Genomic DNA, 72,089 nt, shown 5'->3' on the forward strand with positions numbered 1-72,089 from the left:
GGTGCATTTTCTTGGCAAAACTCTATTAGTCTTTGCCCTGCTTCATTCCTCATTCCAAGGCCAAATTTGCCAGTTACTCCAGGTGTTTCTTGACTTCCTACTATTGCATTCCACCATAGTTTGGCCCCAGGTAAAGAGCAGGGAGGGAACACAGCTCCACCAATCAACAGAACATTGGATTAAAGATGTACTGAGCATGGCCTTGCCCATTGAACAAGACTCAGTTTCCCCTTCAGTTAGTCTCTCCCATCAGGAAGCTTCCATAAGGCTCTAATCCTTCCCCATCAGAGGGCGGAAAGACTGAAAATGACAATCACAGAAAACTAACCAATCTAATCACATGGACCACGGCCATGTCCTATGTCAATGAAACTATAAGCCATGCCATGTAAGGCCACCCAAGATGGATGGGTAAAGGAGGAGAATTCTGACAAAATGTGGTCCACTGGAGAAGGGAATGGTAAACAGTTTCAGTACGCTTGCCTTGAGAACCCCATGAGCAGTATGAAAAGGCAAAACTATAGGACACTAAAAGGTGAACTCCCCAGGTCAGTAGCGGCCTAATATGCTACTGGAGATCAGAGGAGAAATAACTCCAGAAAGAATAAAAATATGGAGCCGAAGCAAAACAACACCCACTTGTGGATGTGACTAGGGATGGAAGTAAAGTCTGATGCTGTAAAGAACAATATTGCATAGGAACCTGGAATGTTAGGTCCATGAATCAAGGCATGTGATCACTTATTTAGAGCCAGACATCTTGGAAGTCAAGTGGGCCTTAGAAAGCATCACTATGAACAAAGCTAGTGGAGGTGATGGAATTCCAGTTGAGCTCTTTCAAATCCTGAAAGATGATGCGGTGAAAGTGCTGCACTCAATATGCCAGCAAATTTGGAAAACTCAGCAGTGGCCACAGGACTGGAAAAGGTCAGTTTTCATTCCAATTCCAGAGAAAGGCAATGCCAAAGAATGCTCAAACTACTGCACAATTGCACTCATCTCACATGCTAGTAAAGTACTATGCTCAAAATACTCCAAGCCAGGCTTCAGCAATACGTGAACAGTGAACTTGCTGATGTTCAAGCTGGTTTTAGAAAAGGCAGAGGAACCAGAGATCAAATTGCTAACATCCGCTGGATCATGGAAAAAGCAAGAGAGTTCCAGAAAAACATCTCTTTCTGCTTTATTGACTATGCCAAAGCCCTGACTGTGTGGATCAGAATAAACTGTGGAAAATTCTGAAAGAGATGGGAATACCAGACCACCTAACCTGCCTCTTGAGAAATCTGTATGGAGGTCAGGAAGCAACAGTTAGAACTGGACATGGAACAACAGACTGGTTCCAAATAGGAAAAGGAGTACGTCAAGGCTGTATGTTGTCACCCTGCTTATTTAACTTCTATTCAGAGTACATCATGAGAAACACTGGACTGGAAGAAACACAAGCTGGAATCAAGATTGCCAGGAGAAATATCAATAACGTCAGATATGCAGATGACACCACCCTGATGGCAGAAAGTGAAGAGGAACTAAAATATCTCTTGATGAAAGTGAAAGAGGACAGTGAAAAGGTTGGCTTAAAGCTCTACATTCAGAAAACAGAGATCATGGTATCCGGTCCCATCACTTCATGGGAAATAGATGGGAAACAGTAGAAACCGTGTCAGACTTTATTTTGGGGGGCTTCAGAATCACTGCAGATGGTGACTGCAGTCATGAAATTAAAGGACGCCTACTCCTTGGAAGAAAAGTTATGACCAACCTAGATAGTATATTCAAAAGCAGAGACATTACTTTGCCGACTAAGGACCGTCTAGTCAAGGGTATGGTTTTTCCAGTGGTCATGTATGGATGTGAGAGTTGGACTGTGAAGAAGGCTGAGCACCGAAGAATTGATGCTTTTGAACTGTGGTGTTGGAGAAGAGTCTTGAGAGTCCCTTGGACTGCAAGGAGATCCAACCAGTCCATTCTGAAGGATATCAGCCTTCAGATTTCTGTGGAAGGAATGATGCTAAAACTGAAACTCCAGTACTTTGGCTACCTCATGCGAAGAGTTGACTCCTTGGAAAAGACTCTGATGCTGGGAGCAATTGGGGGCAGGAGGAGAAGGGGATGACCGAGGATGAGATCGCTGGATGGCATCACGGACTTGATGGACGTGAGTCTGAGTGAACTCCGGGAGTTGGTGATGGACAGGGAGGCCTGGCGTGCTGCGATTCATGGGGTCACAAAGAGTCGGACACGAATGAGCGACTGAACTGAACTGAACTTAATCTAGGCAAATTGAAAGTGGTCGAACAAGAGATGTAAGAGTGAATGTTGACATTTAGGAATCAGCGAACAAAATGGATTGGAATGGGTGAATTTAACTAGATGACCATTATATCTACCATTGTGGGCAAGAATCCATTAGAAGAAATGACATAGCCATATTAGTCAACAAAAGAGTCTGAAATGCAGTACTTGGATGCAATCTCAAAAACAAGAGAATGATCTCTGTCCATTTCCAAGGCAAAACATTCAATATCATGGTACTCCAAATCTATGCCCTGACTAATAATGTTGAAGCAGCTGAAGTTAAGTTAAGCTGAAGTTATGAAGACCAGCAAGACCTTTCAAAACTAACACCCAATAATGATATCCTTTTCATTATAGGGGACTGGGATGCAAAAGTAGGAAGTCAAGAGACACCTGAATTAACAGGCAAATTTGGCCTTGGAGTACAAAATGAAGAGGGCAAAGGCTAACAGAGTCCTGCCAAGAGAACACACTGGTCATAGCAAACACCCTCTTCCAACAACACAAGAGAAGACTCTACACATGAACATCATCAGATGGTCAATACCAAAATCAGATTGATTATGTTATTTGCAGCCAAAGATTGAAAAGCACTATAGATTCAACAAAAACAAGACCAAGAACTAACTGTGGCTCAGATCATGAACACTTTAATGTCAAATTCAGAATTAAACTGAAGAAAGTAGGGAAAACCACTAGACCATTCAGGTATGACCTAAATCAAATCCCTTACAATTAGACAGTGGAAGTGACAAATAGATTTAAGGGACTAGATCTGATAGAGTGCCTGATGAACTATGGACAGAGTTTTGTGACACTGCACATGAGACAGGGATCAAGACCATTCCCAAGGTGGAAAAAATGCAAAAAAGCAAAATGGCTGTCTGAGGAGGCCTTATCAATAGCTGTGAAAAGAAGAGAAGCAAAAAGCAAATAAGAAAAGGAAAAATATATCCATTTGAATGCAGAATTCCAAAGAATAGCAAGGAGAGATGAGAAATCCTTCCTCAGTGACCAGTGCAAAGAAATAGAGGAAAACAATACAATGGGAAAGACTGGAGATCTCTTCAAGAAAATCAGAGATACCAAGGGAACATTTCATGCAAAGATAGACTCAATAAAGGACAGAAATGGTATGGACCTAACAGAAGCAGAAGATATTAAGAAGAGGTGGCAAGAATACACAGAAGAACTGTACAAAAAAGATCTTCATGACCCAGATAATCTTGATGATGTGATCACTAATCTAGAGCCTGACATCCTGGAATGTGAAGTCAAGTGGGCCTTAGAAAACATCACTATGAACAAAGCTAGTTGAGGTGATGAAATTCTAGTTGAACTATTTCAAATCCTGAAAGATGATGCTGTGAAAGTGCTGCACTCAATATGCCAGCAAATGTGGAAAACTCAGCAGTGGCCACAGGACTGTAAAAGGTCAGTTTTCATTCCAATCCTTAAGAAAGGCAATGCCAACGAATACTCAAACTACCTCACAATTGCACTCTTCTCAATGCTAGGAAAGTAGCGCTCAAAATTCTTGAAGCCAGGCTTCAGCAATACATGAACCGTGAACTTCCTGATGTTCAAACTGGTTTTAGAAAAGGCAGAGGAACCAGGGCTCAAATTGCCAACATCCACTGGATCATGGAAAAAGCAAGAGAGTTCCAGAAAAACATCTATTTCTGCTTTCTTGACTATGCCACAGCCTTTGACTGTGTGGATCACAATCAACTGTGGAAAATTTTGAAAGAGATGGGAATACAGACCACCTGACCTGCCTCTTGAGAAATCTGTGTGCAGGTCAGGAAGCAAAATTTAGAACTGGACATGGAACAACAGACTGATTCCAAATAGGGAAAGGAGTATGTTGAGGCTGTGTATTGTCACCCTGCCTACTTACCTTATATGCGGAATACATGATGACAAATGCTGGGTTGGATGAAGCACAGGCTGGAATCAAGATTGCTGGGAGAAATATCAGTAACTTCAGATATGCATATGACATCACCCTTATGGCGGAAAGTGAAGAAGAACTACTGAGCCTCATGAAAGAAGAGAGTGAAAATGTTGGCTTAAACTTCGAGATTCAGAAAACTAAGATCATGGCATCTGGTCCCATCACTTCATGGCAAATAGATGGGGAAACAGTGGAAACAGTGGCGACTTTATTTTTTTGGACTGCAAAATCACTGCAGATGGTGACTGCTGCCATGAAATTAAAAGACAGTTACTCCTTGACAGGAAAGTTATGATCAACCTAGACAGCACTTTACAAAGTAGAGACATTACTTTGCTAACAAGGTCCGTCTATTCAAGGCAATGGTTTTTCCCGAGGTCACGTATGGATGTAAGTGGTGGACTATAAAGAAACTGAGTGCCAAAGAGTTGATGCTTTTGAACTGTGTGTTGGGGAAGACTCTTGAGATTCCCTTGGAAAGCAAGGAGATCCAACCGGTCCATCCTAAAGGAGATCAGTCCTGAGTGTTCATTGGAAGGACATATATTGAAGCTGAAACTTCAATACTTTGGCTACCTGATGCAAAGATCTGATTCCCTTGAAAAGACCCTGATGCTGGGAAAGATTGAAGGCAGGAAAAGAAGGGGATGACAGTGGATGAGATGTTTGGATGGCATCACTGACTCAATGGACATGAGTTTGGGTAAACTCCAGGAGTTGATGATAGACAGGGAGATCTGGCGTGCTGCAGTCCATGGAGTAAGACATGACTGAGCAACTGAACTTAACTGAAGACCAAAGTTATCAAGCTTTTCCCCTGTTTTCTTCTATGAGTTTTGAATTTCATGTTTAATATTTAAGTTTTTAATTTATTTTGAGTCAATTTTTGTTTATCATATAAGATCAAGTTCCAATTTCATTCTACTGAATGCAGATATTCAGCTTTTTCAACCTGAATTGTTGAAAAGACTGTTCTTTCCCTATTCTGTGTTATTGACATTCTTGTTGAAAATCAGTGACCATGTATCTGTGGAATAATTTCTGGGCTCTTTTTTCTGTTTTATTGATGTATTAGTCTATATCCCTGTCTTACTGCCAGTTCATACTTTTATTTAGTTTTGCTTTGTAATTAATTTTGAAGTAAAAATATGTGATGCATGTAGCTTTGTTCTTTCTCAAGACTGATTTGTTTACTCTTGGTCTTTTGCAGCTCCATGCAAATTTTAATACCACTTTTTCTATTTCTAAAAAATTCCATTGGAACTTTTCTGTGGATTGTATTGAATCCATGGATTTTTTTTGAGGAGTTAGGATATTTTAACACTATGAAGTCCTCCAATCCACAAACATGAAATGTCTTTCTGTTTTTTTTTTTGTCTTCTTCAAGTTCTTTCATTAGTTTTTTAGTTTTCAGTATCCAAGTCTTTATCTTAGTTTATTCCTAAGTATGTATTCTTTTTGGTGCTATTTTAAATGGGATTATTCTATTTAATTTTCTTTTCACATCATTTACTATTAATATATAGAAATTAAACTGAATTTTCTTTTTTTTAAAAAATCTTTAATTCCTACATGTGTTCCCAAACATGAACCCCCCTCCCACCTCCCTCCTATCATGTATACTATCATGTAAGAATTGAATCGCCAGTCTATGTCTGACGCAGGATAAACTGAATTTTCTATGTTCAAATAGGGCTTAACTCTATGTTTCCTGGAAATGAGCCAGCTGAAACTGGTGGTTTGCTTATGAAAGGCATTTCCAAAAGCCACAGTTGTCTATTATTTACCTAGTAATAAGCTTGCTCCTACACTTGCCCCATAAGTACAGAAGAGGGAGTGATGGGAGAGGAAATCAAGAGCAATGACCTACCATTGAAGCAGTTATCTTAGAATACATCTCGATAATGGTGCACAAAATAATTAGAGCTAAACTATACATGCTCACACACACAGTTCAAAGCTATGGTTGCTTGATGCTGAGATACAGAGTCTAGTTCCCAGGGAAGGAGCTTGGTGGTGCCACTCACTGCCTGGATGGGTGCTGCCTCTATAATGACTCACTGCTAAACAAGTGTTGAGTGCTATTTTTGTTTTTCACCTTGGATTTCTTTCAGTTTGTGGAAACAGTCACTAATGTAATTTTTAAAGAGAACTGAGTTGATGTAAGTCTATCAAGTCAATGTGTGGTTCTCTTAAACTTTCAAAATGTTATATATGTTAATTATTTCTCAAAGTTGGGAAAAAAGCATAAAGAAAAGAATGAATAGCAGTCAATGAACACTAATTACAGAAAAGTAATTTCTGTCATAATCATTTAAAAAACTATTTTCTGAATGTCATTTTTCTAGGCAATTTTATTCACATCTTTGAATTCATTCATGTAAATAGTTTGAGAATGTTATTTTCTTACATCAACTAAGGATAAAATAAAACAGTAGAGCTTCTAATTCAACTGGTAAACCAACAAAAACAAGTTGTTTTTTTTTTAAATGTTAGGAATTTCTATAAATCAAAAGTGAAAAATAAAGATTGAACAGACATTTCTCCAAAGAAGATATATAAATGACCAACAGGCATATGAAAAAAAAAAAAACAATTAACATCACTAATATTCAGGGAAATGTAAATCAAAACTATAATGAGATATCACATCCCACCTGTTAGGATGCCTGCTATTGAAATGACAAAGACAATAGTGCTGGCAAGAATGTAGAGAAGTTGAAGCACTCGTACATTGTCAGTGGGAATGCAAAATGGTATAGCCACCATAAAACACACAGTATAGAGGTGCTTCAAAAATAAAAAGAGAACTATCATATAATCCAGCAATCCTACTTCTAAGAATTTATCCAAAATAATTGAAATAAGGATCTCAAAGAAATGTTGACACTCCAGTGTTCATTGCAACATTATTTATAATAGCCATATTATAGAAATATCCTAAGGATCCTTTGGATAAATGGATAATGAAAATGTAGCTTATATACAGTGGAATATTATTAAGCCTTGAAAAAGGAGGAAATCTTGCAATATATGACAACATGACTTTGAAGCCATTATGCTAAGTGAAATAAGCCTGTCATAGAAGGGCGAATATTGCATATACATATATGAAGTAGCTAAAACAGTCAGTTTCATAGAATCAGAAGGTAGAATACTGGCTGTGAGGCACTGGGAGTATGGTGAATTGGGGAGTTGAAATGGAGAGGATGGTGAAATGCGGAGTTGCTGATCAAGGGGCATAAGTCTCAGTTACTCAAGACAAATAAGATCTAGTTGTCTAGGTATCTGCTGTACAACACTGTTTCTATAACAATAGAATATTGTAATTTTATGAAGAGGGTAGATCTCATGTTAAATGTGCTTATAACAATAACATTAAATTTTAAAAAATGAATGCAGTAATCTTTGGTGTTTGAACATAGGGTTCTTCAAGAAGTAATTAAAATGACATGAGAATGGACCTAATCCAATATCAACTGGTGTCCTTAAAAAGAAGGTATTAGGACACAGATAAACATAGGCAAGAAGAGAAACTTAAGAAAATCCAACCGTATATTGACACCTTGATTTTGCACTTCTAGGCTCCAGAGCTGTGAAAATATAAATATTTGCTGTTTAAGCAACTAGTCTATGATATTTTATTTCAGAATCCCTAGCAAACTAATACACTTACTTTATTTCTATTTACTTCACCTGAATAGTGACCTACATTTAGTATATATTTGGTAAAATTTAATTTGAAGTTGGTAGCTCCTAAAAATTTGTCAGCATACTTTTGTAAATCTGAAATATACTTGTACCCTTATAATTATGACTTTTAAATGCAAAAGACTGTCTTGATCTAATTGGGTTTCTTTAAAAATGTTTTTTGTAAAATACCAACCCTAATTTAATAATCTATTTGTTTATCTTTCTCATTAGTCATCCAGATGCTAGTGAAACCAATTTTTAATGGAATCCATAGATGAAAAATATCTGAGAAATGTAATTAACGGATAAGTGTGTGATCTTCTTGGGAGCCCCTTAAATGATGAACACCTGTCTCCTCGTTAGCTTAACAGGCTCTCATTATGAAGAGTATCAACAAAATGATAATTGGTGGCATTTTTTATCATTCCCATTGAACTAGTGGGAATACTGTAGTAATGAGTAATTGACATTTACCTTGTCCTAAGATGCTTTCTTCTAATAGAACAGAGATATAATGGTAACTTTTCTCCCTGATGTGGAAATTACTTTGTCGACAATTACTTTGGTAACTATCGCTTAAAAACCATTACATACAGATTATTAAGTTAATACCTTCATTTATAGCTACAAAAGCAAAAGAAGAATGGAAAATAAATCCAAAAGCATTAATACCAATTTGCTGCAGCATACACAGATGAGTAATGCCTACTTGCTGAAACTTAGAAGCATTTTTTATTTTAGTTGTACTCTTCATTTCGGTTGTGTGTCTTCTCATTGTTAAATCAGATTGATGTGTGGATCGTGAAATTTCTCTACTCTCACATTTGTTGATAATTTTTTTTTGCTGTGTGTAATTTATTTTATGTATTTATATCAGTGATTTACTTTCCCTATCTATCTATCTATCTACCTATTCCTTCAACAAGTATTTGCCAAGGGTAGAATGAGTACTTGGGAAAACATAAAGCAATTTTGGCAATTCTTTAACCTCTGAGGGTGAGCAGGGGAAATCTACAACACAGTTATAAAATAGTGCAAAGTTTTGTTTGGTATCCACCCTGTTCTCTGTTTAAGCATCTGCAGTTTTAACTCTAGATCTCCATGGTATCTTCTGTCATTGCACCTCCCAATACCAATTCCCCTATTGGACCTATTCTTGACATATCATACTCTAGAAATGCACTGTCCAATTGAGGAGTCACTTGCCACATATAGCCATTCAAATTTAAATTAATAGCATTAAAAATACATTTCCTTGTTGACACTAGACACATCAAAAGTATACAAGTCATATGTGGCTTCTGTATTGGACAATGCAGATGGGCATTTCTATTCTCATAAAAAGCTGTTGGAAAGTACTAATCTAGAACTTCTCTGTTCTTTTACAGTCTCCAATCAAAATTCAGCCAAGCTCTATCCTGGTCTCTTGATAACTTATTCCTCTGTTTTGCATGTTATCTAATGGAAAACTTGTGCTTAGATGCTAATTATTTAAGCGATATAATATTAAAGTTTCTAAAGAGCTTTGGTATAGTCCTGTTATACAGAAATTAAATAATAATTTTAATTAATTAAATTTTATTATGGAAAATTATTGATAAGTGATGAAATACTGTCAGGTAAAGACAAGTTGATTTTTCTTATTTTGCAATGTAAAGTAAGTATAAGAGTCTGAGGAAGTCATGACTCATATTTTACGAAATGATAAAGGAAAAATCATAACATAAAATTTATTAGGAGAAATTATTTAGAAAGTAAGAAACAAGCACATGAAAAGGCAGAATTCCTTAAAGACATCATGCTTCTGAATTTGAGGAAGTAAAAAGTGATAAAAATATTCATCAAATGTTTAGAATTATTGATAATGGTAATTGAAATTTGCAAAGTACAAAACAAAATTTTATTTAATATATACTCTGTTTTTAATCTGTTATGTATTGATTACTTTTATAAAAGCAGGTACTTCTAATAACAGGATTACTCATAAGTTTTCATACTTCTTCCCTTGATTTGAGATACAGACATTTAAAACTACTGGGTAAAATACCTTTTACCATTTCGACTATTTCCCTAATTCCATTTAACACTATTGGGCATGTTAATGGGCTCTGTGTTGACAGCTATCAGAATACACAATTGAGTAAGGTATGGTCTTGGCCACTTAGAAGCCTGCATTTCAGCAGAGAATGCCATGAATACTCAATAATGATAAAAACTGTCCTGTAAAATGTACTATAACAGAGTTCTGGGTATATATTTTTGGAACTTAAAAAATATATGTATTCAGAAAAGGGAATTAAGGAAGTTTTTTGGAGGAGTTGGAATTTGACTGAAAGATCTATAAAAGAGCGTGGAGAAGGGTACATTTGTCGGAAAGTACTGTTGAAATACAGAATGTGTGATTGGGAGTGATGGGAGTTAAAGCTGAATAGGTGGACTGGGACCAGATTATGGATGTTAAAAATGCCAGGGTGGTGACTTTAGACTTTATTCTCTGGGAAAATGAGAATCACCAAATTCTAATGCAACATTTTAAGATGAGAAGCCATACAATATAATAAATATGAAGAAACTTCCAATCAAGGAAAAATTATTTCAAATATTTGACTAAAATTGGGACTGGTGACAGTTTTGTCACAAGATAGTTTTGTCACTCCAGATGCTCTTTTTTTAAAAGAATAAGATCTAATTGAAACATTTACCTATATTTGCCTCCATTTTCCATAATTATTTAACATAGATATCAAGTTCCTGTGGTGTTAAAACATTTATACTTGATTTCCAGCTCTTGCAGCTTTTCACTGGGTAATGTTGGACTACTACAGAACCTCTCTGGGGCAGTTTTCTCATTTGTAAAATGTAAATAACAAAAGTACCTTATTCACTTGTTGAAAAATTAAATGTGTTAATGCAAGAAGGGTACCTATAATAGTTCTTAGTACTTAATTTATAGTACTCAGTACTTAGTAAACTGCTTAGTTCATAGTAGTTTCCCAATAAATAGTGAGTAATGTTATAATAATTGGAAAAGACTCTGATGCTGGGAGGGATTGGGGGCAGGAGGAAAAGGGGACGACAGAGAATGAGATGGCTGGATGGCATCACCAACTCAATGGACATGAGTTTGGGTGAACTCCAGGAGTTGATGATGGACAGGGAGGCCTGGCGTGCTGTGATTCATTGGGTCACAAAGAGTCAGACATGACTGAGCGACTGAACTGAACTGATTATAATAATTGTTAATTTGGTAAATAATGGCATTGAGTGCCTCAAAGTTGAGCTTTAAAGGTTGTTACATTATGAAAATTCTATTAATCTCTCAAATGTCCTCATAATCTATTTTTACAACATTAAACAAATTCATATTCATTTGATGATTAGGTGAATTATTAGTTCATTCATTTATTACTCCAGTAATAGCTTTGTTAATTCTCAATCTGGAATAATATAAGTATTATAGGGGAAAAGTTAATTTTGGCTTGAATTTCACAGTTGAATTCACAAAGAAGTTATAATTTAGGCATCACTTATGATGCCCTGGTTCCCTTTCACTCGTGATCCACTACATGATAGGCCGGCATTTTGTGTGGGAATTGACCTATCTCAGCCCTAGATGGGCCCAAGGCACTCATTTTAATCTCATCTCTTTTGCTACAGCACTTGGTACAAAACTGGGCACCTGTCATAAACTATCCATATTGGAATGAAGTTCCCATTTTTTTTCAGTAACTGGAAAAATCAAGCATTCTCTTTTTCCCATTTGATAAGAACAAGGGAGCGTATAACTTCTAGCCCCTATTTGTGGAACCATAGGGTAGAGCTGCCCTAGGAATAACATCAAAACTGAAAAAGAAGAGTTGGGAAATACAAGATGAAACCAGGACCAGATCACATTGTTTCAGCTAGGATAAAGCCACATTTGGAGAACCTTCAGTAATATGAGCCAAAGGACACCCTGCTATGTAATCCTTTCTTAGAGATCATAACTCTTGCCCCATAGTCTCTACAGAGTTGTGATTCTAAATCCTTTCACATGCTTGTGGTAACTACCTCTTCCCAGAATTCTTCCTAGCCCGGATATTGTACCTGATTTTTGTTGTACCTTATAACGGGACTTCCTGTCTCCTCTTTGACTTCTCAGATCTTCTTTAATCTATGAAACTGATGCTATATATTACATTCTCTTCCTTTGAAAGTCCTAGTGATTTCTGTTTTTCTACTAAGTCATGGTTGATTTGGAGCTCCACAATGGAAAGATTATATTCTCTTCCTCAAAGTTTTACACTTTCAGTGTTTGCAATAGGAAGAAAACAACTTGTATGTGTGTGTGTATGGGTGTGTGTGTATGTGTATAATTTTGCAGTGGTTTTTATGCTTAATGCCATTTATCCAAGTATGAATCTATGATATTGTTTATATGATCACCACACTCTTTGTTAGTGGAATTGGGCTCTTGAAGGAAATTGGTTTGTGGAGGTCAAATATAAAGGCAGCCGTTCTTAGCGAAAATCAAATCATAGTCGCTTGTGGTGATGCGTGCTAAGTCAATAATGGTGCCAGAGACAATATCGAAGTAGAAGTTCCCTAAGAGTGCTTTGTCTTTCAGGGAAGGGCGGTTAGGCACTGCTCAACAGGGCTTTATACAATTCATCCAGAAAAACAGCTTTACTTGCTTATTTCTATTTTTTCATTTTAAAATACTCTCTTTGGAATAAAGTTTGTAAAGAGAAGCTCATCTATATTTTGTCATTATCCTCAGAACATATTTTCCTATATAAGGCAACAAAAGATAAAAAGCAGGAGCCCCAACCATAAAATATGTGACAAAAAAGGAAAGGTATGAAGGAGACAAAAAAATTCTGATGCCTCTCATGTTTGATTCATTTGGATGAAGTAATGCTTTATCCAACAGGGTAAATAATCTCTGACTCTTCTATAGGCAGAGATGAGATTTATGGTTTGAACTTGCTCGATGGTTGTCATTGGTAGTATTTTGACTTGAAGTTTGTGGTTATAGTAATTTGGCCCTTGCTGTAAGTAATTCCAGCTGTACTCTAAGACTCTATGGAGGTGACTTAGAAAAGTGAAGAAAGAGTTCTGCAGACTGAATGATAATTAACTCCTTAATGCTCTATGTCTCTGGTCCTTGATTTAAATAAAGTCAAATTATGTAGATGGTGACATGGATCAATTTGTATTAGTCTTATTGTTTGACAGTTCTCGTTACCCTTGGATAGAAGGTTAAGTGAGAAGTTATATAATCTTGTTGACAGTTAAGACAATGGGACATTTTAAGTTCAGTTTTAAGGAGGATATTAAAATAAAGTTGGAGTGGCCTACCAGGTTAATAGATATTCTAACTAGGTCTTAAAATGAAGGCTGGTTATGTTCATCCTGGAGATATATAAGAAAGAAAGAAAACAGAAGTCTTCAGACTTTTTCTACACTCTCACTGAAAGAGATGCCCATAATTATATGTGGTCTTAGAAGGAAGAGTTAGAATCAAAAGGCATAATATTAGAGCAATGGATTTTCAACTAAAACAAAGATAATTTTCCTAATAAATTGAAGTGCCAATATTCACAAATGAAATACATTGTCTTATGAGAAATTTAGTTTCTGAGCATTACAAAATTTTAAGAAGGAAGAAAAATAAATTTCAGGAGCACTTTTATTTTTTAAAGTTGAGAATGTAATATACCCCAAATAAAGATTTTAATATTCTTTCCCCTCTTTTGTAGCCTAATCCATCCCTATTAAGTCTCATATCAGTAAATATACTTTTATCTCTAGGAACCTATTTAAGCCATCTCACATATAGATTATCTACTTAAAAACAAAAACAAAAACATTCTTACCATTTTTTAATGACTGAAAATTTTTTTAAAGACTATTTGATGATACTTAAAAGTTACATGATATTCAAATTTCCATGTCTGTAAATAAAGTTTTATTCCAGTCCAGCCAAGCTCATTTATTATATATTGTCTATGAATGTATTATCTGCTACAGTGGCAGAACTGGGTAGTCATATCTTCTGGCCCACTATAACAAAGGCTTGCTGATCCCTTATCTAGATCATTCAAACAGCTTTTTTATTGGTCTCCTGGCTTCTGTTTTTGAGCATAATAATCTGTTCTGTACATGGCCAGTTCAGTTCAGTCGCTCATGGTCATAACTTTTCTTCCAAGGAGTAAGCGTCTTTTAATTTCATGGGTGCAGTCACCATCTGCAGTGATTCTGGAGCCCAAAAAAATAAAGTCTGACACTGTTTCCACTGTTTCCCCATCTATTTCCCATGAAGTGATGGGACCGGATACCATGATCTTCATTTTCTGAATGTTGAGATTTAGGCCAACTTTTTCGCTCTGCTCTTTCACTTTCATCAAGAGGCTTTTTAGCTCCTCTTCACTTTCTGCCATAAGGGTGGTGTCATCTGCATATCTGAGGTTATTGATATTTCTCCCGGCAATCTTGATTCCAGCTTGTGTTTCTTCCAGTCTAGTGTTTCTCATGATGTACTCTGCATATAAGTTAAAATGTAAATAAGGTCATTTTGCTCTCCTGTTTAAATTCTCCAGTGGCTTTCTGCTTAACTTGGGATAAATTTAATACTCCTTATCATGACTTATGAGGCCTTACATGATCTAATCTTGCATACCTAGAGATTCTGCTTCTCATTGCACCATCCTCTCCTTCATCCATTAAAATCTAGCATGTTGATACTCCATCAATTTCTAAAGCATGACAAAATGTCAGACTTACTCTTCATGAAGCCTTTACCCACTCCTTCTTCTGACTAGAAGGTACTTAACTGATCACTGATCAAGAGATGGTTTCTTATACTTCAGTTTGCAGCATAAAATGTGACCTTGTCTCATCTAGTAATATATAAATTTCACCACTCTCCCCATCTCTATCATATTACCTTCTTTTATTGTAAATTTTACATTAATTATTATCATTGCCTCACCACACAATAACTTGCAGTTAGCTTAAGCAGATAAACAGTCTATGTATCTCTAATGTTTTTGACAGCTGCTGCTGTTCAACAGTTGTTAAATGAATGATCTCACATTACTATTTCATTGCTTATATTACTATTACTAAGGCCCTGAATTAGATACTATGGTATGACCCTTGCTGTAAGTAGGGAAAAATGATATAAAGATGGATATTTCCAGGAATCTAAAGTTTATCTTCCCTGGTGGCTCAATGGTAAAGAATCTGCTTGCCAATGCAGGAGACACAGGTTCCATCCCTGGTCTGGGAAGATCCCACATGCTGTGGAGCAACTAAGCTGGTACACCATGGCTATTGACTATTAAGCCTGTGCTCTAGAGCCTGGGAGCCACAACTTCTGAGCTCACGCACCACAGCTATTGACCCAGGCACCCTAGAGCCTGTGTTCCTCAATGGTAGAGGCCACCACAACAAGAAGCCCACACACTGCAACAAGGACTTGCTCTCTGCAACTAGAGAAAAACCTACACAGCAACAAAGACCTAGCACAGTCAAAAATAAATAAAGAAAATTTAAAAATACAGAAAGTCTGTCTGGGAAAAACATGTTTGCCAACCTCTAAAATCAGTAAGTCATACAATAAAGGGGCTGCATGGCTTCAGGGATAAGACTTTTGGAGTCAGACTGCAGGAGTTTGATGCCCAGTGGCACCAAGTGTTAGCTCTGTGATCTAGAACAATTGATGTGACTTTTTTACGCTCAATTATTAAATCTGTAGAATGGAGGAAAAAGTATCTTTCTCATGGTTGTTTTGTAGATTAATTGTGTTAATAAATGTAAAACAGTTAGTTCTGGCACATAAGAAAAACTGCATCAATGTCTGTTGAGTAAGAAATTGAGTTGCTAAGAGTCCATTATGGGCACCCAGTCCAGGAAGTCTTGCCTGTACTAACAGCTTGTTGTTTACTCAAGGACTCTAGGAAAGTTTTCCAATAAAAATGCATTGTGATTAACACTGATTCTAGGAAGATGAATATGTTGTAAAGAAAAGTTAGGAGGGAGATCCACTGGCAAAGGAAGAGTGGCTCCTGCATTGGTTCAAAGAAAAAGTAATGAGAGGCAAACTTAGAAACTGGAAAGATGAGGCAGGAGAGCAGAGGGCTTCAGAGCTGGAGTTAATCATATCTGAGTTTGAATCAGGGATGTCTTCCCTATTTTATGATCAAGAGCAAATGTTCTCTGAATTGTCTCAGTTTTTTCACTTCATATATCTTCTCTATGGTGCCACTTAGAGGGTTAAAGGATAATTTGCAGAAAATGCTTCATATAGTTCTAATTGAAAATATATGCCAAGAATGGTGGTATTGGTGGGGGTACTTGAAAGTATCCTTATTACTATCATTGTCTTATCATATGAATAATATTGGGGAGGTAGATGAAAGGATTTGGCAACTCATTAACTAGAGAGTGTCATAGAGAAAGGCACATACAAGTCAGCTTTAACATTTCTAGACTACATCCCAGGAGGAAAGTGGTCCTGTTAATTGAGATAGGAAACAAGGAAAGGGAAACGATTTTGAGACAGACTTCCATGGAGCCACTTGGCCAATAGATAAAATTTGGGGATTTCTTTCTTGGATGATGGGGGAGGAAACTCATGTCCCATCATGAAAGAGGAGAGAAATAGGAAAAACAAAACAGGCTTTAGGAGAAGAATTATGTTAAAAGAGTAGCAGAAAAATAGGTAAGAGTGGAGAACAAGGAGTACAGGAGCAAGGTTAAGGAGTAGAAAAGAATGAAGTGCAGGTTTTTAAAAGTCAAGGAGAGTTTGTGGAAGGAAGCAGTGATCAGCAGAGAGGTTGCAGAGGATAGGACTGAGGACAGTCTGTGGAGATGCCAGAATTCATGATGGACACCTGAGAGTCTACTGAGTGAACTGTAGGTGGGAAGTCATGTCCACTGAGAATATAGAGTTTGAAAAAAGGACATATTTAGACATTTGTCATCATTTAATGTAATTATTGTGAAAGAACTGCAGTTTAACACTCCTAGAGTTAGCAAGCTTCTATTTTTGAAGAGATGGCCATCAAAGATTCTTCTGGAAATTAGGTATGCTTGAGGATTAAATTGTCAGGTTTATAAGTGGTCTGAACTTGAGTATTCTGAAATGGAACTGGACTCTGGTGAGAGGGCAAAGCAGAAAAGAATTTTGTCTTCATCAGTTATTAGCCAGATAACTTTTAGTAAGTTGCCTAACCTTTATGAGCCCCTTTCGCCATCTAAAAATTGGAATCCTATCATTTCCTTCTTGGCAGGCGTGAAAATAAAGCACACCAAATTTTTGAATGTTGGCATAGATGAAAGGTTGTTTTTATCTGCTTCTCTGCGCTCTCAGCAAACCTCCTGCCTGGGTACATTTTTTACATATAAGGTAAAGTTAGTTAGGCTAAAGTCAGTTCTGTGAAGGCCAAGATTCACTGATAAGAAACATTTTGATTAATGTCCCAATTTCTACTAATGGCACAACTCTCCTTCCAGAGACTCATCTTCAAAGCTTTGTCATCTTTCACTTTTCCTCTTCAGAATAATAAATTGTCTATTAGTTGTTCATAATGTAGGTTTAGAGTCAGAAATTATGGATTCAAATCCTGCCTTCACTCATCACTACTTATGAGAGGTTGCACAAGTTGTTAAACCTCTTGGAATCTCCATTTCCTCATTGGAAAGATATAGGTGACATTTCTACTCATGATTATAGCTTAGTGATAATAGTGCATAGTGCTTAGTCCAGGGCTTGGCACATAGCACTGTCTTGCAATTGTTATGTCATATCTGACTCTGTGATACTGCATGGATTGCAGCTTGCCAGGCTTCCCTGTCCTCTACTATCTACTATCAGAGTTTACTCAAGTTCATGTCCATTGAGTCAGTGACATCATCTAAATATCTTATCCTCTGCCACCCTCTTCTCCTTTGCCTTCCATCTTTTCCAGTATCAGGCAGGGTCTTTTCCAGTGAGTCAACTCTTCACATCAGGCAGTCAAAGTAGTGGAGCTTCAGCTTTAATATCAGTCCATCCAATGAATATTCAGGATTGATTTCCTTTAGGATTGACTGGTTTAATCTCCTAGAAGTCCAAGGGGGTCTCAACAGTCTTATCCAGCATCACAATTTGAAAGCACTGATAAATTCAATAAATGTTAGTTACCATGTTAATATTAGTGTCATCATATATTAAGATTTTCCCATGATATCTTGCTCCTCACTCTCCTCTGTGCTCAGCTATAACTTACATAGACTTTCCTAATAAATTACTAAACATATGTCCATCCTTAATTCACCATTTCAACTGATCACCCCTACCAACTTGCTGGTGTACTCGACTTTGAAGTACAGTGCTGTTAATATCATTATACTATTAACTACCCTTGGTTTCCTGTAGGATATGTAGCAATTTTAGGATAACATTTATTGCCCTCCTCTATGATTCTTTGTCTTTCTAACTTTACTTTTTTCTGTTCCATTTTCTGGATCTGACGCTGACACTGCATGAACTACTCATTCCTCTGAGAATTGCCAGTTCTCTACTCTGTAAATGGGAACTCTGTACATAATCATTAAATCTACTTTCTCGTACTAACTGAAGGTCAAAATAAATCTGGGCCTGTGCTCATGTGGAATTATCCTAGAAGGACATATGCCATGCATCTTTACTGTATTCTTTTTTTAAAATCAAAGTTTATATTACTGAGGACCATAATTACTTTCAGAAACATCTCTTGTCCTTGTACTGAAACTATATTAGGAAAACACTGGAAAAGAAATACAATCACTTCAAGATAATTCACATTTTAATGGCTCTATTAAAAACTACATTAATAACTTATTTAAATTGATTTGCACACTTGAAGACATATTTTTAAATGAGAAAAATGTGTTTGATTGCTTTCTGACATTGAGGAGAATGTTTCATACAGGAACAAATGATTCTTTATGTTGATAAACATGTGTTGATTTATAAAAATAGTAAGAAATTATAATCAATGTAGAGGAATTAGCTATAAAATTTTTGAAACAAAATATCAAGTGCATTTTTTATTCTAAGATATATGTTGTTCACTATTTAAAGAATCTTCTAGTATTGGTGAGGGATAGAGAGTTCTGGCATGCTACTGTCCATGGATTTGCAGAGTCGGGCATGACTTGGTAACTGAACAACAATAACAAAGTAATTACTGAAGAATTTAGACAAAAATACAAAAATATTGGATATAGTTACTACAATTTTTAGTGGCCACTAGAATCAACGTTATCTTTTTAAAGTAGAGAAATATATGCAAACTTATTTTTTGTTTTCTAAAGATTAATCTGTACAGCTTTGTGTTAAAAATAGTTTATTCTGTGTTTGGATGAAAAGAGAGAAACTTTCCCAGGTTATGCAGTTTATGCTTGCATTTTTATCTAATCAGGCAAACAATTTTAATTAATTCAGACAGTTGCCTCTATGGTGTCTATGCCCTTTAGGGACTCTTTCATTACACATGCAAATGTGTTCCTAAAATAATGAGAATGTCATTATCTTGCTTTATTCATTTAGGTGGTCAGGAAGAGAACAAAAAAATCATTTGGTGGTGAGGTAATTCTTTTAATATACGGTAATGGCATTAACTTTGGTATTTCTCTGTCTCATTTTCTTGATCATTCTCAAACAATGCTCCCCTGTGCAAGATAGTGAAGGTGATGAGGGCAAGGATGCCAAGAAAACAGGAACTGAGAATCTTTATATTTCACACTGTCAAAACATAGATTGGAACTTACTTAAATTGCATTTGTTAGAGAGGAAGTATCTGATAGTCTAAGCATGTAAATTGCATAAAAATACTAGTTTAAGAAACTAGGCATTTTAATAAAGAGTTTAATTTTTAAAATTTTAATCAGGTTTCTAATTATGACATTTATTGCTATTATTCTTAGAAAAAGACACCTATAATGGAGATGAGTAATGTCTAGTGTATTGAGTCCCTTCAGGTCCACCATGAGAATCTGTGGAAAAAATTTTTTGTCACAAGGCAGAACTTCCTTATGAAAAGTTACTCCAATGCAACGCTTCATACCTCATTTACACATTCATTTATTTGCTAAGATGTCCCTGTGTGCTTATCAAGTGCCAGAGGGGGAAAACAAATATAGAAACTAGTCCAATAGAGTTCATGTTATCATAACAATCTAAGTAATGAGTGTACAAAGGAGAAAACCAAATACTTAGGCATAGGAAGCTGAGTGTACAGAGCCTAAAGAGAGTATCATCCATTTGGGGAACTGCTACAAATTATTGAAACCTGGATATCAGCTAGAGACGATGCTGCAGAAATGCCTTGCATGCAGAACTTTGATTTTTTTCCCCTATAGTGAGAGACAGACATTAATATTGACAAAAATTTACTGTGAAATAAAATTTGCAGTGGAGCACAGGGCTATTTCAACCCAGTTGTTCTCTTCAAAGCATACCTAATATAATCATCAATTTAAGCATGTCCCAGAAGGGATAGGCTACCCACTCCCTTGTTCTGGCCTGGAGAATTCCATGGACTGTATAGTCCATGGTGTCGCAGAGTCGGATACGATTGAGGTACTTTCACACACACACAAACCAAACTTATCATCTATTTCAAAACAGTAGCCTCTGCCCTTTACCCCTGGCTTCCTCACCTGACACCTGAATGGCTCTAGTCACGGTTATTTAATCTCTTTGACTAGCCTTAAAACTATTCTTCACATTATACCTAGACTAATTGTCCTAAAGTTTTATGATTTTATAGCTCATTTGTATCCTTCACATCATGTCTGAATGTCTGTATATCAGGCAGCTTCACAATCTGTTCCTATTTAAGCTTTTAAGCCCCATCAGCTACCATTCTCCCAGAGTCTTTATGTGCCATCCACCCAAGTGTCCAATTTTCTTAAGCAACATTTGCTGTCATCCCTCCATTCTCATATAATGTATATGTGGTATTTATTCCATGGTGAATCCTCTCTCCCCATGAAAAACTTTTTTGTTACAAGCCTCAACTCAAGCATTGTCCCTATATGAAGTCTTCTCTGATAGCCAAAGACAGACATGGTCCCTCTCTACTTGGAGGCCTCACAGTACTTACAATTTTCCTTAATTAAAGTGTTGTAATATTTTGTTGATGTTTATACATCTGCCTCTCCCAACCACGGTACAGACTTCAAGGATACAGAAATCATATTTTCTACTCTCCCCAGTTCCTGGTATAGTATCTGGCTCCTACTAGATGCTAAATAAATGTGAACAAAGTATATAGCATATAAAAATAAAACTTTACCTGTGTTATCAAGTGCTGGTTTTGTGAAGTATTATAATCACAGAGGGCTTCCCAGGTGGCTCAACAGTACAGAATCCACCTGTAATGCAGGAGACGTGGGTTCAATCCCTGGCTCAAGAAGATCCCTGGAAGAATGAAATGGCAACCAACTCTAGTATTGCCTGGGAAATCACATGGACAGAGGAGTCTGATGGGCTATAGTTATGGGTCACAAAAGAATCAGATATAACTTAGTGACTAAACAGCAGCATGATTGCAGGTGTAGAGACTGAGGTTCAGAGATATTTGACTTGCCCTTTGTTACATTGCTAGTAATTAGCTGAGCTGGGAATCAAAATCAGGCCTTCTAACAAAACATGAATTTTTCCAATCTTAATATAGTTTTCTTGGTAAATCAATGATATTCAAAAGAATGTTTAATGTTTATAAGAATTTATATTTAAAGCAGGGAATTTCTTTTTTCTTGGTATGAGTGAAGGTATATTTTTATGATATTAGACTGCAATTAATCTGATTGAGGATTAAGAATGAAACTTTGGAGTGTCCCTAAAGAATTAAGATGTTTACTGAACTTTAGCTGAATTAAGGCCTTATTCTTACTTTCTTTCACTGCATGTGTACTCAGTCATGTCTAACTCTTTGCAGCCACCAGGCTCCACTGTAGATGGGATTCACTAGAGTGGGTTGCCCTTCCCTTCTTCGGCTGTCTGCCAGACCCAAGGCTGGAACCTGCATCTCCTGCAGCTTATTGCATTGGCAGGCAGATTCTTTACCACTGAGCCACCTGGGAAGCCCAAAGAATTAAGATCTTTACTGAATTTTACCTGAATTAAGACCTTATTCTTACTTAAGGTTATCAGTTTTTTTTTTTTTTTTTCCAAAGGCATGATTTCCTCAAATTGCACATAGGTGGCTTATACCTCCTTGTCAGATATACTGAGGGACTGAGAGTAATAAAAATTTTTAAATGTCAGAAATTGTTGGTTTTCTAAATGCATTTTTATTTGATAATTGGATATCAGCACTACCTATCTTTCAGACACCAGAAAGCTTATAAAACTGGTCCAACCACATCTCTTCTTTGAAATGGTTTCCCAGTCATGTCCATTGCATCTGGCTTTTATTGTTGGGCATTTTTTTGTCTGTCCCTTTAAAATTCTAAGAGAAAGAAACGTCTGCAACACAAACAGAAAATCAGTTGACCATGCCTCTCTGTTGCTTAATGATGCTTTTTTTAGAGCGAAAAGAAGAAAATAAACACCTTTGACTGATTTTTGTCTTTAGTTATCCCGACACTTTTGGTTCATTATAAAAATCAGTTAAGTCTAACAAAAAAGGGAAACCCCCTATTCTGGCAGCATCATGCCAGTGAAACTTGTGGGTTAAGGTGGAAGTTTCTAAAACATCAAACCGTGAAGATTTAACATATATCTCTAGCATATTCACTTTTATTTGATAAAGATTTAAACATAGATTTAAAACATTTTATAGAAGTAGGTGGGCTTCCCTGGGGACTGAAATGGTAAAGAATCTGTCTGCAATGCAGGAGACCTAGGTTCAATCTCTGGGTGGGGAAATCCCCTTGAGTAAGAAATGGCAATACACTCCAGTATTTTTACCTGAAGGATCCCGTGGACAGGAGAAGCTGGTGGGCTACAGTCCATGGGATTGCAAAGAGTCAGACACGACTGAATGACTAACACACACACATAAAATTAAGTTGAATTTTCAGTCTATAAATAAAGGGAGAGGAGGAACAATAACAAAGCAAGCAAGTCAGCAGAAGATGTGCCAGAGAGAATTTTTCACAGAAGAAAATGAGGGAAGGCAAAGTGTTAGGTCCAAGTGATGGGAAACTTAGTGAGTACTTTAACTAAAATTGTCAGACTTTAGAGGATGACTTTGCATATCCTTGTTCTACCCTTTATTTGGTTTAAGCCATTGCTGATAGTTTTGGCTATCGTGATCATAAAATATTATGTTGAAATTTGGAAGCACAAATTTCCCCAATAGTGAAAAACTGGTGCTAAAAGTATTTGATTCATCATAAGCATTTTTTATTGTTCTTAGAATTCACAAGCAAGAAAATAAAGCTAAGGTAAAGTTGGTTTAATGCAGTGTAGTGATAAAAAGTACTGTAGTGATGATCAAACAGTATAGCTGTGGTAAATAACATTTCATAAGGGAAAAAACCCACTCATTGAAATGAATTATTCAATAATTATGGGCATAATACACAGGATAACATTTCCTTTTGTGATAACATCCTTTCTAAAGGCATCTATTAAAGCCAAACTAATAAAAACAACACAGGATTATAGAACCATACATTTGCAAAAAAATCTTTTAATTAAACTTCATAAGTGTGTGATGAATTAAAAGGCATATATTTGCATTTATTTTTCCTCAAAAAGCACACTTCAGTGAAGTGATTTTTGAAGAGGTTTTAACTAAGAAAGAATATAAGATGGCAGAGAAATTAAATTCAAACAAAGAACCACTTCAATTTCACTTGCCACTTCCATCACTTCTGTGATTTAAAAGCCTATTGATCTGGTGTTTATCTCCATCAAAATCCAGTTGTTTCAGAGATCTGATTTTGTTATTGAACTTACTCACTTGGTAAATGTCTAAAGGACAGCTCTACTAATGCAAGTCTCTTAATGAACAATTCTTGCTCTGTCTATTTGGCTGTGCGGTATTTGGAATCTGTTGAAATGGGAAGAAAAATGCAAACACACAGGGCCATATAGTGTCGAATATAGGTAATACCTATGTGCATATTGGATTGAGCTTCTTTTGGTCAGTCTTTTTCTTTTCTTTGACAGTCTGCAATAGCTGATTCAATTGGTAGAACTGATAGTCTATCAGTTGGAAGAAACTGAGATAAAACAGCAAGTGTGTTTACTTTACTTGCTAGTTTTAGTTCCATTAAAAATAAAGAAAAGGCTAGTTACCGAGTTTTTTTGCATATTGTGAATGAATGAAATTGAAACAAAATATTATGGACAATGTTATGGATAACACATTGGGATTAAACAGGTAAATAGATTTGTGTTCCTTGCAGAGATATGATAGGACCTGTTAACATGAAAATTGAGTTTACCTCTCTTAGATGTAGAGCGGATCCCTCTTAATTCATCAGTTACTTGAAAAAAAAAAAAAGAAAGAAAACCAAAAGACCAAAGCCAAAAACCAAAGCCAGAAGAAAATGACCAGGAGAAGGAATCCAGAGGGTAGCATATAAAACACAACAGGCAGATGTGAGAACTTTCAACCTATATTAAAACATCATCTCCAAATATTCAGACTGCTGTCACCTCTGTCATCTATGTCCTTGGATTTGATCCATCAGAACTTTCTTCCTCTGGGGTGGAGTAGGGGGAGAGAGTGGCACTGAATGAATTATCCCTAGAGGTAACAGTAAGACATGGCATTGACCTTTAGTGGCATAACTTGTCTTTTCCTTTGCTTCTAACAAAGCTGTAAATCCTTTGTTTCTAATTTACAGATTTGAAATTCATGAGCTTTGCAACATCTTCACATCAGGACAAATAACCCCCCTGCTGTTGAAATCACTTGCATAATTTATATCTTTCAAAATTGGAATTGCATCATTGCCTCCTGTGTAATTATCCTGTAGTCAAGCCTTTCACATCATTGAAAGGTCTTTATTTTTTCTTGATTCATAAGAATTTCTACAGTTTCATTGGGCATATTTGTATATCTTGGGATATGACAGTATCTGTTCTTATCTGTATAATAGTATAGAATTTTAGCTATGTACAGATTATGTTCAAATTTAAAGTCAGACTGTTTGCAAATGTTACTTACATACCAATTTTTGTTGAAAAAAAATTAGCTAGTGAACTTTCAAAACAAATATTATCAATACTGAATAGAAAATCATTTTTAACTATGAATTTGTCATTTATGCTTCTAAAATGCTAATATTTCTGTGCTAAAATTATTATATTATAAAATTTCTTATTTGTGAATATCTTTCTAATTGGACCATGAGCTCCTTGAAATATTGGCTGTAATTTATTTACCTATTTATTCCCAATGTGTAGTTTATTACCCAAAAGGTACTGTTTCATTGTTATTGTTCAGTTGTTCAGTCATGTCTGACTCTTTCTGACCCTGTGGAATGCAGCCTGACAGGCTTCCCAGTCCTTCACCATCTCCCAGAGCTTGCTCAATTTCACATCCATTGAGTTGGTGATACCATCCAACCATTTTACCCTTTGTCATCATCTTCTCCTCCTGCTTTCAATCTTTCCCAGCATCCAGGTTTTTTTTAATGAGTTGGTTCTTTGCGTCAGGTGGTCAGTGTTTTGGAGCTTCAGCTACAGTATCAGTCCTTCCAATGAACACCCAGGACGGATCTCCTTTAGGATGGACTGGTTGGATCTCCTTGCAGTCCAAGGGACTCTCAAGAGTCTTCTCCAACACCATAGTTCAAAAGCATCGATTCTTTGATGCTCAGCCTTCTTTATGGTCCAACTCTCACATCCATATGTGACTACTGTATAGCTGTGACTGTCCATTTAGCTTTGACTGTGGAAATTTGTTGGCAAAGTAATGTCTCTGATTTTTAATATACTATCTAGGTTGGTCATAGCTTTTCTTCGAAAGAGCAAGCATCTTTTAATTTCATGGCTACAGTTACCATCTGCAGTGATTTTGGAGCCCAAGAAAATAAAATCTGTCACTGTTTCCATTGTTTCCCCATCAATTTGTCATGAAATGATGGGGCCGGATGCCATAATCTTTGTTTTTTGAATATTGAGTTTTAAGCCAACTTTTTCACTATCCTCTTTCACTTTCATCAAGAGGCTCTTCAGTTCCTCTTTGCTTTCTGCCTTAAGGATTGTGTCATCTACATATCTGAGATTATTGATGTTTCTCCTGGCAATCTTTATTCCAGCTTGTGCTGCATCCAGCCTGGCATTCTGCATGATGTACTCTGTATATAAGTTAAATAAGCAGGGTGACAATATATAGCCTTGATGTACTCCTTCCCAATTTGGAACCAGTTGGTTGTTTAATGTCCAGTTCTAACTGTTGCTTTTTGACCTGCATACATGTTTCTCAGAAGACAGGTAAGATGATCGAATATTCCCGTCTCTGAGAACTTTCCACATTTTGTTGTGATCCACTAAGTCAAAGGCTTTAGTATAGTCAAAGAAACAGAAGTAGATGATTTTCTGGAATTTGCTTGCTTTTTATTATGATCCAACAGATGCTGGCAATTTGATCTCTAGTTTCTCTGCGTTTTCTGAATCCAGCTTGAACATTTGAAGTTTTCAGTTCAAGTACTGTTGAAGCCTAGCTTAGGGAATTTTGAATTTTACTTTGCTAGTGTGGGAAATGTACTGTTTACTCAATAAATACTTTTTGGTTCATTTAGCAAATGTTGGTATATCAAAACAGCTAGATATCATTTATCATGTAAAGAAAACTGTGATGATGATGCTATTTCAGAGCCTAGTTTGATCTACCTTAGTAATTTTCATTGGCATATAACATCCTTGAAAGATGAACATCTGACCTTTTCTTAAAGATAACATTGAGTAGCAGGTCATTCGAAATGTGCTTACTCATTTTAGGTCAGTATTTCTTTCATCAAGACCATTTTCCATTCTTTGAAACATCGTAGAGTGAGTCTAAATTGTCCTTTGAAAGTCCTTCAAATGTTTGAAGGCAGCCATAATTCTTCCTCTATCTCCTCTTTAGGTTAAACATCCTAAGTTTTATTCCCTATTGTCAAATGATATCCAGATCTCCATTCTCTCTTAATAATTTATTTAATTATTTGGAAAAAAAATAGGAAATGGGAAAAGATAGATATTTCCAATGGTTCATACACTCTTTATTCATTTTTCCTATTGGGAATATGTGTAAATGAAAAAATGAAGTATTCTCTTCTGTCTTTTCATTTGCCTCTCACAGGTAACCATAGTTAACGGTTTGAGTTGAATTCTTCCATAATGTTAGCTTTGCTTATTCTCACGTGTGCACACACACATACACACACACAAACTAGGATGCATTTTGGAGTTTTGTTCTATTTCAAAGAAAAAAGATAACTTGCTATAATGTCACTATTCCATTCTGTCTCCCACAAAACCATCATTAGCTATGGTTCTCTTAGCTCTTATTTGTCAGTGAATCTCTTGAAATGTTGCATGTGGCACTAAATATAAATTCAGATATAATTAACCTTTATTAAGCATATATTAGATTCCAGGCACTATATTTGGTACTTAAAATATTATTTTAATTGTAAAAACATTATATGAAGTAGTATTCTAATTTTACACATATATATGTCTGTGCTTTTCTGTGCTAATCGCTCAGCCATGTCTTACTCTTTGTGATCCCATGGGCTGTAACCCACCAGGCTCCTCTGTCCTTGGGGATTCTCTAGGCAAGAATAATGGAGTGGATTGCCATGCCCTCCTCCTGAGGATCTTCCCAATCCAGGGATTGAACCCAGGTCTCCTGCATTGCAGGCAGATTATTTATCAACTGAGCCACCAGGGAAGCCCAAATATGTCTAAAGAGATGAATTAAATTGTTCAAGACCATTCATAGGTAGTTGAAGATCTGTGTATTTGCTTGCTTATTTATACTCCAAGTTGATTCATAAGGTATTTCAGACCTTTTCTCAGGATGCACACATATAACCATATAGATTAGATGTATAAAATAGAAAAAAGAAACAAGAAGAAATAATCAAAATTAATAAAATGAAATTAAATCAAGAATGAGGCTAGTAAAAAAATGAAAATGATGTACTTGCTATAAATGGTTGCAGGTATGATACAGATATTCTTAATGAATATGAGGCAATGGCCAGTGATTAGGGTAATAAAATCAATACAATAAAATAAAAAGTCAAGTTATTTTTAAAAATACTACTAGACTTGGCACTAAAAATGAAGAATTTCTAAAAAAAAGAGAGAAAGAATAAAAAGTTTCTGCTGTATATTCAAAAAAAAGACAGGAATATGAAGAGATGAACATTTTCATAAAAGATATAACAGTAAATTTCATAGGATATTTTTATAGTGTCTCTTGATGGGATCAATGTTGACATCAAACCTGGATTAAAAAGGCAGTTCTTTAGGAAACCAAGAGAACTTGGTTATGCTCTGGATACTCAGAGTTCTATTTGTTTATTTCTTTACTAGATCAGTGGTAAAGTTCAGAACATCCAGAGAAATAAATGGATTGCAAGTCTTTCTAGTAATATGTATACATACTGTAATTGAACTTTAGGTAATCATAGATAATCATAGGGTAAGTGGTTAAAAAGGTAAGTGTTACAAGGACAGCTATTATACTTGTGTGTTAAATATAGACCTTAGACCTTGGAGTGGGATTGTGATAAATGTGTATTATTTCACCTCCAGCACTCTTTCTAGGCTGTCTGTAAATGTAGACTTCACAGTGCAGAGACAGGGGGATAATTATTTGAATTGATCTGGCAATTATGCCTCCATTAATATTGACTAAGTTTATTATGAGTAGTTAAATATGCCCAACCTGAATTACTTCTCTCCTGTTTTATTTCTACTGCTTCTTCCAAGCCTTATTCCCAAAGGAAGAAAAAAATCCAGCGTTGGTCCCCATTGTCATTTCCCAGAGACCAAGAAACAAGCATTGGTAACTATCATAAAATGTCGTAGTCGATATTTCTGGGCCCACAAATCTCCAAAAATGAATATGTCTTTAGGGAGTGGAAAATGAACTGCTGAAGTCATTCTGCATTTTTTAGCAGGAATATCACTGCCAGGTTTGCCAAGTCAGAATGTGTAAACTCTCCTACGTTATGGATCTCTGTTAGCGATAGCTGCAGCAAGAAATCTTATGTAAACCAGTCCTTCCTGTGAATGAAGTCACATGCTTTTTATTGAAATTAACCCCAAATGCTGCCAGTAGCTGTTGTTCTTGGAGAGAATGGTGATTGTGGTATAGGCTAGAATTGTTTTTCCCCTTTGCAGATAGCATAGGAGCAGCTCATCTTCATCAGCTGATTGAACAGAGAAACTGGCAAGGCAGATCTGAAATGAGTTAAGAATCAGGCTTTATGTGGAACACGCCTGAAATAGGAGGCCTTAGTGGTGGTTACGGGGACCAAAGGGGACTGAAGACATATGCTTTGCCTCTACAGGTAGGCACTTTCTGGGCTGGTGTGATTAGCTGGAAGATAGAAAGGAAACTAGGATGCTGCTAAGATAGGCTGAACTGAGCAAGGCCAACATTGTTCTACTTCCAGGCAACTAAATTTTTGAAGTCAAATTAGCCTCCCTCCAGTACATATAAATATTGAATAGAAAGTTTTAAAAAATTCAAATTTTTGGTTTTTGTGTTTATTCATTTCACAGACTATGGGAACTTTGAGTGCGACAAAGAATAAATGAAACTATTGGAAAGTGTTAAACTAAATCTCATTTTGATTTTTGTTACTTTTGAAGGTGTTTCGAGATCCCCTGGAGAAAGAAATGGCAACCCACTCCAGTACTCTTGCCTAGAAAATTCCATGGATGGAGGAGCCTGGTGGGCTACAGTCCATGGGGTCGCAAAGAGTCAGACACGACTGAGCGACATCACTTTCACTATAGACAAATTCTAATTGATCTAATCAGATTAAAAGTAAAAGGAGACAAATTTGTGTTAGAAATGTTGATAGAAGGTTGGGTCTTAATTCTGTTTAGAAGCAGTCTCTAATTCTTAAGCTGATACCATGTAACTGTGGCCATCTCTTCACTTTCTGGACTTCAGGTTTCTCACTCTTTGAATGCAAGTTTGCATTAGTCTGCCTCCAAGGACTCTTCTAGGAGAATATTTTATAAGTCTCTATATAAAGAGCTAATATTTTTTAATATAGAGAGATTTATTTCTACTCACATCTTCAATTTTATATCTTAAATAACAGTTGATAATTTTCCTCAAATCCCTCTGTCAGTTGGGATTACTGACTCCCAGCAACATTTGCTAGCAGAGGACATGACTTGTTAGACCTTAAGAAATCAAGAGAATGTTGAGATTACTTTAATCTCTCTGTTGTGAACAACCAAGCTAAGGCTTCTTGATTCACTTTATGGCTCTCTCCTCATCATGCTCTTTTATATTTTCATCTCTAAAGGTACAAAAATTCAGCTGAAATATATTACCTGCATAAATAAGAAAAATGGAAAACTAGACATAATTAATAGTTTTTATTGAACATTTTGTTTCCTGTGCACATTAACAACTACGATGATGCTCATGTTTCTCTTTATGCTCCAGCCACTGAAAGACAGACATTTTACAGCTCTCTGTCTGCCTTATGATGTCTTTGATATTTACAATATAGGAAAGACTGTAATTTTCTTGCAATCAAAAACGACTCTTATTTTTCCCCTTAGAGAACTGTATTGATGCCAAACTGAGCACTGCATGCTCTGTATCTGAGTAGTCTGCATAAAGTTTACAACACATCACTTATAAAATTAAGGCATCCATCAGAATATTTTGTAAGTAAGTAAAAGCTTGTATTTACTTACTGCATTTTCATCTGAAACTCTGACCTCAATACACTGAAATGTAGACATCATTCACATTACCCCTATGTTGAATTGTGCTTCATGTACAATATTACTTTGTTTCAAACAATGCAGTAGAAAAAGATTTTAAGAAAGCTGATAATTAAATGTTACTTTAAAAGGAAAAATGAATATGTTTTAGTAATTAAAGTGAAGTGAAAGTCGGTCAGTCATGCCCAACCCTTTGCAGCCCCATAGACTATACAGTTCATGAAATTTTCCAGGCCAGAAGACTGGAGTGGGTAGCCTTTCCCTTCTTCAGAAGATCTTCTCGACTCAGGGATCCAAAGAAATAGAAGAAAACAAAGAATGGGAAAGACTAGACATCTCTTCAAGAAAATTACAGATACCAAGGGAACATTTTTGCAAAGATGGGCACAGTAAAGGACAGAAATGGTATGGTCCTAACAGAAGCAGAAGATATTCAGAAGAGGTGGCACGAATTCACAGAAGAACTACACAAAAAGGATTTTTATGACCCAGATAACTACTATGATGTGATCACTTTCCTAGAGCCAGACATTCTAGAGTGTGAAGTCCAGTGGGCCTTAGGAACCATCACTGTGAACAAACCTAATGGAGGTGATGGAAGTACAGCTGAGCTATTTCAATCTTAAAAGATGATGCTGTGAAAGTGCTGCACTCAAAATCCCAGCAAATCTGGAAAACTCAGCAGTTGTAACAGAACTGGAAAAGATCAGTTTTCATTCTAATCCCAAAGAAAGGCAATGACAAAGAAGCTTCAAACTACTGCACAATTGCACTCAATTCACTAGAAATATAATGCTCAAAATTGTCCAAGCCAGGCTTCAATAGTACATGAACTGAGAACTTCCAGATGTTCAAGCTGGGTTTGGAAAAGGCAGAGGAACCAGAGATCAAATTGCCAACATCTGTTGGATCATAGAAAAAGCAAGGGAATTCCAGAAAAAAACATCTACTTTTTCTTTATTGACTACCCCAAAGCTTTTGACTGTGTGGATCACAACAAACTGTGGAAAATTCTTCAAGAGATGGGAATACCAGACCAACTGACCTATCTCCTGAGAAACCTATGTGCAGGTCAAGAAGCAATAGTTAGCACTGGATATGGAACAACAGCCTGGTTCCAAATAGGGAAAAGTGTACATCAAGGCTGTAAATTGTCACCCTGCTTATTTCACCTATATGCAAAGTACATCATGAGAAGTGCTGGGCTGGATGAAGCACAAGCTTGAATCAAGATTGCTGGGAGAAATATCAACAACCTCAGATATGCATCTGACACCACCCTTAAGGCAGAAAATGAAGAGGAACTGAAGAGACTCTTGATAAAAGTGAAAGAGGAGAGTGAAAAAGCTGACTTGAAACTCATCATTCAGAAAACTAAGATCATGGCATCCGGTCCCCTCCCTTCATAGAAAATTGATGGAGAAACAATGGAAGCAGTGACAGACTTTATTTTCTTGATCTCCAAAATCACTCCAGATGGTGACTGCAGCCACAAAATTAGAAGAACGTCCTGATGTTCAAGCTGGTTTTAGAAAATGCAGAGGAACCAGAGATCAAATTGCCAACATCAGCTATGATCATGGAAAAAGTGAGAGAGTTCCAGAAAACATCTATTTCTGCTTTATTGACTATGCCAAAGCCTTTGACTGTGTGCATCACAATAAACTGTGGAAAATTCTGAAAGAGATGGGAATACCAGACCACCTAAACCTGCCTCTTGAGAAATCTGTATGCAGGTCAGGAAGCAACAGTTAGAACTGGACATGGAACAACAGACTGGTTCCAAATAGGAAAAGGAGTATGTCAAGGCTGTATATTGTCACCCTTCTTATTTAACTTCTATGCAGAGCACATCATGAGAAACACTGGACTGGAAGAAGCACAAGCTGGAATCAAGATTGCCGGGAGAAATATCAATAACCTCAGATATGCAGATGACACCCCCCTTATGGCAGAAAGTGAAGAGGAACTAAAAAACCTCTTGATGAAAGTGAAAAAGGAGAGTGAAAAAGTTGTCTTAAACTCAACATTCAGAAAAACGAAGATCATGGCATCTGGTCCCATCACTTCATGGGAAATAGATGGAGAAACAGTGGAAACTGTGTCAGACTTTATTTTGGGGGGCTTCAAAATCACTGCAGATGGTGACTGCAGCCATGAAATTAAAAAACACTTACTCCTTGGAAGAAAAGCTATAACTAACCTAGATAGCATATTCAAAAGCAGAGACATTACTTTGCTGACTAAGTTCTGTCTAGTCAAGGCTATGGTTTTTCCAGTAGTCATGTATGGATGTGAGAGTTGGACTGTGAAGAAAGCTGAGTGTTGAAGAACTGATGCTTTTGAACTGTGGTGTTGGAGAAGACTCTTGAGAGTCCCTTGGACTGCAAGGAGATCCAACCAGTCCATTCTGAAGGAGATCAGCCCTGGGATTTCTTTGGAAAGAATGATGCTAAAGCTGAAACTCCAGTACTTTGGCCACCTCATGCAAAGAGTTGACTCATTGGAAAAGACTCTGATGCTGGGAGGGATTGAGGGCAGGAGGAGAAGGGGACGACAGAGGATGAGATGGATGGATGGCATCACTGACTCGATGGATGTGAGTCTGAGTGAACTCCGGGAGTTGGTGATGGACAGGGAGGCCTGGCGTGCTGCGATTCATTGGGATGCAAAGAGTCGGACACGACTGAGCAACTGAACTGACTGCCCCTTGGAAGAAAAACTATGACCAACCTAGATAGCGTATTAAAAAGCAGAGACATTACTTTGCAGCAAGGGCCCATCTAGTTAAAGCTATGAATTTTCCAGTAGTCATGGATGGATGTGAAAGTTGGACAATAAAGAAATCTGAGCATTGAAGAACTGGTTCTTTTGACCTGTGGTGTTGGAGAAGACTCTTGAGAGTCCCTTGGCCTGCAAGGAGATCAATCCAGTCAATCCTAGAGGAAATGAGTCCTGAATATTCATTGGAGGGACTGATCCTGAAGGTGAAACTCCAATACTTTGGCCACCTGATGCAAAGAACTGACTCGTTGGAAAAGACCTTGATGCTGGGAAAGATTGAAGGCAGGAGAAGAAGGGACCACAGAGGATTAGATGACTAGATGTCAACACTGACTCAATGGACATGCATTTGAGAAACCTCCAGGAGTTGCTGAGGGACAGGGAAGCCTGATGTGCTGCAGTCCATGGGGTCACAGAGTCAGGCATGAATTGACATCTTAACTGAATTGAACTAGTAATTAACAGTTATATTTTAAGATATTTAAAAGGTGGAAAATTGGCTAGAAAGTCAAAGATGAAATATCTATTTTAGGGTAATATATTCTAACTATAAAATAGCAGAGCTCTCTTTTTTGTTTCAAAATTTTTATTGGAGTATAGTTGACTCACAATGTTGTGATACTTTATTCTGTACAGCAAAGTGAATTAGTTATACATATATACATGTCCAATTTTTAGATTCTTTTCCCATATTGATCATACAGAGTATTGAGTAGAGTTCCCTCTGCTATACAGTAGGTCCTTATTAGTTATCTATGTTATATATAGCATTGTGTATCTGTCAATAGTAATTTCCAATTCATCCCTCCCCTTAGGTAATGGGCTTCTGTGATAACTCAGTTGGTAAAGAATCCACCTGCAATGCAGTAGACCCCAGTTCGATTTCTGGGTTGAAAATATCCCCTGAAGAAGGGATAGGCTGCCCACTACAGTATTCTTGGGCTTCCCTTGTGGCTTAGCTGGTAAAGAATCCACCTGCAATGTGGGAGACCTGGGATTGATCCCTGGGTTGGGGAGATCCACTGGAGAAGGGAAGGCTACCCACTCCAGTCTTCTGGCATGGAGAATCCCGTGAACTGTATAGTCCATGGGGTCCCAAATAGTTGGACATGACTGAAAGACTTTCACTCAATAACCCTAAATGGTTTTCTACATCTATAATTCTTTTCTATTTTGTAAATAAGTTCATTTGTATCATATTTTTAAAAGATCCACGTTAAACAGTGCATGCTAAGTCATTTCCTTTGTATCCAACTCTTTGTGACTCTATGGACTGTAGCCCGCCAGTCTCCTCTGTCCATGGGATTCTCTAGGCAATAATATTGAAGTGTGTTGCTATGCCCTCCTCCAGGAGATCTTCCTGACTCAGGTATCAAACCCAGTACTCTTACATCTCTTTCATAGGTAGGCAAGTTCTTTACCACTAGCACCATGGTATCATATGATATTTGTCCTTCTCTGTCTGACTTACTTCCCTCAGAATGACAATCTCTAGATCCATTCATGTTGCTGGAATGGTGTTATTTCATTATGTACCACATCGTCTTTATCCATTGCTGTGTCTAGAGACACTTATGTTGCTTTCATGTCCTGGCTATTGTAAATAGTGTTACAATGAACATTGGGGTGCATTACCTTTTTGAATTGTGGTTTTCTGAGTATATGCCCAGGAGTGGGATTCTTGGATAATATGGTATCTCTGTTTTTAGCTTTATAAGGAACCTCTATACTATTCTCCACAGTGGCTGTACCTATTTCCAACAGTGTAGAAGGGCTCCCTTTTCTTCACACCTCCAGGATTTATTGTTGATAGATTTTTTTGATGATGGTGATTCTGGTGGGTATGAGGTGATACTTCATTATATTTTTGATTTGTATTTCTCTAATAATTACTGATATTGAGCATCTTTTGATGTGTTTTGTTGGCCATCTGTATATCTTTTTTGGAGAAATGTCAATTCAGATCGTCTGCCCATTAAAACATTTAAAAAATTTATTTATTTAGTAAGTTATTTTTGGCTACACTGGGTCTTTGTTGCTGCATGCAGGCTTTCTTTAGTTGCACCAAGCAGGGGTTACTCTGTGGTTGCAGTGCTAGGGCTTATTACAGAGGCTTCTCTTGTGGAGCATGGCCTCCAGAGTGCATGGGGTTCAGTAGTTGTGGTGCATGGTCTCGGTAATTGTGACTTACAGGCTCTAAATGCAGGCTCAGTAGTTGCGGCTCACAGACTCTGTTGCTCCATGGCATGTGAGATCTTCCCAGGCCAAGCATCAAACTGGTGTCCCCTGCATTGCAAGTCAGACTCTTAACCAGTGGACCACCAGAGAAGCCGCTAGCCCATTTTTTATTGTTTTTTGTTCTTGCTATTGAGCTATATGAGCTGTTTATATATTTTGGAGATTATGCTTTGTTGGTTACTTCATTTGCAAGTATTTTCCACCATTCTGTGGGTTGTCTTTTTGTTTTGCTTATGGTTTTCTTTGCTGTGAAAAAGCTTTTATGTTTAATTAGGTCCTGTTTATTTTTGTTTGTATTTTTATTACTCTAGGAGGTGGATCAAAAAAGATCTTGCTGTGATTTATGTCAGAGAGTGTTCTTCCTATGTTTTTCCCTAAGAGTTTTATAGTATCCAGCCTTACACTTGTCTTTAATCCATTTTAAGTTTATTTCAATGTATAGTTTTATCTTTGAATTTGGTAAGTTTTCAGGATACAAAATTAATACACATAATTCTCTTGTATTCTTATATACTAGCAATACAATATCAGAAAAAGAAATTAAAGAAACAGTCTCATTTACCATTGTATCAGCATAGGACTTCCCTTGTGGTCCAGTGGCCAAGACTCCAAGATCCCAATTGAGGGAGCTCGGGTTTGACCCCTAGTCATGGAACTAGATCCCACATGCTGCAACTAAAAGATCCTGCATGCTGCAAAGAAGATCGAAGATCCCATGTGCTGCAGCTAAGACCTGGCACAGTCAAATAAATATATAAATATTTAACAACAACAACAACAAAAAACCCAAAGAATAAAATACCTGGGAATAAATCTACCTAAGGAGTCAAAAAACCTATACAGCTATAGGATACTGATGAAAGAACTTAAAGATGACATAAACAGATGGAGACAGAGATATACTATGATCTTGGATTGGAAAAATCAGTATTATCAAAATGACTGTACTACCCAAAGCAATCTACAGATTCAATGCTATCTCTATTAAATTACCAATGACATTTTTCACAGAATTAGAATTTTTATTTTAAATTTATATGAAGCACAAAAGACCCCAAATAGCCAAAGAAATTTTGAAAAAGAAAAATGGAGCTAGAGGCATCAGGCTCCCTGACTTCAGATTATGCAATAAAGCTACAGTCATTAAACAGTCTGATACTGGTTCAGAAACAGAAATATAAATCAATGGAACAGGATAGAAAATTCAAAGATAAATCCACACAACTATCGTCAACCAATCTATGACAAGGAGACAAGAATATACAATGGAGAAAAGAGGTCTCTTCAAAGAAAGAAATCAAAGAGGACATTAATAGATGGAGAAATATACCATATTCATGCATTGGAAGAATCAATATAGTGAAAATAAGTATACTACCCAAAGCAACCTACAGATTCAATTTAATCCCTATCAAGCTACCAACGGTATTTTCACAGAACTAGAACAAATAATTTCAAGATTTGTATGGAAATACAAAAAACCTTGAATAGCCAAAGCAATCTTGAGAAAGAAGAATGGAACAGGAGGAATCAACCTGCCTGACTTCAGGCTCTACTACAAAGCCACAGTCATCAAGACAGTATGGTACTGGCACAAAGACAGAAATATAGATCAAAGGAACAAAATAGAAAGCCCAGAGATAAATCCACACACATATGGACACCTTATCTTTGACAAAGGAGGCAAGAATATACAATGGAGTAAAGACAATCTCTTTAACAAGTGGTGCTGGGAAAACTGGTCAACCACTTGTAAAAGAATGAAACTAAATCACTTTCTAACACCATACACAAAAATAAACTCAAAATGGATTAAAGATCTAAATGCAAGACCAGAAACTATAAAACTCCTAGAGGAGAACATAGGCAAAACACTCTCTGACATAAATCACAGCAGGATCCTCTATGATCCACCTCCCAGAATTCTGGAAATAAAAGCAAAAATAAACAAATGGGATCTAATTAAAATTAAAAGCTTCTGCACAACAAAGGAAAATATAAGCAAGGTGAAAAGACAGCCTTCGGAACGGGAGAAAATAATAGCAAATGAAGCAACTGACAAACAACTAATCTCAAAAATATACAAGCAACTCCTATAGCTCAATTCCAGAAAAATAAACGACCCAATCAAAAAATGGGCCAAAGAACTAAATAGACATTTCTCCAAAGAAGACATACAGATGGCTAACAAACACATGAAAAGATGCTCAACGTCACTCATTATTAGAGAAATGCAAATCAAGACCACAATGAGGTACCACTTCACACCAGTCCGAATGGCTGCGATCCAAAAATCTACAAGCAATAAATGCTGGAGAGGATGTGGAGAAAAGGGAACCCTCTTACACTGTTGGTGGGAATGCAAACTAGTACAGCCACTATGGAGAACAGTGTGGAGATTCCTTAAAAAATTGCAAATAGAACTACCTTATGACCCAGCAATCCCACTTCTGGGCATACACACGGAGGAAACCAGAATTGAAAGAGACGCATGTACCCCAATGTTCATCGCAGCACTGTTTATAATAGCCAGGACATGGAAGCAACCTAGATGTCCATCAGCAGATGAATGGATAAGGAAGCTGTGGTACATATACACAATGGAGTATTGCTCGGCTATTAAAAAGGATACATTTGAATCAGTTCTAATGAGATGGATGAAACTGGAGCCGATTATACAGAGTGAAGTAAGCCAGAAAGAAAAACACCAATACAGTATACTAACACATATATAGGGAATTTAGAAAGATGGTAATAATGACCCTTACGCGAGACAGCAAAAAAGACACAGATGTGTAGAGCGGACTTTTGGACTCTGAGGGCGAGGGAGAGAGTGGGATGATTTGGGAGAATGGCATTGAAACATGTATACTATCATGTAAGAACCGAATCACCAGTCTATGTTCGATGCAGGATACAGGATGCTTGGGGCTGGTGCATGGGGATGATCCAGAGAGATGATATGGGGTGGGAAGTGGGAGGGGGGTTCATGTTTGGGAACTCATATACACCCATGGTGGATTCATGTCAATGTATGGCAAAACCAATACAGTATTGTAAAAGTAAAATAAAGTAAAAATAAAAATTAAAAAAAGGAAATAAAAAGTGGTGCTGGGAAAACTAGACAACCACATGAAAAAAATGAAGTCAGAGCTCTTTTCTATCAATAAACAATGTTCATGTAATTTTTTAAAAATCAGTGGTCATATTCACCCAAAAATATTTTACTATGAAGTCCATGGGTGGTTTATAAGAAATATGCACATGATTGAGGTATGGCTTCCTTTTAAGAATTTTACACTAACCTGGGAAATATTTAAAAACCACTGAGTATAAAGATCTATCCGTTGGATCATTGCAAAAGCAAGAGAGTTCCAGAAAATCATCTACTTCTGCTTTATTGCCTATGCCAAAGCTTTTCACTGTGTGGATCACAACAAACTGGAAAATTCTTCAAGAGATGGGAATACCAGACCATCTGACCTGCCTCCTGAGAAATCAGTATGCAAGTCAAGAAGCAACAGTTAGAACTGGATATGGAACAACAGACTGATTCCAAATCGGGAAAGGCATACATCAAGGCTGTATATTGTCACTGGAGAAGCCAATGGCACCCCACTCCAGTACTCTTGCTTGGGAAATCCCATAGAGGAGCCTGGAAGGCTGCAGTCCATGGGGTTGCTATGAGTCGGACACGACCGAGTGACTTCACTTTCACTTTTCACTTTTCACTTTCATGCATTGGAGAAGGAAATGGCAACCCACTCCAGTGTTCTTGCCTGGAGAATCCCAGGGACAGGGGAGCCTGGTGGGCTGCCGTCTATGGGGTCACACAGAGTCGGACATGACTGAAGCAACTTAGCAGCAGCAGCAGTATATTGTCACCCTGCTTATTTAACTTGTATGTAGAGTACATCATGAGAAATGCTGGGCTGGATGAAGCACAATCTGGAATCCAGATTGCTGGGAGAAATATCAATAACCTCAGATATGCAGATGACACAATCCTTATGGCAGAAAGTGAAGAAGAACTAAAGAGCTTATTGATAAAAGTGGGAGAGGAGAGTGAAAATGTTGGCTTAAAGCTCAACATTCAGAAAACTAAGATCATGGCATCTGGTCCCATCACTTCATGGCAAATAGATGAGGAAACAGTGAAAACAGTGGCAGACTTTATTTTGGGGGATCCAAAATCACTGCAGATGGTGACTGCAGTCATGAAATCAAAAGATGCTTGCTCCATGAGAGAAAAGCTATGACCAACCTAGACAGCATATTAAAAAGCAGAGACATTACTTTGCCAACAAAGATATGTCTAGTTGAAGCTATGGTTTTTCCAGTAGTCATGTATGGATATGATATTTGGACTATAAAGGAAGTTGAGCGCAAAAGAATTGATGCTTTTGAACTGTGGTGTTGGAGAAGATTCTTGAGAGTCCCTTGGAAAGCAAAGATATCCAACCAGTCCATCATAAAGGAGATCCGTCCTGGGTGTTCATTGGAAGGACTGATGTTGAAGCTGAAACTCCAATATTTTGGCCACCTGGTGCTAAGAACTGACTCACTGTAAAAGATCCCGATGCTGGGAAAGATTGAAGGTGGGAAGAGAAGGGGATGGCAGAGAATGAGAGGGTTGGATGGCATCACTGACTCAATGGACATGAGTTTGAGTAAACTCTGGGTGTTGGCAATGGACTGGGAGGCCTGGCATGATGTAGTTCATGGGGTCACAAAGAATATGACATGACTGAGTGACTTAACTGAACTGAATATAAAGAAAAAAGTTGGAAAAAGTAAATGCCAAAAAGAAATGCAATAATTGTTATTTAAAGAAGATGAATATATTTTTGATTAGAAGAAGTCTCAGTGGAAGAGGGGTCCTGTGAATTAATCCATAAAATAAAAGTAAGGTTTTAGTAGGTAGAGTGGAGAGGCTAAGTGTTGTGTTCTATTTAGATACAATAGAGTTCAGAGGTGTATGAGAACAGGGCATATCCAGAGAATAACTTAAATGTGAATGATAAGTAATACAGATGAATTGATAGATGGAGTGGGAGGTAGCCCCTAAAAAATGAAGATAAAACCATGGAAAGTAATCAAACTATCAAAGGAATTAGAATTGTACTCTTTAAAAGAAAGAGACAAATTAAAGGTTTTTTCCAAAGGTGACTATGTGATTCAGCCTGCATTTTAGAAAAATAATAGAGTGATAGTTTGTAAAAGTATTTAAGACAATAAATCTAATGACATATTTCATAAAGATAAATAAATATTGCAACATCAGATTGATTTTTATATTAACTATTTTACATATTTTTAAAAATTTAGGAATGCTCTAAGTTTATAAATTGATAGGTTATTGAAACTTTAAAATCTGTGTTTTAATCTATAAGAAGAATATTTAAAATATTTCTTAGAAAACTGAACATTGACATAAACATTTATAGAAGAAAAGAAAGCAATAGTAGATGCTATAGACCATGTCCCTGTTACAACATAAAAACAGGATTAACTGAGAAAAAAAAAATTTTAAAGCACTGGAGGGAGAGCCATGGAAGCAGAGAAGATTAAATGAATGGAAGTTTCAATCATTTCCTTCTCTGTGGTCACTTCTAGGCTCAAATTGGGCTGGCAATTGAGAGTGCCAAAGCAGAAGAATCAGCTTCCCTGGTGGCTCAGATGGTAAAGAACCTGCCTGCAATGCAGGAAACCTGGGTTCAGTCCCTGGGTCAGGAAGATCCCCTGGAGAAGAAAATGGCAACCCATTTCAGTATTCTTGCCTGGGAAAACCCATGGACAGAGGAGCCTGGTGGGCTACAGTCCATGGGGGTCACAAAAGTTGGGCACGACTAAGCAACTAACAAGCAGAGTAACGTTACTAGACAGAGAATATAAACCAGCAATGATTCTGTTTGCTGAGTGCAATATGGAAAATGTTAGGTCCTTAAAAGATCTGAAAGGCCTTTTTTTTTTTTTTTTCCTACCATCTGCTTGTTGAAGGATGGATCATGTAGGTTGTAGGGGGCTTAAAAATGTTGAAATTGAAATGTCCTGTGGCCTTCCATTATTTAGGACAACAAATCCTACTTCAGGGATGTGCCTGTCTCAAACTCAAGACTGGTCACCTTTTCGAAACACTTGACAAACTTTAAAGTAGCGTGGCATGTGGTAAACCAAAGAGCAAAACTCAAAACCTCTGAAAGAAATATTAAATTTCTCACAAACATTCTGTCTAAGCAGTTTGAGATAACCAGGCTCTTATCAAAAACATGGAAAGGAAAAGCCTGAGATACAGGAAAGAGCCAGAAACCCTTTGGGTCTACTCCCTGGTGCTCATCCAATCTGCCTGAAAGAGGGAAACAGAAGCCCTGAGTTGTTTCCTGTTTGGGGCGATTGTGAATAAAATTACTATGAATATTTGTAGACAAGTCTTTGTGTAAACGTGGTTTTTCATTTCTTTTAGAGAAACATCTAGAATTGAGGTTGGTGGTCCATGTCGTAAATGTGTATCCAACTTTATAAGAAATTGCAACCTGTTTTCTAAACTGTCTATATCACATTTCATTTATATTAGAAATATTTAAAATTTCTAGCTGTTTTGAATTCTTGCCAATACTTGATATAATTATGCTTTAATATTAGCCATTCTCATAGAGATATTTTGGCCACTTCATACAGCAAATTTTTGCCTCCTCACTCCCAACATCTGTCTTTTTTTTTTTTTACACTTAAAAAAAATTATTGGAATATAGTTGACTTACAGTGTTGTGTTAGTTTCAGGTATACAGAAAAGTGATTCAGTTATACATATACATATATTTATTCTATTTCAAGTTCTTTACCCATATCACCTTCTTAACAATGTTTTATAAAATCAGAAATTAAAAAATATTATTAACTCCAGCTTATCCATTTTCACTTTTATGATTAGTCCTTTTTGTGATACATCAAATAAAATAAAACAACATTAGGAGAGTAAGAAGGCAATACAAGTGGGAGAAAATATTTGCAATATATGTTTCCAATAGATGAATCATATTCCAAATGTATGAAGGGTTCATACAAGTCACTAAGAAAAGGAAAACTCAAAGTGAAACTTACAGTGAAAGTGAAGTCGTTCAGTCATGTCTGACCCTTTGCGACCCCATGGACTGTAGCCTACCAGGCTCCTCCATCCATGGGATTTTCCAGGCAAGAGTACTGGCTGATATTCAACTGAAGAGATGGAAGTTCAATTTCATTAGTAACTAGGGAAATGTAAATTAAAACTGCAGTGGGATACTACATACTTAACAGAATGATTGAACTGCAAACAAAACAACCCAGGCAGAAGTATACAGAGTGTTAGCAAGGACGCAGAGCAACTGGAGAATTGATGCACTGCTGATGGTAGTGTACACTGGTAAACTTCTTTAGAAAACCTCTTGCCAACATGTGCTAAGGCTCAACACATACAGACTCTGTCGTCCAGCAATTCCTTTCCCATGCAAATGCCCATAGGGATGCATACATATGTTCTCCCAAAGATGTGTAGTAAAATGGTCATAGCAATATTATTGAAAACAAACCAAACTGAAAAATACCTGAATTTACATCTGTTATTCCAATATGGAAAAATAAAATGTGCCATAATTACATAGTAATGAGAATTAGCAATTTACAACTGCACTCAATATGTGTAAACCTCACAAATATAATCGTGAGCGGAAGAGGTCATAAAGAGTTTAGACTCTGATTCCATTTCCATCAGAATAAAAACAGAAAAACTGATTTAAGTTGTTAGAAGTCAAGCTGGTATTAAAATCTGATGTGTGGGTGGGTGTTAAGTTTGCAAAAGTATAGCTAGTTGTACTATTATGATATATGAATTTACTTTTATGTATATTTTTCAATGCAAATTAAAACTAACTCAAATACTTCCTTGCGTAAAAAATAACAAGACGAGATAAAGACACTAGAATATTAACCCCACTGTGTATTTATCTTCAATAATTTTAATCTTCTGTATTTAAATTTGATAACAAATTGAATGTCTAAATCAAAGATTAACATTCAAATAAATAGTAATAGTGTTTGATAAATGATTCACATACATACATTTAAAAACTGTTAAAAAATGGGTTTATTTTATCTTAAACTAGAATATTACTTATAAAAATTTCATACCAAAAACATTGTTTTGTTTTTTTGATTCCATTAATATTATGCTATTGTTGTTATTAGAAAAATTATAAATTAACACACTTTTCTTTATCTCACCAAGAGAGAGACAAAACAAACCTCCAGGACTTGCAGACTAATTACATTACCCTGCTTCTATTTTTTTGTGCTATTTTGAACTGGGACTGGGGAAAAATTGCAAGGAGTATTAACATTTATCTGTCTCAAATAGCACTCCATTATTACATCTATCTGTCTAACTTTGCTTTATAGTACCCCTTCTAGTTTGTTCTTATTCATTGTTTCTACTTTTTTCTATATTGCCTGTTTACTGAGTCCCTCCCAAACATACTACAGTGTGAAAGTTACATCAGTGTAGGAGCTTTGTTTTGTGTAGTATTATCTTAACCCAAAGAACAAGGTCTATCATGAATAAGCAACTCAAATATTTGTTGAATATAAGAATAACTATTGATCCAGATTAATGGGTTTCAAACTTTAAGTTCCTCCCTCTTCTTCCTTTTATAGTCATACCATAGTGGTGACAATTGTATTAAGATTTAATCTAACGTTTTACCAAAAAATGTGGGCAGAAGTTGTTTCCTAACTTAAAAATGCATAAAAATATAATCCTGTTTTATTAAAGCAGGACATATAAAATTTGTCATTATTTGTATTTAAAAATATGTATTTAATTTGTTCTAGCAATTCATTTGGAAAATTTGACATTGTATTAGTGATTGACTTCTATTAAAATGTAAGCTCCAAAAGGTGGTTAGTCTGCAAAATTTGGTGAAATTGTTTCTGAACTTGTGTTTTGCCTTCTATCTGAAAAATAATTCTGCCTAAAAGTTATCTGATTGCATGCTGAACATAGTAAAGATTTTTAGATTGAATACATTACCCCTAAATTGTCAGGATAACAGACATTCCTTCACTGCCTTTCATGTTGCTCATAGTGACTTGTACTTAATTATTAGAACAAGGCAAAATAGCAGTAAGTCACGGACTATTTGTGTTGGAAAAAAAAATCAATTCTAGAATTTCAGAAAAGGTGATGTTTTCTTAAGAAATTGATATGATTGAAATAGATGATTGAATATGTCTTGGGGAATAAAGTAGTGTGTTAAATCATCCTTTGAATGTCATCTAAAAGTGAAAAGGCACTGATTTTTTTAAAGACACAGTTTTTGAGGACATAATACAATTAATGGATATACTGCTTAACCTTGGTTTCAATAATTATTTTTTTTAGATCTGTTATCCATTTGAGGAGATCAATCTATCATATATGTTAGTGAAAGAGTAGAATAAAAAATACTTTGAAATTTGTGTATACATTGCTGTTCAGTCGCTCAATTGTGTCTGATTCTTGCCTCCTCCGTCCCACTCATGGATTGTAGCCCGCCAGGCTCCTCTGTACATGGAATTTTCCAGGCAAGAATACTGGAGTGGGTTGTCATTGCCTTCTCCAGGGAATCTTCCTGACCCAGGGATCAAACCCATGTCTCCTGCATTGGCAGGCAGATTCTTTACTACTGAGCCACCTGGGAGCCCATCTGTAACTATAGCATAGTACACTAATTGAATGTGGTCAAGATGCATATTCCTCAAGAAAAGATAAATCAGTTTGCAGTAAGACTACTTAGTCAGAGAGAGGGTAATACAGCCTAGAAATATTAAATAAAAAACAGTTTAAAGAAAAATGTATTCATTCTAAATATTGGCTTTTTCTTATTTACACAACAGTGTTCTCTAGACTGGCTGGATAACTGAATATAGAAAGTTTTACTGTAGGATCAAGATGTCAATAAGGTTTATACAAAAAGAGAAAATTCTCCCCCACAAAAAAAACAAAATTTCATGATTAACCAAGAGTCAAGGATATGGACAAGCATTAATCTGTGGAGACACATGGTGGTTGCAAGTTATTTGCCTCTTACTCTGGATTTGATGGCTGAATATCCTTGGCAGGAGACTAATTTCTGACTAATGATTTATGAGTGCCATTTTATATTTAGTCACTCAGTCACATCCGAATCTGCAGCCTCATGGACTGCAGCCTGTCAGGCTCCTCTATTCATGGGGATTCTCCAGGCAGGAATACTGGAGTGGGTTGCCATGCCCTTCTCCAGGGGATCTTCCCAACCCAGGAATGGAACCCAGGTCTCCTGCATTGCAGGTGGACTCTTTGCCAGCTGAGCCACCAGGGAAGCCCAAGAATACTGGAGTGGGTAGCCTATCCCTTCTCCAGGGGATCTTCTCCACCCAGAAATCGAACTGGGGTCTCCTGCATTGCAGGCAGATTCTTTACCAGCTGACCTACCAGGGAAGCCCCATGATATATGAGTTCAGTTCAGTTCAGTTCAGTCTCTCAGTCATGTCCGACTCTTTGCGACCCCATGATATATGAGTAAGGATGCTAATTGAAAGGAGAAATTAAGAGTATCGACAAATTCCTATATACATTTTGTGGCAGTCATGCAGGCATAGCAACTGAGTATTCCTTCAGGAAGAAAGTTGGCCTTCTAGCTACAAAGAATGTAGCTACCTGTCGCCCTACATCACAGAAGCTTCAGGATTCACCTTATCTTTTTTGCCCCGGTGGGTCCAACATCTTCCTGGTCAGCCAAACCAGGCATGATAGGGGCAATAGAGGCAGATTTTCTCAATCTAATGGAGTGCAACTATAACTGGTAAGCCTTATTATTCTTAACTAAACTGGCTAAAGACTTCCCTGGTGGCTCAGACGGTAAGGAATCTACCTGCAATGCTAGAGACCCAAGTTTGATCCCTGAAGCAAGAAGATCTCCTGGAGAAGAGAATTGCTACCCACTCTAGTATTCTTGCCTGGAGAATTCCATGGACAGAGGAGCTTGACATGCTACAGTCCAAGGGGTCACAGAGAGAGTTGGATCCAACTGAATGACTAACACTTTCACACTTCCATACTGATTAAAACCTAGTCATGATACAGTCCTCCCTGCCCAATCCTGCTTTCTCTTGACATTCTTGTCACAGGTGTCAGATCTACATCATGGTCTGAACACTTTCTCTGTCCAATCCTACTTCCTCTCCCTTTTATTTTATTTCTCACTGAAGTATAGCTGATTTACACTTTCCCTTTTATTTTTCATAGGCATTGCCTCTCCTCCCAAATCTTCTCATATTCATCACTTCATTCTATCATCTGTTTCTTGCTAAAAATATAAAAATTTGCATTCATATATTTTACTTAGGGCTATTTCATATTATGATTGTTAATTATGTCAAAAGCCTAATAGCATGAAAGTTCAATCCTTTTCGTCTTGCTCACCATGCTTCTGGCAGCAACTGTATATATGTATTTTGGTTCTAAACCTCTACGTAGTGCTGCAGTAATCTATGTGTTGAGCTGTGCTAGAATGTTTATACCCCAGCTAGCCTAGATCAGTGGCTATCTCTCCTAGTTTCATAATGTAATCACTTGAGCAACCTATAAATAAATTGATGCCAAAATCCCATACTAGAGATTCCTATATATCAAAGATTGGTTCAGAGTGGAGCCAAGGTTAAGAAACATCATTTCAATGTTGAGAAAGTAGACTGTTTGGCTCTTACTTCACAAATCCACATCCTGATTTTAGCCTTAGGATTTCATTATCCTTTAGCAAGATACAGGGAAAGGCAAACGCAGAGGTAAGCATTTGTGTCAATCTCTGCCCATTTAAACTGGCAATGTAGCAATCTCTGCTACATTTAAATCTCTGCTCTAATAAAATCTCACAAGCTAGAGCTGAGTCTTAGTTTTTGTATTTTCAAATGGCATATTGTTGGCTTGTATCAGAAGAACTAATTAGTAGAGACTGTGAACTCCTCCAAAGGTAGGGTGATGCCATTAAAACTGCTGATCAGATGCCAGGAAACATAATACAAGCTTTGAAAAAATTGTTCTCTCCATATCAGCATGAACTTTTCTTATTATTAAACAACAATAAAATAGCATTTTTTCTTTTTATGTCATTTACTGTTGTGCTTGAATCTCAACATTTTATTTTTTTTTCTATTTTTAGTTTGTACCCATGATTTCATATGTTACCTCAAGCACTTTTAATTAAATAAATAATAAATTAAAAGACAAGGCTTAACTATGAGCACAAATCAAAATGATCCAATCCTGAGAATCTCAGCTCAAGCCATCATTTCCTGGTTTGTTTACTACTGGTACCCATCGATATCAGCACATGTACAGACACCACTGACACCACTAAGCTTGTGTAGTTTAATTAAAAGGAAGAAATCTGCATCTTAATATGTAAAAGCTATTCATAATAATGGGTGATAATGGGATGTTTATTAGCATATCAACAATTAAAAATTATTTGCCACTTACTCTTTTTTCAAGTTTATATGGTATAATTTACATGCTAATTTTATATTAGGAATAAGGTTTGACGAATTGCTGTTAGAATGCAGAGATTATAGTGATGGTTCTTTTTACTAATTCAATTTTATTAAACAATAATACACTGAAGCTGAATAATTTAAAAAGGAATAAAGCAAACATTTTTATAAGACATACTGCCACTGCAATTTTGTATAGTTTTATATTATGAAACATAGTATGAATATAAATATGGAAAACAAATTTTAGAGGAAATTTCTGCCTCTAGCTGTTACATTTTGTTGGATGGATTAGTTGGGCATGGTATATAAACAGACATACTATTTCGTGTCTCTAGAGATTTTGCCTGGAAAATCCCATAGGCTGAGGAGCCTGGTAGGCTGCAGTCCGCAGGGTCGCTAAGAGTCAGACATGACTGAGCAACTTCACTTTCACTTTTCACTTTCATGCATTGGAGAAGGAAATGGCAACCCACTCCAGGGTTCTTGCCTGGAGAATCCCAGGGACAGCGGAGCCTGGGGGTCTGCTGTCTATGGGGTCGCACAGAGTTGGACACGACTGAAGCGACTTAGCAGCAGCAGCAGCAGCAGAAATTCACTATGATTTTTCTGCAATTTATTTTTCATTAATAAAAATACTGACTACAGAAACTTAATTGGCCTATTAAGGAGTATTTTTGTAAAATTTTATAAGTGCTTTCTTTCACTTAATGGATAAAGCCAAAACATACTGCTGACATATTGGTAGCTAAATTTATTTGGCTTAGTACACCGCATGCCGTGTCAGCAATAATTAATACTGTTATTTCCTGGAGAAGGAAATGGCAATCCACTCCAGCACTCTTGCCTGGAAAATCCCATGGACAGAGGAGCCTGACAGGCTACAGTCCATCAGGTCGCAAAGAGTCAGACACGACTGAGCGACTTCACATGTCTCAGTTTAGGTGGAGGATAGAAGTCACAAACAATGGACAATCAAAGGCTGAAGTAATTCTATTTTTAACCTGAATAGTATTTTTAAATAATTCAATTAGCTGTCCTGTTTAAAAACTGGGACGTTTCACATAAAATAAATCAGAATCTGACTTTTCTTGAAAAAGCAAAAGATTTCAAAGTGCTACTTCCACATTCATCCCGGTAAACAGAGTGGACCCAATGCTTGTCTTTTTTTTTTTTTTTTCAAATAATGAAACATGTTATCCTACCTGCTAAAAGAAAGATTCAGTGAAAGTCTATAGAGAGACAGATGAACTGTCTTCAGAAAGAATTCTTCCTCATGGGTACTACCAGTAGCAAAATTTGCCCCTTATAACACAAAATTTCACTCTGAAGAAATTTTTGTTGGAGGCCTTAAGTCTTACATTTTATCGTGTCTCTTTCTCCCTGAAAGATAGGAAACTCAAAGCCAATATGAACTTCTGAAAGTCTCTCAAAACCATTCTTCTCAAAAATTTTCCTAAACCAAAAACAAATATGACTTTTCTTCTAGATGCTTAAAGTAAATCTCTCAGTCGTGTCCGACTCTGCAACCCCGTGGACTGTAGCCCACCAGGTTCCTCTGTCCATGGGATTCTCCAGGCAAGAATACTGGAGTGAGTTGCCATTTCCTTCTCCAAACAAACTCAAGGTCATTTTAAATATAACTATGCTGCTGCTGCTGCTAAGTCGCATCAGTCGTGTCCAACTCTGTGCGACCCCACAGACAGCAGCCCACCAGGCTCTGCTGTCCCTGGGATTCTCCAGGCAAGAACACTGGAGTGGGTTGCCATTTCCTTCTCCAATGCATGAAAGTGAAAAGTGAAAGTGAAGTCGCTCAGTTGTGTCTGACTCTTCGTGACCTTATGGACTGAAGCCTACCAGGCTCCTCCTCCGTCCATGGGATTTTCCAGGCAAGAGTACTGGAGTGGGTTGCCATTGCCTTCTCCAATATAACTATAAGCTTATAAAATTTGTCTTTGTCTGACTTATTTAACTTAGCATAATGTACTCCAAGTCCATCTGTGTTGTTAAAACTAGCAAAATTTCATTTTCTTTATGACTGATATTCCTCTGTATGTATGTACCACATCTTCTTTATTCATTCCTCTTTTGATAGACATTTATTTAGGTGGATTCCATGTTCTGGCTGTTGTAAATGGTGCTGTAATGAGGATCAGAGTGAATGTATCTTTTCAAATTATGGTTTTCTCTGGATTTATGCCCAAGAGTGGGATCATGCAGTAGCTATATTTTTAATTTTTTAAGGACTCTTAGTGGCTATTCTCCATAGTGGCTGCACCAACTTACATTCTCACCAACAGTGTAGGAGGATTCCCTTATTTCACACCGTCTCCAGGATTAGTTATTTGAAGACTTCTTGATGATGGCTACTCTGACTGATATGAGGTGATATCTCATTGCAGTTTTGATTTACAGTTCTATAATGATTATATTGAACATTTTTTTATGTGTTTGGCTATCTGTATGTCTTCTTTATATTCTCCCCATTATTTCATTTGGTCTTTTTAAAAATATTTATATGCAAGAGCTATTTATATATTTTGGAGATTAATGCCTTGATGGTTGCTTCATTCGCAAATAGTGTTGTCTTTGTTTATAGTTTTCTTTGCTGTGTTCCTTAATGAGTTTGGCTATAGGTTTATTAGTCTTGTTTATCTTTTCAAACAACCAGCTTTTAGTTTCATTGATCTTTTCCCTATATTTTTTTTTAGTCTCTATTTTAATTTCTGCTCTAATCTTTAATATTTCTTTCCTTCTACTAACTTTGGGTTTTGTTTGTTTCTCTTTCTCTGGTTGCTTAAGGTGTAAATTTACATTGGTATTTGAGGTTTTTCCTGAGGTAAGCTTGTATCACTATAAACTTTCCTTTTAGAACTGCTTTTGCTGCATTCCTTGGGCTTCCCTGGTGGCTCAGATGGTAAAGAATCTGCCTGCAAAGCAGGAGACCCAGTTTGATCCCTGGTTGGGAAGATCCCCTGGAGAAGAGATGTCAACCCACTCCAATATACTTGCCTGGAGAATTTCATGGGTAGAGGAGCCTGGCAGGCTACAGTCCATTGGCTTGCAAAGAGTTGGATGTGACTGAACGACTTTCACTATACTCCCTATACCATAGAGGTTTTGGATCATTATGTTTTTGCTTAACTTGTCTCTAGATAATATATATATATTTTAAATTTCCTCTTTGATTTATAGAGATTCAGTATGGTTTGAATGATCCATATGATTTGAATGGATCCAGCCAATTATCCATTGATTGTTTAGTAGCATATCATTTATACCATACTCTTCTAAGTCTTTAGATTAGAAAGCAAAAGATTCAACATGTGTTACTAGCCTTAACTTAGGTGACACAATTGCATCTTTCTAAATCAATCCTCAAAAAAATTAAGATCTTCAGAAGACATTAAATTTTGTCATTAGAAAACAACCACAATGTAACTATCACAGAAAAATATGGTATAATTAAAACAAAATTTGATAGAAACAAAAATCAGTAGACATTTAATATTTAGTATTTTTCAGTATTGATAAGGTAAAACAAGAACTATCCAGCTATGTCTGGTAGTTGACTTTGAAGCTTGAAAATTTTATCTGATGTCTCATGCTGTTGTATTCATTTGAGCTTTCAAATTCATTGAAAGCTTTTGTTAGTATCTTTCAGTATTTAATCTTTGCAGTTATTAAATGATTATTCCCTGTAAATTAAGAAGAAATAAAGCTTTTGAATGTCCTTTGTTTGAAACTCTACAGGTGAAAATTATAGCAATTATTCTATTTCCTAGATTCCTAAGACTTGTTTTTCTTTAGTCAGGGTAACATTGTCTAAAAATTAATCAGTCAACTTCCTTTTTTGGGGGGCACCTTAAAGATGCCATTGTATTTTTTCTCTCAAGCACTATTTCATGGCTTCTTATTTGGGTCATATTTTAACATATATAGAACATGGCATGATATCTGTAAAATTGGTATTGAAAATTGTATTCTTCAAGGTAAAAGAGATTTTCAAAATATTTATAAATAAATAGATTTAAATGTTACACACCTTTCCTTAATGTCCATCTGTTACTTCTAGCTTGATATTGAAATTATATGAATCCATAGAGGACATTTTAAAAATGAAACAGCATCAATAAAACACACACATTGTTGTATCAAAGGTTTAGATTTGTGTATGTAAAGCCCACAAAGCTAAAAAATGTTGTCCATTATGCCTCTACTATGGCCCTCTTTCTTTAAAAATAGCTTCAGACTCACTTATGTCTGCATTAGTATAGATCTGACTTACAGATCATCAGTGGGAACTTTATTCTTATCCCTAGAGATGTATGCAACCAACTATAATATTGACTGTTGGACAAAATAACAAGGAAGCATTTGAGCTAATAATTTGCAGTGTACTAAGACCAAAACTTCCCTAGAGGCATCCTCTACCATCTTGTCTAAATTATTATAGTAAATATATTACTTGATGGTCTAAACCTGGTTTTTCAAATTACATGTCCTGGTGGAGAACTGGTAAGAGCCTTATGGATGATCATTGATCTCTCAGTAAACATGAGACTGAGACCACTTGTATTTATCTTGGCGATCTGTGATGTGTAGATGAAGTTTGTCCTGTGTGACTGAAAGGACTTTAGAAGCTATTCTTGGATGCCTCAAACCTGCCTGGTCTTTTCTTTCTCTTGCTGTATTGTATCCTTTGTCTTTCTTAAAGGGCTACATTTGTATGCAGAGTGGTATGTCATGAGTGTCTGCATTTTCTTACCCTCTGTAGTTGCTGCAATGTATGACTTCATTAAAACAATCCAAGAATTGACTGGTCTGAGAACTGACCTTCCCAAGATTGTTTGGCTTCTCCAAGTACCAAGTTTGCTTTTCTTAAATCCTTTTAAATATCTTCCTATTATTTTTGATGACTATATTAAACACACTTGAAGTTCTTCCAAGTAAATGTTCATGTAATGCATGTTCCCTCCCTAATTATAAGAGCTGTGAATTTAGATAATGTTGACTTTGTCTGTTTTCCCCATCGGTGGGGTCAATGTTCTGAAAACAGCCAAGGTTAAGAATAACAGACAAGGCAACTACAAATGCTACAATCTAAATCAATTTATAAAAGTCAACAGAGGGGTAAGCACCATAATATTCCAGTATAGAATTCAATTGGCAGAACAGTTGACACAACCTGGTTTCTGAAACTTAATTTATTTATTCTGTGTAACCACAACACAGGAAGAAATAGCTGGCATGACCACTTCCACAAAGTTCTCCATCTTGCATGATCCAGGGCATCCACTAAAGACACAAAAACTTCGTATATTCTCAGTCACTGTTCCCTATCAGAGCCGCTCTCTCATCCTGCTTCCTTTCCTTTCTCTTTGTTGTAATCACAAGAATTTACATCTCTATCACCTGTATGTGCTCAAGTTTCACGCTGACACATTAATCTTATGACTTTTCATGGTTTCCTAATCTTATTGGTTCTATCCATTCTATTTATTTTGATTTAGTCAAAATAACACATCAACATGGTCAAAAGGCTAAAAAGGCAAATTATATTAACTTCATAATGTTCATAGCAAGACATGGCTTCATCCTTTCCTACTCCTGGTTCTCACTACACTGAGGCAATGTCAACTCCTTTTAGCTATTTCTCTCTTTTTTTTTTTTAACTTTTGTTGTAAGTGACACATTAATACAAATATTTCTTGAATCTTTCAGGTTTACACACTCGTTACTGAATTGTAAGTGATAATTGTAAGAAATTAGCTCTCTTATAAGCCTCATTCCAGCACACACGAATGCACACATTTCCTTCTGCCGTTTCATTCCATCCTACCAATGTAATTAGAACATCGTTTTGCTTACTTACTTACCTTTGGCTATATAACCTTTTTTCAAAGCTAAACTACTAAAGAACTATAATTATCTGAAACGGAGGATGAATGAAACAGAGACCTAAGGCAGAAATCAGCTAGGTGTTTTCCATCTCCATTTCTCTTTTCTTCCTGGGCACATGACTGAACTACCCGCCCCCCGCCCTCCACCCTTTCAGTTAGTTGAGTTGACATGTCTGTGTTTAGGAGAAAGGAATGGATAAAAGTGATGTAAATCACTTTGCAGCTTGCCACACACAGTCCTTCCTACTCTTTTCCTTTTATATAAGCTTAAGACAAGTTTAGAAATCTTAGAAACAACCAGTTTTTGGTTGTTGGCTGAGTCTCAAGAAGGAGAGTATTGTGACTGAGGAAGAGAGTTGAATGTCAATCAGGAGCACCAATTTCAAGTCAATATACTGAATTTTAAGTTTGTCTGTTGCAGATTTGTTAGGTAATACTTGCTATATTCTAAATACTTCTTAATGCACTGTACATGGATTAACATAATCTGCTGACAAACTTAGATAACTATTTTCATTTTACTGAAAATGAATCTCAGAAAGTTAAAAAAACAAAACTTCTTTACCTGCATTTATCTGATAACTGGTGAAGCTAGAATTTTGCTTCTTATGTTCGGATCCCAAATCCAGCTTTATTATATTTCTTTCTAAAGAAAGATTCTAAGGCCAGATCTTTGGGTCTTCTTGCTGATTGCAAGCTCGTCTTAATATTTGCTGGCAATTCCTTTGTTACTACGTGCCTCAGAATTTCATTTTTCCAGCAGAGTGGAAGAACTTGAAATAGGTAGTGATCCTAAAGATCTATGCAATACTAAACCCGTTCTCCCTTCTGAAACTTTATATTGGAGAAGCAGAGTTACCTTCTTTTGAAGGTGAATCTAGGTATATTACAATGTATATTAAAATGACTTTTTTGGCATTCACAAAGCTGGAAAGAGAAATTCAGTGGGATTCAAGGTGTTCTCTAAACACAGCCAAGAAAGAAAATTTGAAAAGGTCAGTGATGTACATAGTAATATTTTAGTGGGTCAGAATTCATATTATGACCCCACACATTCATAACAACAATCACATTTCCTGTGCAGCAATTGTAATGTTACCAGCACTTCATGGACAACATAGTGCTTCCTCATACATGGCTTCATTTAGTCCACCTAATGAAACTGTGAGATAATATTTTTCATTACCGCTTTAAGGATACACATTTTATTGATGTATAACACATATGTGTGAAGTGCATATTTTGGAAGTATATACCACAATGGATTTCCACATGAAAACATTAATATAGCAGCCACTCAGAATGAGAAAAGAAAGGCTGACAACACAATAGAAACCATGATGTCCTTCCTAGTCACTCACCTTCTCCAAACATAACTACTCTCCAAATATAACAATTTTTGCACTGCACATTAGTTTTGTCTGATTTAAGATTTTATATTTGGAATCAAGTTGCTTATATTCTTTTGTGTCTTACTTTTTCACTCCCAGATTCATCTATGTTCTTGCATATAGCTATATAGAATATTTGAATTATTAGGTAGTATTCCATTGTGTAAATATACCATGATTCATTTATCTGCCTTTGATTTGATGGTATTTATATTGTTTCCAGTTTTGCTTATTACAGTAGTGCTTCTGGGACCTCCATCTGCATGTATTTTGATGAATATACATATACATTTCTATTAAGTTTTTATCTTTGAGTTGAATTGCCCTGTCAGGACTTATGCATGTGTTCAAACGTAGTGGATTCTGTCAAAAAAGGTTCTATAGTGATTGTGTAGTATCAATATATACTAAAATCAATATATGAGCATTCCAGTTGCTTCGCACTTGCACTAACACTTGTTATTCTTTTTCTAAATCTTCTTTTTAAATAAAATATTACTGTAGTATGTTTGCTTTACAATATTTGTTGCTGCTGTACACCAAAGTGAATCATTTATACATATGTATGCATCTCCTCTTTTTCAGCAGAGAAGGCAATGGCACCCCACTCTAGTACTCTGGCCTGGAAAATCCCAGGGACTGAGGAGCCTGGTAGGCTGCAGTCCATGGTGTTGCGAAGAGTCAGACACGACTGAGCGACTTCACTTTCACTTTTCACTTTCATGTATTGGAGAAGGAAATGGCAGCCCACTCCAATGTTCTTGCCTGGAGAATCCCAGGGACAGAGGAGCCTGGTAGGCTGCTGTCTATGGGGTTGCACAGAGTCAGACAGGACTGATGAGACTTAGCAGCAGCAGCCTCTTTTGCAGATTTTCTTTCCATTTAGGTCATCACAGAGCACTGTTAACTCACCACAGAGTTCCCTGTGGTGTGCAGTAGTTATCTATTAGTTACCTATTTTATACATAGTATGTGTGTGTGTGTGTATATATATGTCAATCCCAATCTCCCAATTTGTTGCACTCTCCACTCCCCCCTTGGTATCCATAAGTTTGTTCCTTTCATCTGTGTCTCTATTTCTGCTTTGCAACTAAATCAATCTATATCAGCCATATTTTTAGATTCCATATGTAAACAATATTATATAATATTTGCTTTTCTTTTTCTCACCTACTTCTCTCAGTATGATAGTCTCTAGTTCTACCCACATCTCTGCAAATGACATTATTCCATTCCTTTTGATGACTGGGTAATATTCCATTGTGTATATTTGCATCTTCTTTATTCATTCCTCTGTTGATGGACATTTAGGTTGCTTCCATATCTTGGGTATTGTAAACAGTGCTTCAATGAACACTAGGATGTATAGATCTTTTTCAGTTTTTTTCTGGACATGTGTCCAGGCATGGGATTGCTGGCCATATGTTAATTCTATTTTTATTTTTTTGAGGAACCTCCATACTGTTCTCCATAGTGGCTGTACCAATTTACTTATCCAACAACAGTGTAGGAGGGTTCCCTTTTCTTTACATCCACCCTAGCATTTATTGTTCATAAATTGTTTATGATGCCCATTCTGACTGGAGTGAGTTGTACCTCCTTATGCTTTTGCTTTGTATTTCTCTACTTAGCAATACTGAGCATCTTTTCATGTGTCTGTTGGCCATTTTCATATCTTCTTTGGAGAAATGTGTATATAGTTCTTCTTCCAATTTTCTGATTGACTTTTTAAAATATTAAGCTGTGTGAGCTGTTTGTATATTATAGATATTAACCTTTTGTCAGTAGCATTGTTTGCAAATATATTCTCCCATTCTGTAGGTTGTCTTTTTGTTTTATTTATGGTTTCCTTGGTTATGCAAAAGCTTTTAAGTTTAATTAGGTCTCATTTATTTTTGTTTTTATTTTCATTACTCTAGGAGACAGATGCAAAAAAAAATATTGCTGCCATATAAGTCAAAGGGTGTTTTGGATATATTTTCCTCTAGGTGTTTAATAGTATCTGGTCTTATATTTAGGTCTTTAGTCCACTTTGAGTTTGTTTTTGTATATGATGCTAGATAATGTTCTGATTTCACTTTTTTGCATGTTGCCATCCAGTTTTCCCAAAATCACTTATTAAAAGAGGCTGTCTTTTCTTCATTGTATATTCTTGCCCTCTTTGTTACAAGTTAATTGACCATAAGTGTGTGGGTTTATTTCTGGGCTCTCTCATCTGTTGCATTGACCTAAGTGCTTTTGTGCCAGTACCTTGTTGTTTTGATGACTATAGGTTTGTAGTATAGTCTGAATTGAGGGAACATGATTCCTCCAGCTGCGTTCTTTCTCAAGGTGATTTTGGCTATGTTGGGTCTTTCATGTTTCCATACAAATAAAATTTTTGTTCTAGTTCTATGAAAAATGCCATTGCTGATTTGATAAGAATTGCATTGAATCTGTATATTGCCTGGGGTAGTATGGTCATTTTAACAATGGGGATATTTTAACAATATTGACATACAGTAATCTGTTGCAATTCCATACACTAACAATGAAATATCAGAAAGAGAAATTAAGGAAATAATACCATTTATCATAACATTAAAAAGAATGAAATACATAAGAATAAATCTACCCAAGAAGACAAAAGACTTAGACACCCAAAACTGTATGAAACTGATGAAAGAAATTGTAGATGACACAAAAATATGGAAAGATATATTGTGTTGTTGGGGTTCTTGTTTTTTTTCCCCCTCTCTGGCCAAAACATTGATTACAAACTTATAATCACAGTCAGACACAGAAAACTAGAGTAGTTGGTGGTAATGTGGAAATTGAGAAATAGTAACATTAAACCAATGAAATCACTTCTGCCATTTGAGGGATGGAGCATGGAGAAAAGGGAACCCTCCTACACTGTTAGTGGGAATGTAAATTGGGCAGGGACGGAGGGATAAATTAGGAATTTGGAATTAACATGTACAAACTACTATATAGTAGTACTATATAGTATATAGTATTATATGTATATATATAATAAAATTTATAATGAACATGAACTTACTTTATAACATAGGGAACTGTATTAACTTATTAACTGTATTAACTATATGTATATATACATATATATATATAAAACTATATATATTGTTTCCCTATGGAAAACAGTATGGAGGTTAATTAAAAACTAAAATCAAAGCTACCATATGATGCTGCACGTTCACTCCTGGGTATCTGTGTGTAAATGCTAAGTTGCTTTGGTTTTGTCCAACTCTTTGCAACCCTTAGACTGTAGCCCTCCAGTCTCTTGTCCATGGGATTCTCCAGGCAAGAATACTGTAGTAGGTTGCTCTGCCCTCTTCTAGGGGACCTTCCCAACCCAGGGATTGAATCCGTGGTTCCTTTGTCTCCTGAATAATTTAAATTTAAAAAGACACATACACCACAATGTTCACAGCAGGACTGTTTATAATAGCCAGAACGTGCAAACAACCTGTGTCCATTGACAGATGAATGGGAAAAAAAAAGTGGTATACATATGCAATGGAATATATAGTCCTTAGGGATTAGTTTAGTTCTGAACCTAATTCAGGTGTCAAGAATCCATAATCAATCCAATGCAGTTAATGTCTCCATTGCAAATGGCTCTTTATTCTGAAGGAGCTGAAGGATTCCAAATATTAGGAGCCCACTTAATGGGTGGAATCAATTTTTATCTAAACCCGTGTTGTAATAAATTTTATGGAATGTAAAAAAAAAATGAAGCAAATAAACAAAATATTGTCTATATTAGAGTGAAAGAAAAATTAAGAAGATAAACAATGTATTCTGATGTTATTTTTTCAGGAGAGAAGGGAGAATAAATCTTAAAGAGAAATCAGCTGTCTGTCTCCCAGATCACTTGTGAATCCTTTCAAATGCATGAATAGCTTCCTAACCACATCAGTGTTATTTTAAAAATTTAGACAATGAACTTGAATCATCTGCAGATGGCAAGTCTTTTACTAAAACAAGAAAAAAGTATGAATCCGGAGGGATATTATGACCCACTAACAGTAGGACACAGACCTACATTGAATAATAATTTAGAGCTATTACTAGGATAATTAGGAAGCCAATCTTCTGCCAGAAAGGTTAGACCTTGGCTTCTCAATTTATTAAAAAGCAGACTCTGATCTGTGAATGAGAAGAACCCTTAGTTCACTAATACCATAACCCCAACATCTGCCTGCCATAAAAAGATAATGTTTTAGTATAAATTAATTTCAATTCTTCAGGTAGCTTAGGTTTTATCAGACAATTATACATCATTGGCATTCATTTTCATATTGCATTACAACTTTAAATGTTTCCTGATGTTTGTTAAACAACAGATATTATGGGAAAAAGCATTTTAGGAAAATAATTTTTTGTCTTATATGAATTTTTATATGTAATATCTCCAGATTTTACTGTGCTTCATTTACAAGAGCACAATAAAATTCTGAATCAAGCTAATACATCGATGTGGTTGTACAAAAAACACCATCACAATCATACTGAGCCCTTGTGAAAAGAATTCACATGGTTCACTTTACCAAGACATCCCAATCTATTTAGAGATCAGTAAGTTCACTATTTCCCCCTCCATATTTCTACTTTGTCCCAAACACTGATTTTTGTTTCTACAAGCAGAGCTTCTCTAAGAATCAAGTCAACTTTTGCCATGGGCTAACAGCATGGAGAGAGTGTATACCTAACGATTATAACTGATGTCCTCCCCTTCATGCCCATTCATTCCTCTATCTTAGAATATTTCATTCTAGAGATAGCAATTCAAATGCCCCGATTCTCTATCAATAAAGAGATTTTAATGGCAAGACAGAGCTAAAACATTTTGCTTTTTCTTTAGTTTTCAGACTAATATTATCAAAACTCACATTTGAATCAGTTCAGTCATTCAGTCGTGTCCGACTCTTTGTAACCCCATGAATCGCAGCAACCAACTCCCGGAGGTCACGCAAACTCATGTACATCGAATCCGTGATGCCATCCAGCCATCTCATCCTCTGTCGACCACTTCTCTTCCTACCCCCAATCCCTCCCAGCATCAGAGTCTTTTCCAATGAGTAAACTCTTTGCATCAGGTGGCCAAAGTACTGGAATTTCAGCTTTAGCATCAGTCCTTCCAAAGAAATCCCAGGGCTGATCTCCTTCAGAATGGACTGGTTGGATCTCCTTGCAGTTCAAGGGACTCGCAAGAGTCTTCTCCAGCACCACAGTTCAAATGCATCAATTCTTTGATGCTCAGCCTTCTTCACAGTCCAACTCTCACATTCATACATGGCCACTGGAAAAACCATTGCCTTGACTAGATGGACCTTTGTTGGCAAGGTAATATCTCTACTTTTCAATATGCTATCTAGGCTGGTCATAATTTTCTACCAAGGAGTAAGCATCTTTTAATTTTATGGCTGAAATCACCATCTGCAGTGATTTTGGAGCCCAGAAAAATAAAGTCTGGCACTGTTTCCACTGTTTCCCCGTCTATTTCCCATGAAGTGATGGGACCAGATGCCATGATCTTTGTTTTCTGAATGTTGAGCTTTAAGCTAACTTTTTCACTCTCCTCTTTCACTTTCTTCAAGAGGCCTTTTAGTTCCTCTTCACTTTTCTGCCATAAGGCTGGTATCATATGATTATTTTAGGTTATTGATATTTCTCCCAGAAATCGTGATTCCAGCTTGTGCTTCTTCCAGCCCAGCGTTTCTCACGATGTACTCTGCATAGAAGTTAAATAAGTAGGGTGACAATATACAGCCTTGATGTACTTCTTTTCCTATTTGGAATCAGTCTGTTGTTCCATGTCCAGTTCTAACTGTTGCTTCCTGACCTGAATATAAGTTTCTCAAGAGGCAGGTCAGGTGGTCTAGTATTTCCATCTCTTTCAGAATTTTCCACAGTTTATTGTGATCCACACAGTCAATAAGCAATCTTAATTTCCTTGAAAATGGTTTTGTTGGTGTTATTATATTCTTGCACTTTTATAATTAGAGAAATTATAAAGTTAGATACATATCTAAACCAGCAATCAAAATTCCTGGTTTAACTTAGAGTGCCACTGTGTTCTTTGACCTTGGATAGCTGGTCAAATCTTTTGAGACATTATTTTTCTCTTTATCCAAGTGGAACACTTGAATTAGTAGATCTCTAAATTGCCTGAAAGCTATAAAATTCTACAAATTTTTATTAAAAGTAAAGGATATGAAATTATCTTAGTATTATGCTATGCTGGATTTGTTTCTGTTCTTTTTTCTTTCTAAATTATTCTGCGAATTGTAAAGGTTACTTTTCATTTATAGTTATTAAAAATTATTGGCTATCTATCTTGCACTCAATAACTTGTGTGTCCCATTTCCCCACCCCTATATTTCTCCTCCTGCCCTCCCCACTGGTAACCACTAGTTTGTTTTCTATATCTGTGTCTTCTTTAAAATATATATATATATATATTCACTAGTCTGTTGTATTTTTTAGAATCCACATTGATATCATATAGTAATTTGTCTTTCTCTGTCTGACTTATTTCACTAAGCACAATGTCCTCCAAGTTCATCCATATTGCTGCAAAAGGAAAAAGAAATCATCTTTTTTATGGTTTAGTAGTATTTCACTGTGCATGTATATACATACATATATAGATGTGTTTGTGTGAGTATGCCATATCTTCTTTATACATTTATCTGTGGATGAACACTAATGTTGTTTCCATATCTTGACAATTATAAATAATGCTACTATGAATAATGGGGGTGCCTATATTTTTTTGAATTACTGTTTTGGTTTTTTTCAGACAGGTACCCAAGAGTAGATTTTCTTGGTCATATGGTAGTTCTGTTTTTAATTTTTTGAGAAACCTCCATACCATTTTCCACAGCAGCTGCACCAATTTCCATTCCTACCGACAGTGTACAAAGGGTCCCTTTTTTTTCAATATCCTTGCCAACTTTTGTTATTTGCATTCTTTTTGGTGACAGACATCCTGACAGGTGTGAGGAGATATCTCATTGTGGTTTTGATTTGCATTTCCCTAATAATTAGTGATGTTGAGCTCTTTTCGTATTCCTGTTGGCCATCTCTATGGCTTCTTTGGAAAAATGTCAGTTCAGTTCTGCCAATATTTTAATCAGGCTTTTTAATGTTGATTTATATGAACTGTTTTTATATGATGGACATTAATCCCTTATCTGTCAAGTCACTTTCAAATATTTTCTCCCATTCTGTAGGTTGTCTCTTTGTTTCATTGATGGTTTCCTTTGCTGTGCAAAAGTTTTACATTTAGTTAGGTTCCATTTGTTTTCATTTTATTTTTGTTTCTTTGAAGAGATATATCCAAAAATACTGCTGCTATTTATGTCAAAGAGTGTACTGGCTATGTTTTTCTCTAAGAGTTTTATAGTGCCCAATATTACATTTAATCCATTTTGAATTTATCTTTGTATATGGTGTTAGAGAATGTTTTAATTTCATTTTTTACATATTGCCATCCAGTTTTCTGAGAACAACTTCTTAAAGACACTTTATTTTCTCCATGGTATATTCTTGCTTTCTTTGTTATAAATTAATTGACCATAAGTGTGTGGGTATATTTTTGCATTCTGTATCCTGTTCCATTGAGCTATGTGTTTGTTCTTCTGCTAGTACCATATTGTTTTGAAGACTACAGCTCTATAATGTAGTCTGAAATCAAGGATCCTGATTCCTCCAAATTTATGCTTCCTCAAGATAATTTTGGCTATTTGGGATCTTTTGTGTTTCCATACAAATTTTTAAATTATTTGTTTAATTTGTGAAATATGCCATTGGTAATTATATAAGAGTTGCATTGGATCTGTAGGTCACCTTGGATAGTGTATTCATTTTAATGATATTTTAACATTTTGTATTAATTTCTATTTTTTATAAATGTGAGTGAAACATTTGATTGATACATTATGGCCAGATGCTGATGTTCTAAGAAACAATTATTGAGGTAAACATATCTTAGAGGGCCTCTTCCATGTATACATGTTATTAAACTTTGTTTGATTTTTTTCTGTTAAAAAAAAGAAAATTAGGACATAGTTGAAGAAAATTCAAAATAGACAGCCATCATGGCATCTAAAGATATGAAAAGTTTCTGGTTACTAAGTTCAGTTAAACAACACAGAAAGCAATGCTCATAAAATAAAGTTTTAAATCAAGCTACCCAAAGCAGTCAGTACAAGTAAATTCATGTATTAGATGAAAATAATTTCCCCCTTGTCATATAGATACCAGTATGAAACTATTGTTAGCTACTTATTTAAAATGACAGTGTTACAATCCTGCTACTAGGTTGTAAAAAATTATTGCTTGTATGTATTTTGTGTATGTATAATTTATTATTCAATTATATTTCATACACAAAATATATTTTAATGTTTATTCTTAAAATTGATGGCATTTAACATGGTGTATAGAAGCAATTTCACCCTTCAAAAGGAAAATAAAAGCATATAACTTCAAGGTGGTAACTGAAATGCAGGTTAGGAAAGTATTTAAAGGAACGGAGGTAGATTTACAGAAGCTGCTGCTGTTGCTAAGTTGCATCAGTCGTGTCCGGCTCTGTGCGACCCCATAAAGGGCAGCCCATGAAGCTCCTTCATCCATGAGATTTTCCAGGCGAGCGTACTGGAGTGTGTTGCCATTGCCTTCTCCAGATTTACAGGAGAGGGCCCTACGCTTCCATGTTTTCCTTTTATGTTCCATAACTCTTCCTATTCTCTATCATAATATTGATCATGAATGTCTACTTTATAATATTGATTTATTTATACTACAAGTAGACATAATTCCTAGTGTCTTACCCTTTAATAATATTTTACACGAAAGGCAACATATATGGTTACTTGTATTACAAATTTAGTTGTCAATTAGTCTCCTGCTCCTAGTTATGAACTTGAAGATGATTACCTTGATAGTTAATTTTTTTAAGGAGTGTGCTCAACATGGTAATGTGCCTTAATCCTGCAGCAAATGCAGGTTTTGCCCTAGTGATCTGAGGTACCAGTATGTTTGCTTGAGTCTTTGAAATGTGGTCCTGGGAGTAGAAATGTGGCTGACGAGGAAGATGGGGGAGGATAATAAAAAATTTTTTTTTAACTTTATTTATTTTTTTTTAATTTTATTTTTTATTTATTTATTTTTTTAATTTTAAAATCTTTAATTCTTACATGCGTTCCCAAACATGACCCCCCCTCCCACCTCCCTCCCCACAACATCTCTCTGGGTCATCCCCATGCACCAGCCCCAAGCATGCTGCACCCTACGTCAGACATGGACTGGCGATTCAATTCTTACATGATAGTATACATGTACAAAAAGTTATCCTTGAAATGTTCTGAAACTTCATCTGTCTCAGAAATGACTCAATCTCCTTGGAACCTTAAACCACACCCCCAAATACAGAAATAACTTGATTAATAATTCTCTTGTACTTAATGATATCATTAGTCAGTGTAGACTACCACAGACATGGACTGACTGCTTATTGGGCGGTTCACATTACAAAAATTTTCTCTAGATACCCCACCACATAAATGATTCTTTCAGCTGAATTATAAAGCCATTCACTAAGATATATGAGTTAAAAGAGTATTACATTTTGGTATCATAAAAATATTAATAATAACACTTTGAAACATTGTGTGTCAAATGTACTATATTCTGCATTTTTGATATATACCTTTAAATACCAAGACAACACTTGAAAGAGGTTATCTTGCCCCTATTTTACCAATTTTGAAACTGAATTTTATGAATTTTTTAGTAATTGTTGCATGGCTAACTGGCTGAAAAATAAATGTAATGCCCCATTCTGTGTAATCCAAAGCCTATCCTTGATACAATAAGCCATCTTTTTTTTTTTTTTTTTTTTTTTTAATAAGCCATCTTGATAGTATCTTCCTACTTCATTTACAACTCCTGACAGTAACTATTATTTGAAACTGATGTCAGGTAATGGAGGAGAAATGCACCTTATTGCAAGTCCTGAATCATCTTGAAATATTCACAAATATGTTATAATTAAAGGCTATAACAAAATTATTTCTGATATAAAGTTAGATTGAAACCTTTGTCTTGTCTTCAGTTCAGTTCAGTCACTTAGTCATGTCTGGCTCTTTGCAACCTCATGGACTGCAGGTTACCAGGCTTCCCTGTCCATCACAAACTCCCTGAGCTTACTCAAACTCACATCCATAAAGTAAGTGATGCTATCCAACCATCTCATCCTCTGTCGTCCCCTTCTCCTCCTGCCTTCAATCTTTCCCGGAATCATGGTCTTTTCAAGGGCTTCCCTGGTGGCTTAGAGGTTAAAGTGTCTGCCTCCAATGCGGGAGACCTGGGTCAGGAAGATCCCCTAGAGAAGGAAATGGCAACCCACTCCAGTATTCTTGCCTGGAGAATCCCATGGACTGAGGAGCCTGGTGGGCTGCAGTCCACGGGGTCACAAAGAGTCGGACACGACTGAGTAACTTTACTTACTTACTTACTAAGGTCTTTTCAAATGAATCAGTTCTTTGTACCAGGTGGCCAAGTATTGAAGCTTCAGCTTCAGCATCAGTCCTTCCAAAGAACATTCAGGACTGATTTCCTTTAGGATTGACTGGTTGGATCTCCTTGCAGTCCAAGGGACTCTCCAGAGTCTTCTCCAATACCACAGTTCAAAAGCATCAATTCTTCAGCACTCAGCTTTCTTTATGGTCCAACTCTCCTATCCATACATGATTACTGGAAAAACCATAGGTTTGACTCTATAGACCTTTGTTGGCAAAGTAATGTCTCTGCTTTTGAATATGCTATCTAGTTTGGTCATAGCTTTTCTTCCAAGGATCAAGCATCTTTTAATTTCATGGCTGCAGTAACCATCTGCAGTGATTTTGCAGCCCCCAAAATAAAGTCTGTTACTGTTTCCATTGTTTCCTCATCTAATTACCATGAAGTGATGGGACCGGATGCCATGATCTTAGTTTTCTGAATGTTGAGTTTTAAGCCAGCTTTTTCACTCTCCTCTTTCACTTTCATCAAGAGGCTCTTTAGTTCTTCACTTTCTGCCATAACTGTGGTGTCATCTGCATATCTGAGCTTATTGGTATTTCTCCCGGCAATCTTGATTCCAGCTTGTGCTTCATCCAGCATGGCGTTTCTCATGATGTACTCTGCATATAAGTTAAATAAGCACGTGACAATATACAGTCTTGGTGTACTCCTTTCCCGATTTGGAGCCAGTCTGTTGTTCCATGTCCAGTTCCAACTGTTGCTTCTTGACCTGCATACAGATTTCTCAGGAGGCAAGTCAGGTGGTCTGGTATTCCCATCTCTTGAATTTTCCAGTTTGTTGTGACCCACTCAGTCTTGTCTTAGCTACACGCTATTTTATGAACATGACCTTCCATTTCAACATACACATACAAGTATTGCTAACAGAGAGGGAAAAATTAAAAAAAAGGATTTAAAATGTTTACTGAATGTTACTGAAATAAATATTTCTGTTCAAATGTTATGGTACAACTTAGCAACAGGCACAATATCTGGTTTTCCTCTACTTTCAGTTGTCTGGAAAATTACTTTTCTCTACCCCTTTGAGAACAGAAATATACAAATGACTAGTTCTGCTTCTAAAACATGTTGTTGGATTTCCTGAGCAATGTAGTGCTGCTGTTGTTGCTGCTGCTGCTGCTAAGTTGCTTCAGTCATGTCCGACTCTGTGCGACCCCATAGACGGCAGCCCACCAGGCTCCCCCCACCCCTGGGATTCTCCAGGCAAGAATACTGGAGTGGGTTGCCATGTCCTTCTCCAGTGCATGAAAGTGAAAAGTGAAAGTGAAATCTCTCAGTCGTGTCTGACTCTTCGCGACCCCATGGACTGCAGCCTACCAAGCTCCTCCATCCATGGGATTTTCCAGGCAAGAGTACTGGAGTGGGGTGCCATTGCCTTCTCCAAGCAATGTAGTTACCAGCGCTCAATTCCTGATTCCTCTCATCTCTGCCTCCACAAACCCTGAAACCTCATAGTGAGATGGCAGTATTGTGAGATCATGGCTACACTATTCTCCTGGGTTCCTGAGTGATCACTGATGAGCCCAATCCTTCTGATGAAATGTGGCATGAGCCAAATAAAAGTTGATATATGATATTTTCATAAGCTACATAAAACTTCAATAAATATATATGGCTTACAAAAGGCCAGTGTGGGCTGTGCCTATTTTAACTTTGATACTATGTATTTTATAGTCCTTTGCTGAGTAAAAAAACCAAAACAGCTCAAGCTTTATACTGTCCAATTCTGAGCGTCACTCCTCCACAAAAGGATAAACTAGGAAAACCTTTAGGGAATTTTTCTGTTCAAATGATATTTTCTGCTCTGGAATGAAACTAGATGAAATGAGACAATGTCTTCTGTACTAACATGAATCAATCAGAAAGTAAAACAAAAAATAAAAACAGAGCTGAAGAGAACACATTTTATCTCAATGAATTCATCTCAATTCTGTGTCAAATTTCTACTCAATACTTTTCCATAATAACATACTGTGAGTTGTGTTTTGATGTCCCAATAGGTAGTGAAAATATTTCTTGTCCTTAGTAGCTTAAGAAAAAGAAAACACTTCAGAAATTCATTGAGAATGCCAGAGAAAATTCATAAATTTGGATCTTAGATTTATTTGTTGAGAGAATTAAATTCAGAATATAAAAGATTTGTACATATAATTAATTTTTATTGTTTTTAACATTTATGAACATTTAACAATTTACATTTTGTCATTTACATTTCTAATGTCACATATTTAGTGTTAAGTAGTATCATCTAATCATTATGATATAAAGCAACTTCACTCTACTTATCAAATTAAGTAATGATAGTGTATTTCTCTCAAAATGTAATGAAAAATTGTTGCATTATTTGTAAGAACATAAACTTCATTGTTAGTATATTTATCTGTGTTCATATATATGTGAATTTTCCTCCATTAAAAAAGGTTAAAATGACAGCAAGAATAAAAATATCATCCATAAATGATGGTACAATAAAATGAGATGTGGAAGAGAACTATTTAAAGGGAATTAAGTGAACATAAACAGTAAAAGATGGCATATAGTAACTATCTCTATAAAATATATGATCAAACTATTAAAATATTTCTTTGTACATTTTATTTTTGCCTTGAAAATAGTAACAACTATTTCACACTGATCTTTGAAGATAATTTTTTAAAGGATAAGTGTCCATGTTGGAAGAAAAAAATATATTCAAATTTGCTTTCAATCTACTGTACTCACTTCTCCAAATGAAGTCAGCACATTAATATAATCTTATTATTATGCAGGAGGAAAGTCACCTCAATATCAAAGGATGAAAGCTAATACAAATTATGATTCAAACACTAGAGCAATTTTAACATTTAGTGACTTTAGTTCATTTTACATGATTGTTCATAAATTATCATTTGTGTCCATGTCCATAGGTGACCAATTCTATCTATTAAATACAGTTCTATCATGCTACAATTCTTCTATTTTATTGCTATATTTTGGGCATTAATAATTATAGAGTGTTATGCCTCTGGAAAGATGATGATGTTTTTGTTTGTATGAAATCATAGCAGTAAATAAGTTACACAAAAAATAGACAAGTTGTTAATTATTTACTGTCTCTATCAGTTTAACTTTTTCTACCTCCAGGCTGTTTTATTTCTTTTTAAAGCTTTGTTACAGTTAAAAGCTGGAAAATAATAATTTTCAGTTATCTTTTGAAAGCATGCAACATTATGAAAAAATTATCCTTTCCATTGAATTGCACACCTATTATATATATGTATATATATGCAATTCAGTGGAAAGTATAAAATATATACTTCATCTTAGTTCACTTTTCCTGGCATACAGCTCCTAAAATCCTTGGAATTTCCAAAGGATGAGAGCCACAAAGTTGTCTTTTTGTTTTATAAATAATGTGGCTTTTGGGCTGTACCTAAGGATGGGAGCTGGTTGCACAGAGATCCAAGCCTGTAATCAGAAGGTTGAATCCCCTCTCCCCCTCTGCCTTCTCCTGTGACCTCTGGGGACTTAGGGACGTGATATGGGCTGGAGGTTGGATTGACAACCAGTGAACAATGACTTAAGCAATCATGCCTATGTAATGAAGCTGCTGTAAAAATCCTCAAAGCAAAGGGATGGGCGAGCTTCTGGACTGCTGAACATGTGGAGACTTGGGGAAAGTGGTACATTTGAATAGGGCAGGGAAGCTCCATGTCTTTCTTACCACACCCCTTGCTCTGTACATCTCTTCCATCTGGCTATTTCTGATGAGTTATAATAAACTGGTAATTTAGTAAATAAAATATTTTCTTAGTTCTGTGAGTTGCTCTAGCAGATTAACAAATTCAAGGAGTGGGGTCTCTAGAACCTCCCAACTATTGCCAGTCTGTCAGAAGGACAGGTGGTAACCTGGATCTGCCACTGACATCTGATTTTGGGAGTGAGGGTTGTCTTGTGGGACTGAGCGCCTAACCTGTGGGATTCAAGGCTATATCCAGGCACAGTGTGTCAAAACTGAGTTGAACCGTGGGAAATGCTGTTGGTACTGGAAAACTGCTTCTTTGTGGCAAACTCCCACCCTTAACCATAGACTTTAGAATTGAGGCACAGGGATTATTCATACCTTTGACTTTTTATGCAATGATTTCAAATATATCTGAATAATAAGATCATCTGTACATTTAAATTATATTTTTGTACAGTTTCATAGGCCATGCCTGGGTAACTATTTCAGAACGTCTAAAATGGGAACCAATTATCTGAAATTCTTTTTTTTAATTTATTTTATTTTATTTTATTTTTAGTTTTTTATTTTTTAAATTTTAAAATCTTTAATTCTTACATGCGTTCCCAAACATGAACCCCCCTCCCACCTCCCCTCCCCATAACATCTCTCTGGGTCATCCCCATGCACCACCCCCAAGCATGCTGCATCCTGCGTCAGACATAGACTGGCGATTCAATTCTTACATGATAGTATACATGTTAGAATGTCATTCTCCCAAATCATCCCACCCTCTCCCTCTCCCTCTGAGTCCAAAAGTCCGTTATACACATCTGTGTCTCTTTCCCTGTCTTGCATACAGGGTCGTCATTGCCATCTTCCTAAATTCCATATATATGTGTTAGTATACTGTATTGGTGTTTTTCTTTCTGGCTTACTTCACTCTGTATAATTAGCTCCAGTTTCATCCATCTCATCAGAACTGATTCAAATGAATTCTTTTTAACGGCTGAGTAATACTCCATTGTGTATATGTACCACAGCTTTCTTATCCATTCATCTGCTGATGGACATCTAGGATATTTCCATGTCCTGGCTATTATAAACAGTGCTGCGATGAACACTGGGGTACATGTGTCTCTTTCCATTCTGGTTTCCTCAGTGTGTATGCCCAGCAGTGGGATTGCTGGGTCATAAGGTAGTTCTATTTGCAATTTTTAAGGAATCTCCACAAAAAGATCTCCAGGTGATTCTGATCATCCACCAGGTTTGAAACAACTCATATACAGGAATGAGGCAGAGAAGGAAAACTATGAATCTGCATGCCAGGACGGTTCAGTGATAAATATCAATCATTTATATCAGAGTTTATTGTTATAATAATTATGCTTTTGAGTAAATAAAAAGGCATAGCAATGAGATAAATACGAGCAGAAGAACAAACATATTTGAGGGTGTATATATACAGACCACAGCCTTGTCTAACTCAATGAAAGTAAGCCATGCCTGCAGGGCAACCGAAGACAGGTGGGTCATGGTGGAGAGGTCTGACAGGATGTGGTCCATTGGAGAAGGGAATGGCAAACCACTTCAGTATTCTTGCCTTGAGAACCCCATGAACAGTATGAAAAGGCAAAATGATAGGATACTGAAGAGGAACTCCACAGGGCAGTAGGTACCCAACATGCTACTGGAGATCAGTGCAGAAATAACTCCAGAAAGAATGAAAGGATGGAGCCAAAGCAAAAACAATACCCAGCTGTGGATGTGACTGGTGATAGAAGCAAGGTCTGATGCTGTAAAGAGCAATATTGCATAGGAACCTGGAATGTCAGGTCCATGAATCAAGGCAAATTGGAAGTGGTCAAACAAGAGATGGGAAGAGCGAACGTTGATATTCTAGGAATCAGTGAACTAAAATGGACTGGAATGGGTGAATTTAACTCAGATGACCATTATATCTACTACTGTAGGCAGAAATTCCTCAGAAGAAATGGAGTAGCCATCATGGTCAACAAAAGAGTCCGAAATGCAGTACTTGGATGCAATCTCAAAAATGACAGAATGATCTCTATTCGTTTCC

The sequence above is a fragment of the Ovis aries genome, chromosome 1, assembly GCF_016772045.2.
Source record: "Ovis aries strain OAR_USU_Benz2616 breed Rambouillet chromosome 1, ARS-UI_Ramb_v3.0, whole genome shotgun sequence".
Taxonomy (NCBI): Eukaryota; Metazoa; Chordata; class Mammalia; order Artiodactyla; family Bovidae; genus Ovis; species Ovis aries.